The sequence below is a fragment of the Centroberyx gerrardi genome, chromosome 12 (assembly GCF_048128805.1).
Source record: "Centroberyx gerrardi isolate f3 chromosome 12, fCenGer3.hap1.cur.20231027, whole genome shotgun sequence".
NCBI classification, from domain to species: Eukaryota; Metazoa; Chordata; class Actinopteri; order Beryciformes; family Berycidae; genus Centroberyx; species Centroberyx gerrardi.
Window position 1 is genome coordinate 5,102,841 of NC_136008.1, and position 72,089 is coordinate 5,174,929.

The 72,089-nt window shown below is 42.2% G+C and overlaps 3 protein-coding genes across 3 annotated transcripts in view; 2 read left to right on the forward strand and 1 right to left on the reverse strand.

The window, feature by feature from the left end:
- The window catches only part of LOC139908731 (uncharacterized), a 5,536-nt gene extending 4,832 nt beyond the window's left edge, over positions 1-704 (forward strand). Inside the window, exon 5 of the mRNA XM_071895531.2 lies at positions 554-704. Within this exon, the coding sequence (XP_071751632.2) occupies positions 554-704 (151 nt within the window). The remainder of the gene's footprint in view (positions 1-553) is intronic.
- Positions 705-7,320: 6,616 nt separating this feature from the next.
- Positions 7,321-13,712, forward strand: LOC139916518 (uncharacterized). Its single transcript, XM_078287169.1, has 5 exons — positions 7,321-7,387; positions 9,359-9,653; positions 11,250-11,404; positions 11,843-12,122; positions 13,562-13,712. The coding sequence occupies exons 1-5, from the start codon at positions 7,321-7,323 to the stop codon at positions 13,710-13,712; spliced, it is 948 nt and encodes a 315-aa protein (XP_078143295.1).
- Positions 13,713-18,965: 5,253 nt separating this feature from the next.
- dpy19l1l (dpy-19-like 1, like (H. sapiens)) lies at positions 18,966-48,412 on the reverse strand. The gene is made up of 22 exons (XM_078287380.1): positions 48,123-48,412; positions 47,617-47,641; positions 47,408-47,495; positions 46,661-46,798; positions 44,411-44,531; positions 39,069-39,162; positions 38,663-38,720; positions 37,659-37,750; positions 36,293-36,392; positions 33,276-33,353; positions 31,447-31,533; positions 31,024-31,083; positions 29,918-29,998; positions 29,274-29,375; positions 28,669-28,740; positions 26,815-26,894; positions 25,867-25,891; positions 24,650-24,769; positions 23,831-24,005; positions 22,837-22,936; positions 22,031-22,156; positions 18,966-21,841 (listed from the first exon to the last, which is right to left on the reverse strand). Exons 1-22 carry the CDS (start codon positions 48,343-48,345, stop codon positions 21,664-21,666), a joined length of 2,223 nt encoding a protein of 740 aa, XP_078143506.1. The 5' UTR covers positions 48,346-48,412; the 3' UTR covers positions 18,966-21,663.
- Positions 48,413-72,089: the final 23,677 nt, after the last annotated feature.

Below are 72,089 nucleotides of genomic sequence, written 5' to 3' on the forward strand. Positions count from 1 at the left end.
ACCCGTGTGTCTAGTTTGGGACAACACATCTGTGCTACTTTTCAATACAACATATCTTAATAAAAACATGTATAGACATTTTAAATACTCACAGTCACAGGGTTAAGTGCCTTACTCAAGAGCACCCCAACTGTCAAGGGAGGGTAGAACATTTCTCTTTCAATTTTCCCTCCTAAAAATGGCGACGTCCTGGTAACAAGAGTGCTTTTCTGACCTCTAGACTACCGCCAACTGCACAAAATGTAAACAAATTGTAGTACTTTTTTAAAATAGTAACTTTACTTTTCATTGTTAACCTCAAGTCTACCCCACCCCAACATTAAAATCACAAAACACCTCAATTCAGAGGAACATTTTAGAGAATAAAACCTACAGGCCTACCAGACATAATGTTGTTATTAATGCATGTTGTGTTGAAAAGTAGCACAAATGTGTGTTGTGCCAAATTAGCCACATAGGTGTGTGGAAGATGAGACATCTTTCTTTTGGCGTGTCCATTTATTCAACTGACCTATTGCTGAGTTGACTAAGTGATTTCTGCTTCCTCCGGTAGGTGTGCTGTCATCTCACACATCACTGCAGGTTTTACCGACACCTTCCAGTGTTATGGGATGGAGGGTCGCTACGTCAACATAGTCATTCCAGGAAGAACAGAGTACCTGATCCTGTGTGAGGTGGAGGTGTATGGCTCAAGCCTGGATTAGATATGAGGAGGTTCAGAAATGTATTTAATTATGTATGGAAAGCAATTGCATTTTTTCAGTTAGTAGCAAGAGCGTTAGGCTTCATATTAGCTCCCTCCTCTCTTACCTCTTGCCTTTTTCAAGATTCAAGACTCAAGATTCAATACTTTATTGCCATACAACCTTAGTTGTAAGGAATTTGTCTTGGTGTGCTCATAACAGAACATTAACAACAGGGACCACAAGCATAATATAACATAAAAACATGAAAAAGCACATAAGGCACATGATAAAATACATGACAAAAACCCCGCCCCACCCCATAATTAGAAAGGTGCATACATCCATGGATGTAAGACTTAAACCAAGAAAAGTACAAGAGTAACATCCCCTTAGGTAAGTGGCAGATCACTTTAGAAGTATAATAAATATCTGGCACAGTGTTAGGGTGAAGTGACCGGGGTGAAAGTGTCGGGTGCACTAAAAAGACTATTTCCTCACTGCATTGTCAATTGATATAATGCTGCTGTAAGCATGGGGAACCATTCAGCAGCAGGGTGGTCCTACAGTAAGTGCTGTTGAGGCAGCGGGTGGTTTTAGTTTTGATCGCTCTGAGTCTTTTCCCTGAGAGGAGGGGTATTAGGAGGGGGTTGGCAAGGTGCTCAGGGTGTTTGAGAATTTTCAGTCCTTTGCGTTGGATGTGGGTCTCATAGATGTCAGAGATGAGGGCGAGCTCACAGCCAATGATTTTTGAAGCTGAGCGCGCAATCCTGTCGAGCTGCATCCTCTGCTGAGCTGTAGAGTTGCCAAACCACACAGTTATTGAGAAGGTTAGCACGTTAGCACTGGGCTTCAATGTAACATTACTTGGCCAGAAAAACTGTGCATCTTTGGCTCCGCCCATTGAGGTTTGACTCAACCAATCAGATTATTTCTGCTTCCAGAGCAGCTCTGCCTCCAAGAAATATTTGTAGAACTAAAACTGCAATCTGGCCAGAGTGATCATGTATGATATAGAAGGGATCGGTAAAAGAAATATGAGCCAGGGAGAATTTTTTACAATTACATTTACAATTTGTTCTATTTGTAAATAGAATACTATTTTATTTAACAGGGAGCCAACAATAGTATAGTGATAATGAAGCTGTGCATGTATACATACTGTATGTCTACTTGTGTTTTGTATTTGTTTGATTTATGCTTTATTTTATAATGCTGCTGTAGAGTTGGCTTTTGATTCAGTTGAAGATTTATGTTTTTAATATTGAACTTATTGTTTCTACACACTGTCTGCTGTTCAGTAATATTTCATATTTGCTTAAATAAAATACAGTCATTAAAAGAGCCTGCCATGTTGTCCTTTTCATCCTTATTGGTCTGGATCATAATATGAATTGGAGCCATGTTTTTTATGTCCTCAATAATGATTGCGCTTTATCTAAGAGAGCTGCAGATTTGCTTTAAATCTACAGTAGTTTGAATCCTTCACAATTACTGATTGAAAGGTTAACACTGCACAAGACTGAGTTAACCAGAGTTAACCGCAGCCGGGCGTTCACTCGTCGGAGAGCTAGATGGGAGCTGAAGGGATTTTAACCGACATACAGCTGGCTTTCTTTCTCCTACACATGCAAGAACCCGCGTGGTTTATATCTGTTATGTGTAATGGCATAGTTTATTTATGCAGTCAGCTACCTGTACAGCTACTAAGCTATGTATCCTAACCTAGAAAATTAGCTTCACTTGTCGGTACATAGCCGGCTGCCGACAGAGAGTGGAGCAACAGAAGGGAAAGAAACTATAGCGACTTAACATTAGTGAACAGACCATGGCGTTCCTCCTGTCTCGTGTGTGTGTGGGTTGTAATCTCATCATTTAGTCCGCATTTGGCGTCTGGTTCCAACATCCTGTGTCGGTTCATGTGTCCTGCATTCTGCCAGCTTGATCACCCGTAATCGCCACATTTAATACAATTCCATACTCCATACTATTACGTTACTTGATTTGTGTTTAGTCTAGTTTGTTAGCGGTAGCGTTTTCTATCAGCTCGTAGCATCAGAATAGTAAATGTTGGATAGGCTGTTCACAACGACAGCGATCCCCCAAACATCTGTTACCTCGAATTGTCAAAATTGCAAACTACTTCATAGTACAATGCTGTGATTAGGAATAATATAGGAACTAATGTTTGAGCTACAGTTATCTGCAGCAGTATTTTGTTTGTATTCTAGCTGTATGAAGCGGAGTAGTGCAAACGCTGCTAAGAGGTTGCAAAGATGTTTGCGACAGTGTTGTTTTTTGGCACTACCACGAGGAGTCGCCAAAATCAACAATTTTCAAATCCTACTTTACTACCTGCTTTAATTGATCAGCATGAGGATATTCTATGTATAGAATCCAGTGTTACACTCCTTATAATTGCCAGTCAATGCAATAATGTATTGCATTATTATTACAAAATCAGTCTGAAGATGTTATTAGATTATCCAGCAACATATTATATTAATAGGTTTATTTAAATTTGAACTAATTTAGAGGGAGATTGTATTACATTTTCACAGGATTATTACATTATCTGACAATTATTACATTTTTGGTTGCTACGTGCCACCATGCTGGAAAAGCAAAATATTGCAGTTATCTTTGCTTCCTCCTTGAAAAACAAAGAAAATGCCTAATTTTCGGTGCACTGCTGTGCAATGTACCATCACACAGAAATGATACATTTTCTTTGGTCAGGGACATATTGTCTAATATGATTTGCCTGGCACCTTATCATGTTCAGGTAATACACTATTCTCTATAATCAATCATAGCTTATCTTTATGATTATTGGGGGATCCGATCAGGAAGTGCATTCTGAAATTTCTTGGAAATTTTCAATATTGAGTCTTATCTGTTGTCAACAACAGCACGTGAGACATGTTTCTCCAAACAAGAAGTATAAGGCAAAAATAAATTTCACATACAGACATATTGAAAGTGTTTGCACCTTATATTGTTGTATTACATTTTGATGGATTATTATATTATAAGGCAATCATTCCATTTTTGGTTGCTACATGTTGGAAGAGACTAGGGCTGAAACGATTCCTCGAGAAACTCGAGTAACTCGATTACTAAAAATCATCGATGCAAATTCTTTGCATCGAAGCTTCGTTTAATCCATATAACTATATACACGCTCAGTGTTTCGCACGGATGATTATTACTGTTGCACAACGCGCTGGAGAAAGAGAGAGAAAATAGCGAGGGGCGAAGAGAAGAGACAGGCCAGAGAAAACGACAGAAAGTGTCCAAAGTTTCGGATCCAGTGTTGCCAACTTGGCGACTTTGTCGCTAGACTTAGCGACTTTTCAGACCCCCCTGGCGACTTTATTTCTCAAAAGCGACTAGCGACAAATCTGCCGACTTTTTCTGACCATGGGAAGCAATGTTAATGTGTTGAATCCCAAAGCATTTGGCAATAAATTGGTTCGGCTGATGCCGGTTTTCTCTACTTGCTTGTCTAATCCAGAGAGGTCTGACGGTCACAGCGCTTCCCACACACAGTGTAGCTCCCTCCCTCCGCTGAGAGCAGGGACTGTAGGATAGGGTCCACTTGTAATTGCTACCGGCGTACGCCGAAACTGGCCGGGTGGGCGGAGTCAGCACTTAATATTAAAACGGGATGAGATGAAGGCTAGTAAAGAATGCACGTTAATTATGGCTATATGTAATGGCTAGTTAAGAACGTAAATCAATATGGTGGCTAGTTATGATGTCCCTAAGTTAGCTAAGTTTTGCTCAAGAAAATAACCACAGAAAATAAAATGCTGCAGTCAATTTGTGAAAGCCTGAGCTTCATTCATGTTATTATTATGATAGTCACACACACATACACACCCACACACACACACCTACTCCCCTCACAGTGATGCATAAAATACCCCAGAAAGCAAAATATCAGGTGGTGTAAGTAGCAATTGGAGCCTAAAATGCACCAGTCCAATACAGCAGGTATATTCAGTTTAGTTTGATTGCAGTGAGTAGGGTCAGCAGGTGTAGGGCAACCCTTCAACATAGTAAATAAATGTACATTAGCCAGTCTTATGAACTTGTATGATATTTAGGCCTAGTAATAAATATCAATAATAATAATTATTTCACCTCGTTTTCAGTAAATCACAGTGTCGTATGGACAGCTTCGTGCGGACAGCTTTTCTCTTTTGTATATTTACTATTGCTCTTTAATAAAGCAAAAGTATTTCTTATCCGATTACTCGATTAATCGATGGAATAATCGGTAGAATACTCGATTACTAAAATAATCGATAGCTGCAGCCCTAGAAGAGACAAAACAAAAATAAATAAATAAAATAAAATAAAGTTATCTTTTCTTCCTCCTTGAAAAAATGAAGAAAATGCCTAATTTTCTGTGCAGTGCTGTGCTGGGTATTCATTGAAATTATCCTCTTCCCTCTTTTATAGCATTGTTTTTAGCATTGTACCATCACACAGAAATGATACATTTTCTTTGGTCAGGGATATAGCGCCTTATATGATTTACCTGGCATCTAATCATGTTTAGGTAATATTGCTACTCTCTTATCAATAGTAGCTTATCTTTATGATTATTGGGTGACCTGATCAGGAAGTGCATTCTGAAATTACTGGAATCTGAATCTGTTGTCAACAACAGCACGTGAGACACGTTTCTCCAAACAAGAAGTATAAAACAAAAATAAATTTGACATAAAGACATATTTAAAGCGTTTGTACCTTATATTGTTGCACTGTATATTGTACCAATGCCATATTGTACTGTGGGCAGAATAGCTTTCCTCTCGTTTGCTTGAGATGATATGGGACAAAGGATTGTTTTGCCTATTACAAAACTAACTGATGGTCTTTGTTTCAAAACAGTCATGTTGCAAGACACTTTCTTCTTACAGTGAGTAGTAGAAATAATTTTGTTCATGTAAAAGTAGCCCACTTTGTAAATAGAAGGCCTACGTTTTATTCTATAAAATGTTATTCCAGAGTATTTTTAATTGAGTCATTGTATTGGCAGTGGTAGCTGAAAGGTTAATGACGGAGAGGTTGAATTGGTTTGAATCCCAGAACGGCTGTCAAAGTCCCTTGAGCAAGGCATTCAACCTCCCAATCTGCACAGTGGATTTACTGGTGTGAGTCTAAAGCAGGAGTTTGCATGCTCAACTAACCATTCCTGTATAAATAAAGGTTTGCACACAATGAAATTGCATCATTTAGTATGGATCAGTTCCTACTAACATCTACAACTAAATAATATTGTTTCCTGGAGTCATGTTTTGATTTTGCAACAACCCCTCAGCCCTTAAATGCCATACCTTTAGCCTTCGTTGTTGAGAGTGATGGTGAGGTTGGAAGTTACTGGTGAGGAATAAGTGCAAGCCTGAGTTAGTTGCAGTGTCATTTAGTGTACAGTAGTGTGGTGTAATGTAGTGTAATGCAGTGTAATTTAAGTGTAAGTGGAGTGGTTTATTCAAACTCTGGAGCGGTTACTCCTTTAGTTTGGTTTGTTTGGCCACGTGAGAACAATACCACTCAAACTCAGAGTTCTGGGATTTACTGTTGAGCCTTCTGGTGGTGTTGTGGACTCAATTTATGATCTGTCTCACTCTCATCAAAGTTGCCCGTCCCTCATCTGGTTAATAATCAAAGTATGCCTTATCTAAATGCAGATAAAGCTCTCTGCTTTAATAAACAGCAGACGTCATGATGAGACTTGTGCATAAATACTCTTTGTGGTTGACATGGTTTGTCAAATTGTATTCATCAGGCTAAACAGTGGTCCTTACTCTTCTTAAAGTTCATTCAGCGTGTCAAGGTAAGTGGTTGTAGCCTTGGGAATAGTTTTGTCTGAACTTGCTTTCAAAACCACAATCTGGAGTTTTTTGTGCCTATTAGTTATAGCTAAATACCCGTAGATTGTTGTTCCTTGTTGACTAGTAGATTGTAGTTCTTTATATCAACAACTACTGCTGGGATGTCCCTGAGCAAGGCACTAAACAAAGGTTAAAACAACTCAGTAGTTACTGGATCTATATCTTACTTTAACCAGTCAATTTTCTATTTTTACGGATAGTGTTGTAATTGACATTTATGGTACCTATTCGCTAGTTTCTAGTAATTGTTTTAATTTACACTAAGAGATATAAGTAAATCAGTGCTGTCTGTTACTGCGTTATTCTGCTACCCAAAGTATAAGTGCCGTATGCAATGCTGGGAAAACAAGCACTCGGTATCACTACAAGCCATTAGCCAATATATAGAGGATCCAATGCTGAGACCCGTAAGCTTTATATATACTGTATATACTGTAAATGATTAGGTTTGTGCTGTAAAAAAAAGTACGATTTAATTTTTCTAATCTAAACTGTCATTCATTTTGCAGCAGTAGGCCTATGTGTCTTTTTTTTGTTTGTTTTTTTCATTTTCATGCCCTTTGGACATATGATTTTTGGAACAACACCTTATTGATGAGAGGAACCATTGGTCCCCAGATGTGTTGTTAGTCCAGGATAAATTTAACACACTATAATGATTACAATGTAAATTTCTTCAGTGTAAGTCTTCTAATGACCCTCTGCCTTGTCTTGTCTCAACCAGAATAATGAAACACACCACAGCTTTCATTTTGCTGCTTCTCCTGGGAACATGCATGGGTTCCACCAGTTCAAGTAAGTATGATCTTGTAATATCTATGATGTCTTTGCTATAAAACATCACCTTGTGTAGCTTTCAGTACCAGAGAGCTCTAATCATGGCATGTGATTGATTAAAAAATAAGATTATACTACTATGACATGGTATGCAGTTGCGTAAATCTCCTAGATCCCCAACTGGTGCTATTATGGAGGTCAGCTACAGGATTGCCTGTGTGCAAATAATGGCTAAATATATAATATACAGGTTAGAAAAAGAGAGGGATATGATAAAGATTGTTGTGGTGTAGATATAGGTCCATTCTGTCATGTTATAAGTAAAAGTGAAAGTCTGTTAAGTAGAGCTGTTTCCAAATTTAGATTACTGTGGCCCAGTAAACTGTCATCTTTAGCTCTAGCCTGTACTCCAAACTCTGAGTATTGGAGGAGGGTCGATTCCAAAAGACTCAACTCTTAAGTCTCCAACAAGCTGAAGAGTTGGGGTCAGCTCTCAACCAATAAGTCTGTCGAAAATAAGCAGACTCGACTCTTGGTATCTGCTGATACTTTTTTAATTTGTCAAGAGACGTACCACTTGACCAATTATTCAGCTGCTTTAACATGAAGACGGGACTAGTTACGTATCATGGTTTAGCCTTTTGGGTCGAGGAGTCGATTCCAGTAAGTCCCACAATTAGAATCAGAGTCAGAATCAAAATTTGGGAATCACGCACCACAAAATTTGACTTGTAGCTTGAGAAGAGTTGGCTCAGTTAACCTGAAAAACAGTTTTTTGGCTTTGTTAGCTAGCTAACTACCAAGCAAGCTAATTTAGCAAAGCATGTTAATGTTAATGCAACTAGCACTACTAGCTACTAGCCATGTAATGTTTGCTATTGTGTAAATAAAATGTGTTAACAATAAAACTGTGAGTTTGCATTAGGTGACAGATACTACATTGATTAGCTAGATAGCTAACAAGCTGACATTATCTATACATAAAATTGATCAGATTTAAGCAGGATGAAGCAGGAGGCCCCTAGTGATCACAGTGCCCGAAGCAGCAGCTTATATTGTTTATCAGGCATCGCCAACTATGGCAATCTATGGAAAAAATGGTACTAAGGCAAATTATTTGTTGAAACACACTTTTAATGATCTTAACTTAGAGAGTGCTGAAAGGTAAAACTGTAATATCCTGTTAGTCAAAGGAAGACAGCTTCCGCACACTTCGTTCCTGACATGTATTTTGTTGCCAAATTGCCATATGCTGTCACCATTACGCAATGCCAAATGCCAAAAACTACGTGTCCCTCTCACCATTACGTAATGCCAAATGCGCAACGTGAATGTCCCGTTAACCATCATCACACATTGCCAATTGCTAAATACGCAACCTACAACCAAGAAAAACACAGTAAATATGTAAAAAGCACAGCCCAGCAAAAAGTCATGAAAATAAACTGCAAAGGCATCTTACCTTCATCCGAAGCACAACGTAGGCCTACCCGACGCACACACACATCGCCCTTGGTTAATACATTACGCTACATTCAAAACAATTTAGTAAATCCTCCCCAGTTGTGTCTTATGTCACTTAAATCAACTCACGTAGTGCAATATTTATTATTACTTTACTGAAAGAGACTTAAAGCTACTCAAAGCTACTCGTCGGAAGCAGGTCGGGAGATAGACTGGGAGTAGAACTCAACCTGTTGCTGTAACTCAGTCTCAGTAAAACAAGGAGTACAATGTTCCAAAAGCATAGGTTTATTTCTGTTTTTTCTTTCTTTGTAGATCACTATAAATGTATTTATGCTGTGTCACCCAGTGTCACCCTAGTAACAATCAAATTAAGACAAGTGTGGCGCCCCTAGTGGCGTGGCACCCTGGGCAATTGCCCTGTCTGCCCCGCCCACGCGCCGGCACTGCTAACAAGCATCTTAACTCAGAAAACAACCTTCCATTACTTTTTTACGTGTATTTCAACTTATGTCTCATTCACAGGAAATGTGGCCTTGCGTGGAAGAGCAACCCAGTCAGACCTCATCAATGAACCATTGGCAGCCTATGGTGCTGCCTCCAATGCCATTGATGGAAACCGTGAACCTAATTTCGAGGCTGGATCATGCAGCTCTACTGACCAACAGACCGACCCCTGGTGGAGAGTGGACCTGCTGGACACCTACGTTGTCACCTCCATCACCATCACCAACAGAAGAGACTGCTGTGAGGAAAGGATCAACGGGGCAGAGGTCCACGTAGGGAACTCTTTATTCCAAAATGGTGCTGCAAACCCAATGTAAGTGGATATGAAGAGTTATGAGATATCCAGCATTTGAAAAAAGTGACAGCTACTCTTCCAAGTTTTTTTTTACCTTTATTTATCCAGGGAAAGTTGACTGAGTATCATTATCTTTTCTAGCAACGCCCTGACTCACATTCACACCTGGGAGCTGCCCAGTACAACCTTAGTCTTCTGCTGAGCAGCTCCATAGTATAATTTGGCAGTAAAATTTGAGACAGTCGTAGTATTTTGTAAGCAAAATAGTCTAAATGACCAAAATGACAACCCTTAATGTGTTTTACTTTCATGGCAGCAATAATTTGAGAATATGTGCTACTTTTTGAGCCTTGTGGTTGTGAATCTAGAACATTATTTATGTTGTCTGCTAAGATCAAGGTCCTCAATGTAATGTCTTCGGGGATCTGAGGAAGCACAGCTAGTGCTGTTATACAATAAGTGGCTAAGGAGCTATTCTCCGTTGTGCATCCATACATGTTCATTTTCAGCTCCGCCCTGCTCCATATTCATACAGATCCATACATTCACACCTGGGAGCTGCCCAGTATAACCTCAGTTTTCCACTGGAACTATTGAGGTCTTTGTGCCTTGCTCATGGGTACAATGGCAACTGTAGAGGAAGGAGAGACTGTTACTCACATTTCCTGTCCAGGTTTTCACCGTTCGCCTGAGGAATCAAACCTACAACCTTCCAGTCAAAACCCTGTTTCTTTAAAGGAATAGTTCACCCAAAAATGCAAATTTTGTCATTCTCTACTTACCCTCATGTCAGTTGGAACACTAGTGAAGTTTGTATGTCAATATAATGCACAGGGAGTTTGCTAGTGCTGCTCCGTGCTAGTGCAGCATTCTCCAAAGTGTGAATGGAGACAGTTTCTGTACAGTTCCAAAAAGGGCAAAAATGACCATAAAATTAAGCAGCATAATCCAAGTGTTCTGAAGCCAAATGATTGCACTGTAGGTCCAAATGTCCAATATTTACCTCATTAGCCTATCTCCTAGATTTTCCACACTTGTTCTGTACCATGCCAACCAGCACTACAGTAGCATACAGATCTAGCATTGTCTTCAAACGCTGTCAGAAATATTGTAATTATGGATAAATTGTGCTCGAATTACCCAATAAATACAAATGGGAAAGTCAAATTTTATTTTGCCCAAGATGCCAAGCGGTGTTTAACTTTTCGGTGCCATGCAACTTTAGCCAATAAACTATAAATTAAAATATCAATTACAAAGCTCTCCAAGTGGGGAAATCTAGGAGATAATGAGGTATATATTGGACTTTTGGACCCACAGTGCAATCATTTGGCTTCAGAACACTTGGATTATGCTGTTTGATTTTGCTTTGCATTTGTTTATGGTCATTTTTTGCTCTTTTTGGAACTCTACTCCACTCCAGGAGTTTTGGAGAAGGCTGATACAGAGCTGTGCCACTTAACTCGCTAAGCTATACTGACAACAAAATTCACCAGTGTTTCAACTGACATGAAGGTGAGTAGATAATGACAACCTTTTGACGACCGTTGACCCCCCAAGTACTGCAGGTATAACATTAATTCATGGACTGCTTCCTCTCTCTCTCTCTTTTAGGGTTGGTGTTATTTCTCAAATCCCAGCAGGCAGGTCTTTGACTCTGACTTGGAACAGAGGTGTGGAGGGACGTTATGTGACTGTGGTTCTGCCTGGTTTAAACAGGATGCTTACCCTCTGTGAAGTGGAGGTCTATGGGTACCGTGCCCCAACTGGTGAGAATTTGAGCTGTAACATGTATAGAGTATTAGTTAATGCAATTAGTATTGATTTTCTGCCAATCAGTAGATATAGATATAGAAGTCATAAGATGAAGTTATACAAATGAATCACAGTCAACTTTAAAAATGTAATTTGTATTAGAAATTGTAGTTAATCCTACCTTTACTCCTACATTATTATTGCAGGTGCAAAAGCAGCTAAATTTCTCCTTAAATGATTCATAGGAGAAATGAATTGCCATATTGTAACCAAAAAATTGTATCTCCCTTCTATGGGAAATCAAAAGTTACTGGGATTCTGGAGAGCGACAGAAAAGGATTTGCAAGTTTCTAATATATACAGTGCATTTAAAAAGAAAATGCACAAACTGTCACGACTGCAAACAAAACGATGTATTTGTGCTGATTTTTGTAACTATTTCCTTTGTGCAGGAGAGAACCTGGCACTCCAAGGAAAAGCCACACAGTCATCATTGTATTCATATGGCATTCCATATTATGCCATAGATGGGAATCGTGCCAGCAACTGGGGACGGGCCTCCTGCACTCACACAGGAGCCGACTTGAACCCCTGGTGGCGACTGGACCTGCGCAAAATCCATAAGGTGTTTTCTGTTAGCGTAACCAACACGGAGTCTTCACCACAACGACTCAATGGAGCTGAGATCCGCATTGGAAATTCCCTTGAAAACAATGGCAACAACAATCCCAGGTAGTTTATGGGTGAATATATAATTAATGGACATATGTCACTTGTTTTTTGTGTGTGGAAAAAAGTTAATTAGCCTAACTTGCTCTTTGATAACATGTCAAGGCTGATAATGAAGTTACCCTTGACATTTGTTTTGAAAACATGGTTTACAAAATGCCAATCACATTTTCAACACACCCGTGTGTCTAGTTTGGGACAACACATCTGTGCTACTTTTCAATACAACATATCTTAATAAAAACATGTATAAACATTTTAAATACTCACAGTCACAGGGTTAAGTGCCTTACTCAAGAGCACACCAACTGTCAAGTTGGGGCGCAAAGAGAAAGTGAAAGAGAAATGTTCTCATTCTGAGAACATTTCTCTTTCAAGCTACTGCCAACTGCACAAAATGCAAATTGTAGTACTTTTTTTTTTTAAATACTAACTTTACTTTTCATTGTTAACCTCAAGTCTATCCCACCCCAACTTTAAAATCACAAAACACTTCAATTCAGAGGAACATTTTAGAGAATAAAACCTATAGGCCTACAAAACATAATGTTGTTATCAGGGCCGTGCAGACTTTTAGGAGGGCAGGTGCTCAGCTGTAAAAACAAAGGGCACCCCCCCTCCGCCCCCCAGGAAAAAAATCCATAAGTGTCAACTCAATTTAACTTATTATTTTAGAACTTTTAGAACATTTTAAACGTGTATAAAAACTGAATTTAGATTAAATAAAATTAAAGATGTTTGCCAATCAAACATCTGCCTTCATCCTCCCATCCTCCCATTTCTCTGACTCTCATCCTCCTCTCTTCTACTGCTGGTGATCCAGCTAGATAATGTTCTGCTGACTCTTGCTGAAGTTCCCTTCCTTTCTGCCTTATTCTTTCTTTTCTTGGCATACTGTGACCAGAAAATAAGTTAATGTCAGATTAAATGATTTTTATTATGAAATAAGCCACATGCAACAGCTTGTATGAAGCTATCTAACAATGTTTCAGTTTTAATTACATCCATCCACCCATGTATTCATTAATTTCAGCACCTTGAGATTACATTGTATTTAAATTTTTTTTGGATCTACAAATAAAATTAGTTATTATTATTATTATCATCATTATTATTATTATTAGCTATTTAGCTACGTATTCATGTGACAGGGATAATGTAGAGTCGGCCTACTAGTTCTATTTTAATGTTTGGCATGTTTGCTAATGGCTATACAAATAAATTGTATTATTATTGTTAGGAGTTTAGAAGCAAATTTAGAAACCAGAGAAGCCAAACAAGACCCATTCAATCAATCAAAACTAAAGTATTTACATGTTATATATTTGTTACAAATATATAACATCGGTGTGTTGAAAATCAGACATCTTTCTTTTAGAGTGTCCATTTATTCAACTGACCTATTGCTGAGTTGACTAAGTGATTTCTGCTTCCTCCGGTAGGTGTGCTGTCATCTCACACATCGCTGGAGGTTTTACAGACACCTTCCAGTGTTATGGGATGGAGGGTCGCTACGTCAACATAGTCATTCCAGGAAGAACAGAGAAGCTGCTCCTGTGTGAGGTGGAGGTGTATGGCTCAAGCCTGGATTAGATATGAGGAGGTTCAGAAATGTATTTAAGTATGTAGGTAAGGCAATTGCCTTAGAGGCTCTGCCTCTGAGAAATGTTTGTAGAACTAAAACTCCAATCTGTCCAGAGCGATCATGTATGATATAGAAGGGATCGTTTTTTTTTTTTTTTTAGGTGAACTGCTAAATAATATTTACAAGTTGTTCTGTTTAAGTAAAATACTATTTTATTTAACATGGAGCCAACAATGGTATAGTGATAATGATGCTGTGCATGTATATATACTGTATGTCTACTTGTGTTTTGTATTTGTTTGGTTTATACCTTATTTTATAATGCTGCTGTAGAGTAATATTTCATTTTCGCTGAAATAAAATACAGTCATTAAAGGAGCCCACCATGTTGTCCTTTTCATATCATCCTTATTGGTCTGGATCATAACATGAATTGGAGCCATGTGTTTTATGTCCTCAGCTAGGGATGCACCGATCCGATACTGATATCGGATATCGGTCCGATACTGACTCAAATAGCTGGATCGGGTATCGGTGACAATGGGGCCGATCTATTCAATTCAATTCTATGTTTATGTCTACGTGCGCATACTACGTCATGCGTCAGCAGCGCGCCGGTAGACCCGGCCATTTGCCTTCGGTCCGTCCGGTGGCTCCTCCGGTCCAGCAGCTCCGGAGGATCCCGGAGGATCCCGCCTGCCGCGCGCAGCGTCTCCCGCACTGAATTCTCGCTCGTGGGGCGCGAGCCTCCCGCAGCTAGCATCCAGGCTAACAAGCTAACCTGGCGCCCAACCCTCATAACAGAGCCGGGGTCGGGGTGAGCTGACCGGGGGTCGGTGCTGATGCTCGGTAGTTAAAAACACACCTGCATGAATACTTTGTCTCGGTTATATGTTTAAACTCTCCCGGGTCACCGCGCGGCCGAGCAGGCTGCCATTTAACCTGCGAGGTAAAGTAGTTTTCCACCAATTATACAATCGGCGCGTCCAGCCAGACTCCATTCATAAATCCAAGGTTTACGGGGACTCGGCTGTAGGTCAACGTTGTTTCCTGCCACAACACGATTTAAAGTGTTTTCCGTGTTCGTCAGGTACTGCTGCTCCATTCGGCCGACACATAGTCAGACTAACATACCTTGATTTTTTTTCTGAGGGCTGTTTCATAAAGCAAGATTACCAGTTAAGCCAGAGTTATTTCAGTAATTTAGGCTTATTCTGCATATTTTGAATGTTTTGTTTTTACCAAGTTACTTGTTTATACTACTTGTGTGAATTGTGATTTAATTTATCAAGTTTGTTTGCACTAGTTTGTGACTTAACTGTGATTTAATGTTTACATTTTGTTCTCATTTGATGCAGTTGTATTGTTTTATACTGGAATTTTAATTCCTGACCAATTTGTTGCTGCATTTAAAAGGTTTACACTTGAATTGTAATTCCTGTTAATTTTGAAGATGTTTTACCAAGTTGCTGGAGCACGATTATTTATTATTTTAATAATAAATAACAATTGAGTACATTTATATCTATGTATTTATTTGTTACATTTTGTTTTACAAAGTTAGGAAAGCAATGTTAAAGTCAAGCCTGATGTTGCCTTACACATAAAAGAATGATCCCAGTCTCTTCCACACAGTGAGGCATAGCCTACAGTTTATTAATTAAACACTGGTATTGGATCGGTACTCGGTATCGGCCGATACCCAAAGCCCAGTTATCGGTATCGGTATCTGGACTGAAAAAGTTGGATCGGTGCATCCCTATCCTCAGCCAACCTGGGTCGTGATTGAGCTATACTTAAGAGAGCTGTAAATTTGCTTTAAATCTACAATAGTTTGAATCCCTCAAAATGACTGATTGAAAGGTTAATCTAACACGACTGAAGTAAAGTGTATGAACAGTACACAGTCAAGGATGTGTTATTTTCAACATATTTGTGTCTGTGTTAGGGCTGAACAATTAATGGAAATTTTATCGAAATCGCAGGAGGCGCAATATTTGTTAAAGGCAAAATGTGTGTCAAAATACCATTTTAAATTAAATATTGTCGTGCTGCAGAGATGTCCTGGCCTACACATCATATTCTACAGACTTAAGAAAACATCTTTGTTTGGTACAGATCCCTGCAAAAATCACACCATAATCATTTTAATACATTTTTCAATGAAAATGAGAATAATGATGTAAAAATTATCATTCCCTCTAATATGCAAATCATATCGCAAATCATATCGCAATTGCAATATCAGTCAAAATAATCGCAATTAGATATTTTTTCAAAATCGTTCAGCCCTAGTCTGCGTCATCCACCATATCTGTCTCCACAGCTGACACCATACTGAATGCCATGCTGGCTGAGTGCACATTGTGACTGAATACTGAATTTACAGTATATTAGTAGTTAATTTGTATAAGTAGACACAGGTTATGATTGTAACGTTAACGCCTCTTCCTCTCTGATCTTTTCCCCCTCTTTTATAACTTGATTTGTACAGAAAAGATGCACTTAATTTGTTTACTTGGCATTGACTTGGAGGAAGGGCAGATAACATTACAATCTTTCCTTTTAAGCTTATCCTACTGTTACATTTATCCTAAGTCACTCTGGAGCAGAGTGCCAGCGAAATGCCTTAGAAGGTAAATATAAAGTGTCAAATCTGCAGCCACACTTCCCTCCAACCCACATTGGATTAACATTGAGACAAAACCAATTTTTTCCAACCTCATGTCATCATATCTTTTCACTGGTGGATTAAGGGAGAAAAAAGAAAAAGAAAAAAAACCCATCTGGGTCACATATTGATAAAGGAAAATTATTTTGGTGATGGAGGTTTCCTGTGTAAAAGCTTCTACACTGAGGACAGATAGATTATCTATACTGTGAAGAGGTAAACAATAAACAAAGTAAATTACTAATATAAGTAATAGGAACTTTTAAATCTAAGCTTCAGAGTTATCTCTTCTCACTGACTTATGATGATGTTAATAGATGAATCTCGAAAGACTTGAAGCTCATTGCATTCTTATTTTGATGATTGGTCATTGTTACTGTTGGTTCTACTTTATTATAATTTTCCCCTTTTCCTTTAGTGTGCCCTGTTGTTTTGTGTAAAGTGTGTTGAGACATTTCTTTGTGATAATTGCACTTTAAACTATTCAGAGACCTAAAATGGGGCAGGGGTTTAGAACTGGCCATGTCATTAAAAGACCTGTAGATGGAGACAATAATTTGAGTGTAATCATTCTTACTGATAAACCCATCCAGTCCTCTAGGGCTGTGAACGACCTGCTGAACTCCAACTGGGAAAATCAGCATCATCTTTTAAGCTATATTACTTCTTAAAATGCATTTTTAAAGACAGGTTTTTATGTAGGCAAGTTGTTTTCAGTTTTCTTTGTAATCTATTTTATTCCTGTTGTATTTGTTATTTGATTTTAACAAATCCTATACTCTGTACACAGAAACGATTTAACCTCGTCATAGGCCCCTGGGTGAAGCTTCGCCCATAGGCCCCCCCACCAGCCTTCTGCTCCCTTCCCCCTGTGCACAGCGATACCACCCAGCAGACTTGCACAGCAATAGCAATGCAATGAACTAGGAAAGGTTACATTTTCTTAAGAAAATGTGTGTGCTTGCTGAGTTTAAATTGCTCAAGTTTTCTCATGGTGCAAAGGTTAGTCATTGTACCATGCACAAGTACAAGTACAACGAAACTTGGACTTACGAGCAGCCAGGTATAAAAACATAGGCATTTAGAATACCAGAAAATATACCAAATAGACAAATAGTATTCACCACCATCAAATAGCATCATCCTGTAGCAGTAGCTCGCCCATGTAGCTAACGTTATGTGTGAATGGAAACTTGAATGCAAATTTAATGGTAAAACATATTTGATCTGATAACAAGCTAGCGATGCTCAGGGGCAAATTAACTGGCAAATCAGGAAGTAGTCTGCATTGTTCAATTAACATTAGCTATATTAACACAACTGTGAAGAATGCAGCTAGGAGTACTTCTCAGTTGTTTATGTAACATTGGCTAGCTAGCAGCTAACGTTAGCAAGCTAGCTAAGTTAGTTGCCTCCAGTTAAAGCCAGATAGCTAGCTATCTAGCTAACTAAGTGAATGGAAACTTCAATGGTAATGTTACCATCAATGGTTTGACTAATTAGCTAGGTAGCTAGCTCGTTTGCCAGGTAACTCAGAAACACTATAATTTGATCAGTAACTAATGTTTAACAGATAGATATCCACACAACATAATGCTATATAACAAATCACATCAATAGTTAGCTAACAGTTAAGGTTACATTGAAGTTACCGTAAATGTTTTGACTAGTTAGCTAGATAGCTAGCTAGCATTAGTTTGCCAGGTACGGTAACTCAAAAACGCTATCATTTGATCGGTAACGTTAACTCAGATAATGTGTAATGTAATAATGCCGTGTAATAGCTAATCACATCGATAGTTAGCTAGCTAAGTTAAGGTTAGCTAACGACATGCTAGCGTTACCTAACATTAGCTACCAGGTAACTGAAAAGCAACAAACATTTCTTTTTTTTTATCTGATAATGTGATGCTCAGCTAGCGCGACAGTTATTGGTTAAATTACCTACTTCCACTAACAATACTTAGGCTAAATATCACAAGGTAATAATATTACCTACCGTTAACGTGTGTAGGGCAGCAGAAGACGTGGATGTTTGTAAATTAACGGCAGAGAGTGGGACTCAGTGTGTGGGGGTCCGTGTGGCATTTAGCTTATAGGCAAGAGGCATCGCAGCCAAAGACGCCCTCTAGAGGCCATCTCACTTACAAGCTCTATTAACGAAGTTGGATAGGCTAATTTCTGGAATACACTTGCAGGATACAGTATGTGATAGGTGAGATGCCCTCTTGACGAAGTGTTGATGACTGACTGACTGCCTCCCTGTCTGACCTAAATGAGCCCTGGGAAAAAGTGTAAACACAGAACAAATGCTCAAACAAAGCACAAAAACAACCTTCAGTATGCATATGTATCTGCATCCCTAAAGTTCATATCTAATGCTGATTAAAAAGGTTCCATTTCATGCTATTAAACATAGTTTTATTTTTAAGTTTTAATGACATAATTTAAGAATTAAAATATAATGGGTGTGAAGGCAGCATAAAAGGTAGCAAAACATTCTCTGGATAAATAAGTTAAAAAGACAGATCACTACAATTTCTCTTTCTCAAACATAAATTCAAGACAAAATATGCTACACTGCTGATAAGAAACTTTTATTTTTATTTTTTTTTAAAATACAGACAAAATAGACAAATATTATAAAAGACATCTGAAACAAAGCTAGGTCTGCCACAGGAATAAACTATTTACGTCAAAATGTATCAGGAAGTGTGGCTATAGCCCCACTCCTTAAAAACGGGCACTTGACTTTCAAGAACACTTCGACACCACGGATCCCCCAGTAATCATACCAGTGGTACATAACATAATCAGCTCCGAAATGGAATGCACAAAATATAAATGATTTATACATGAACACAAACTGTATGATTTGTTCAACAGCTCGCTCTGGCACATTTGATATTCTCTCAGGTTACTAACATGTCGACCATGCTAATAGTGAATGAGTATAAACCTTAAAGAAAGACAGTAATCATCTCATTCTACAGCCCATCAATGAGATCACCACTAAGCTGTGCTCTACCTCCATGTCACAACCTGTCAGAAGTTCACACACACAAGAAAATTAACCTCAAGAGTAAACTTGCAGCATTTATAGAATCGAAGCGCATCACAGAGTATTGGATCAGTGGTCACCAATGATCAAGAGGCCCTGCCGCCATGTTGGAGGAGTAAGCATGGAAGAGAAGATTCGTTAACACCTCTTTGACAAATAAACTGACAAATGTGTGTAGTGGTGTTGAGTTCAATTTACACTGTAATGGGAGGGAAAGGGATCCATGAGGAGGAGGTGATAATGTTACAATCTGTCCTGTTGGTGTCACTCCTGCAACATGGTGGCATCTCCCTCTTACAGTCAGGTAACTATTCAAAACAATCTATGACAAACCTCTATTGGCTCATTCTGGTCATTGCAGAGCCGTGGTGTGAACCATATGAGTGATGAATCCCTTAAATACAAAAAACATCCTGTGTGCTGTAATGCCGACAGCCCAGCTGACCGCTGCCCTCGTTCTGCAGAGTGGCTCAGGGCTTTTGGAGCAGCAGGACTGAAGCAAAGAAAAGTGGTTTGAAGCGAGAAGAGCACTGTGTTTTCTGAGCCAGATATTTCACATTTAAAACACTGTACATACGAATAAAGCAGGAAGGGAACACTGCAATTCAAACAGCCCTGTGGGTCGGATTATTTTAGCTCTAACCGTGACTACAACATGCAGCTATGGTGCCAAAATCCATTGCTAATTTTACCTAGGTGTAAAGGCCACTTTTGGACAGTACAAGCTACAAATTTAAGCAAAAGGGTTCCTCCTTTTGGAAAGAGTGTTGTAACTTTCAAAGTTTATTTAAATTCCAGATCTACCAAAAAATGCCTCCAAACTGAATTTAAATAGTCATCGACGTGGTTTAAAGGAGGAAACAAGACTGCTACCAAGAAAATTCACTGCTACCAACAGTTTGGATTGACTGTTTAAAGAACTCCGGTCACAAAACTACCACTGTTTCTCTGACGGTTCTCAATCACTACAAATACATCTTGCACGTGCTACAGTACCCTGAAATGCGCAGCTTTAATAACAGACTTGCTTTGGCAATAAATAATAATTTAAAGAACAAAAACAACCTTTAAAAGGCCGTACATTGGTGTATTAGAAAATAACTGTTTGGGTACCCACAAAACTGCTGATAATAGGAAATGTAACAGGGCGGAGTTGGGGGCAATCCACTTTCAGCAGGAAGTTGGATTTATTTGAAACTCAAAAACTGTACATCTTCTGCCATAAAAAAACCTCTTATATCCAGTTTATAGATAAATTAAGAACAGAGGCTCTGCTATTATGTGAATTGCCATTAAAATTCGTATTCTGAATTGAGTGAATTCCATCCCAACAGAGAATGATATGTATTGAAAGATTATAAAAAAGCTTCAAAACACAAGAACATAATTTGCCTGTGAGATTCCCAAGACTCTGAAACACTGTTTGCATAAAAATGCTAACACAAATAAATTAGAAAAAATATATTGTACTACTGAAAATCTTTTCAAAGATCAACACTGTGCATAACAATAGAATGAATACAGCTGTTGTCAAGTTTGCAAAGGGTATTGCTTCACAGTACGTGGACATCTTCGATTGGTCCTGGCAGACAAAATTGACTTCTACAGCGAAAGCCAAAGACAATTAGTTATATATAGTAATTAAAAAAAAAAATACTGATATCTGAATTCAGCGTCTTGTACAACTGCATTGCAAACCAAACAAACATTGTCTTAAAATAAGAATTCCATGTAACAGAACCAAGGCAACGAACTAAACGCAGAACTGCGACGCCTCACGGCCTCTGACATCGCTTAGGAATCAACTGGAACAGGAGCGGGAACGTGGAGCGGGAACGTGGAGCGGGAACGTGGCCGGGCGACGGGATGCAGCAACAGGGACGATTAGCAAACTGCGGGGACCTTTCTAAAGTTTCCTGAAGTCACAAACACAACCGAGAACCTTGAGGCCGTCATGATTCGTATTTTAGAAACTCGTGGGAAATTATCTTTGCGTCCGACTTATTATTAGTCCACTGCTCAGTGAATCAGAGCACCGCAAGAAAGGGCAGCTGTGAGGGTTTGGGTTTTGGGGAGTAAAAAGCAGCAATGGCAGTGGCTTCTCCAACAGAGAGACTGACCAAAAAACAAGGTAATCCTTTTTTTAAAAAAAAAAGAAAAAAACAAAACAAAACACAAATGATAGAAATAGCAAGAGGGTTCTGCTAAACCAGTCCGACCCCGGCTGTTATCTGAGATCTTTGGCAACTTTGGCTTTGGGGACTTTGAGAACTTTGTAAATGTTGTTGGAGAACACTGTGGTGAAGTGAGGCCCCGGGTTCCTGGACATGTGGGAGCACAGGGGGATTTTGCCGGCGTTTTGCGGATCCTCCACATCCCAGATCTCTGGCATACTGCATCCTGGCCTGGAAGAGAGAGAGGAGGAAAAAGATGTGTGAGTGAGAGAGAGGGGGGGGGGGGACAAATTCATTCAGAATAATAAACTATAAGTGTACCTAAACAGCTCACTCTTTTTGGATAAGAGCATCAGCTAAAATGCATATGTAACCTGTAAATAAGTTTGTAAAAGGTGACAGAGTGCGGTGCTGAGTTACCTGGTTCGCCTGGTGCACCAGGAGTCCTCCAGGACGAAGTAGTCCACCCTCAGCTTCATCAGGTTCCTCTTCACCGTCTCTCCAGACATGCGACTGTACATGGAGTACACCAGCTTGGTTCTCTCCCTGGGAGGAAACAACGCAACAACGATTTCACAACACTGTCAGAACGTACAAGGTGGATGACAAGTTTAGTAACATAAACAGAAGCAAAACAATTTAAAAAACAGAGTGAAATATGATTATAAAAACAAAAACAATGCATGCAAATTGCTATTTTGTGCAGATGAGAAAGAAACCCCAAGGGGTTAAAGGAAGAAAAAAACACAAGAAAAACAGCAACAACATCATCAAGATTACAAGCAAAGAGACAACTGGATTGGATGAACAAAAACAAACTATGTGGAACTTTGAAACTGTAAATATTTGGATAGCATCAGCTGGTCCAGAACATGAGTTACCAGAGAAGAGTGTTTGCCGTTTCCTTAGTGAGTCTTTATGTTAAAGGCTCCCTGCATATTTCCCATTTCAAAATTCCACACCTTTTCCAACCTTAATTTGGTGATTGCATCTGAATATTTAGTTTAGTCAGTATTTAATATAACGTATACTGATAATGTATATGCATTGTAATATTTTGTGTCCACTAGGCTACTACACTCTGTTCAGGACTGGAAATTGCCGCCAGCCAAATACTGTTACGTTCTTGATCAAATTCATTCTCCAGACTTTTCCCACACCTGCATGGGAAACCTGATGTTAGTGTAATAGCAGTTCTGCTGCAGTGTGCCGGGAGCTCTACTGACCTCAGACCTGCGTCTTCGTAGTGGGGATGGTTGACGATGGGCCGACCGGTGGACAGCTTCACACTGGCCATGGTGGGCATGGCTCCGGCAAACACAGAATCTGCATCACACACACACACACACGACAGTAAATATGAGGCAAATGGAGAAAAGAAGGAATGGTGCTGGGAAAAGAACAGTTTGCTCTACTGTCAATCATAAGCCTTTCCTTGCCCCAGGTGATTCTGTAAGTATCAGTTCTCCCTACCTACAAGAAGTGATTACCCCACAAACCTCCATCCGCACTCTCAGATCTACCAACAGCTTGCTCCTCCGGGCCCCCAGTACCAAGCTCCGCACCGTGGGGGATCGGGCCTTCTGCTCGGCTGCACCGCGCTTGTGGAACAGCCTTCCTAACCATCTAAGGGCAGCGCAGACCCTGGACTCTTTTAAGACCTTTTTATTCAGGAAGGCTTTTTCGTGTTAACTTTTGTTAGCGATCTCTTTCTTCTTCTTTTTTATTTTTATGTTTTTAACTCTGTAGCACTTTGAGATTCACTATGAATGAAAAGTGCAGTACAAATAAAATGCATCATTATAACAGAATGCATTAGGTATGGATTAGCAACTATATCATGGAAAAAAGTTGAATTACGTATTGCTTATAATTATTCAGTCAATTGCTTAACCAACTAACATACTGAAACATGAAAACAATCATTTTTGGCTTACTGTGGCATATTTATAGACATTGTTGTTAAAGTGCATTGTCCTTGTAAAAGAAATTAAAAAATAGAAGTAAAATAAACTAAGGAGTCAACAGTGGTGCTTCAAGAACAAGTGTACAATCAAGTACACTTGTTCGAGCTGCACAATCGTGTACAATCGGACTTGTGATTATAGTTTCCACAATTCATAATTGTAATGTAGTATTTTGGCAATACTGCATTGTGTCATTTGATTTTGAATGTCTGTTGTGTGTCAGTCGCAGGTTGATGACATCACCACCACTCACTGGGACTGGTGTTCTCGTGGATCCAGTCCAGCAGCTCCTCCTGGGGCAGGTTGCTGAACTCTCCCATGATGCCCCACTGGGCCTGCAGGTTGGCCAGGCCCTGTATGGCCATGACAGCCATGACGACAAACACCGCCATCTGGAGCTTCAACTTCTCCCCTATCCAGCCAAACAACTGACGCACCAACGAGGGTGAGAGAGAGCGAGATAAAGAGAGAGAGAGAGGAAGAGAGACAGAGTGTGAATGACTGAGAGAGAGAGATAAGAGAAACGGTAGAACATGACGAAGATATCAGCTTAGGGAGGGATTACTGTGTGAGTACTACCAAACATTTGAGAACCTAAAATATTGATTTTGTGTAATGCATGGTGATGCGGTGTATCTAGTTATACTTCCTATTGATATTGTATGTATCAGTATTGTCTGTGTGACTGTGAAGCAGGGCATTGCAGGCTCAGCAAACCTTCCCATAGCAAAAAACTAAACTAAAATTAAACAGGATAAATCAATAGAGAAGTTTAGTAGAGAGAAGTTTCTTTCCAAAATTAGATGCTCACTGTTAAAGGAAAAAAGCTGATACCTTCTCTTAGAAAATGATTGGTGGCATAAAAGTGCAACACCTTATGGACTACTGTCGAAGCTATGAGCTAACCTTTGCTTACTAAAATACTAAATAAAGGTTTAATAATAATAATAAAACTAACACAAAATTACACAATCTTTCCTTGAGAAACACTGACTAATGAGATTCAGTACATACAGTATATAATGTTATGGAATTACATCCTTCACTTGTGCAATAAGACAGCCTGCCGGACCTGTTTGGAGCAGATGAGGGAGGCCATGATGCACATGTGGGGCGTGAGGAAGAGCTTCAGACGCATGATGAGGATCGCCAGGACGGCAAACGCCACCAGCTGGAGACTGTGGTACACCAGCTACAGAGAGGGGGAGTTCACAGAGGGAGTCACAACAGAAGCAACGGGGTGCAGGGGAAACTAAACAGGAGTGAGGAGGTGGAGAGATCAGGCTGGAGAAGTAACACCAACTACCAGGAGAATCTACCAGCCACTATGACTATAACCAACCATCAGCTGGAGCAGCGTTTGTTTTTTTTAAATCACACTGTTGCTTCAGTGATCAGGTGAAGTTTGACAGTCAGTTAGACTCACTATACATGTTGCTCAACACAGTGTACACCCCCACCAGCTGAGGAACACGCACATCAGACTAGACCATCTGATCCGAAAACTGCATCTGGATTCACTTTACAGGAAGATTGGGCAGCTGTGGAGTTCCACATTATTTTATCTTGTTGCAACATTAATCACTGAATACAAAGTACATCTGAAATAAGTGAGAGAATGATAGTTGATTATATTTCTTAGCAGCCCTCCCCTGAATTTAAACTGTTATTACTTCCAGGGAAGCTAAGCTTCCCCTGGCTCCCCTGTAATTCAAACCCTGGCTGGACATATAATGACATTTGTTCGATGCTCTGATCCAAAGTGGAGACATTTTTTTGCATGAGCAGCCCTACGGGGAATGGAGCCCCTCACCCTGGCAGCGTTAGTGCCATGCTCTACCCACTGAGCCATACAGGAACACGAAAGCAATTAAGTGTAAATTTTGGAAGCTCCCAGCCACTGTGGCCGGTGGATGAAACTCTCAAATTTTCCTGCCATGGGAGAGACAGAAGAGAGAATAACATGAGACGGCTAGGAGGAAGCTGAGAATGGGCAATAGAGTGAGAGAGATTTCATAGCAGAAAGGAAATTGCCTTTCATTTCCCAGTAATGAGGCAGGGGATGAAAATCACTTAGGGACATAATTACTGAGCTTGTTGCAGCACGGGCAGGTGGACATTACGGCACTGGAGGAGGAAAATGAACTCTCCAATCAAATAAAACAGGTTTAGAAAAATGGCATGACGATGTGAAAATGCCCGAGAGTGCACACAGAGGTGTTACTGCGATAATGCTTGTGTATATACTCGGAAATAACAGTAGGGATGTGAAAATGAATGTTTTCTCACCTCTCCTTTAGCTACCATTTCAGGCCTGCAAAATAAAACGGAAATGGCAGAGTTACAGCAATGTCAAGCTCAGCTGGGGACAAAACAATTTGAGAAAAATATTTAAGATGATTAATAAATAACTTAATAAATTAGTATTGATCATTTATTAAGATATTGCTCATTTGAGTTCTGAAAACGTACTATTAGAAAATAAGTCTCATTTGCATGTTAACATTTGAAAAAGGTTGTAAAGGGTTAATCTCAAAGCAGGTGAAATTTAAACCTGAAGTTTGACCTATTTATTTAACCAGGCCAGTGACAAAGTACACATTGCTTACAGCCACAAACTGAGGACAAAATACAGAGGACTGAATTCAGCCCCTTAATCGCTCATTTTCTTTCCGTTCATATTCTCTTGTCCACCACTGCAACAGTTACGAATTTTGTGCTTATTTAATGCATCATTTCGTTGTCACTATGACTACTTAGTGGTATGCTGGGCCAGTGCACTCACTTACATCCTCTACATCTATAACCATACTGTATGCCATGCTCAATGTACATTTCCATTGTGATATGTACATTGTGTGTGTACTGTGCTCTATGTAGCCAAGCTATTGTAGATTTATTGTACTTTGTGAATCACGTGTTTCCTCTGAGGAAAGGAGTACTGTATTGGATTCACAGCCTGTGGCACGGTTCCTGAACATTTTCCATTTCTAAAATTCCAGATGTTTTCAGCCTAACTTCTTGACTGCATTTGAAGATTTTGGTCAGTGTTCAAAATAATGTACAGTATGCTGCTAGTGGCTGGGCAACAGGAATACAGTCTCGAATGTAGTCTAATCAGAATAATGAATTATCAAATTCAAAACCGTAGGTGAGGTAAACGAGTGAATATGAATAAAACAAAAATGAGCGATGAGACAACCGAGGCCCGGCTACCAGAAGGCCCGGGTCACTCACCCTTCAGCCTCTTCATCATCCTCGGTCTTAACAGACGCCTTCCCTCCTTCCCTCAGGAACCGGACTATATCCTGGACAGTCTGGACAGGAACAAACAGTTACGATGAAATGCAAAGGAATATTCCGTTGGGTATGCATATTGTGTTTCCAACAGATGGCACACAGTGTACAAAGATTTTTTTAATTTGATTATTTTATACCACACGTACAGCAAGCCATGCTTTGTCAAAATGACTCATGTATTCTTAGCTCAGCATGGGGCAGGCATAATGAGATCAAACTGTCAGGTTTGGACAAACCGGGGGAATTTCTTCACCTTAAATGTTTGGAACAATTCTCCCCAGTCACTTCTGAAAGCTAGCTGTAACAATCTGAACCTGAAGTGTGTGCCTCATGCAGAGCGAATACGACAACTGCAACTTCCAGGCTGACAGACTCTTCCCAGACTTACAAAAGCCTCTTTATACAAATATACATATGTGGGTGTGTGTGTGAGTGTGTGTATGTGTGTGTCCATGTTAGTATGTGTTCAAAAAGGAACATTTGGTACTAAACTTCTCTCTACTAAACTTCTCTATTGATTTATCCTGTTTAATTTTAGTTTAGTTTTTTGCTATGGGAAGGTTTGCTGAGTCTGCATGCTGTTCCTAGTTAAAACTGGCAGTTAGTGACTACCACAATGCCAGGTATCAACAGAGCATGACAGACAGGAGGAAGATAGATGACACAACTATTATGATTTCAGGTCAGATTACACACAATCCTCAATAAAAAATAAGGATAAAAGGCGATTTTGGTGTCAATTTACGCAACGCTGCAGCACTACCATGGTACAGCAGTAATGAACTACAGCAGGCCTCATGAGGCACAACAGCGGCAGGAGATCAAGTCAGAGATGAAAATCACTCCAGTGAGTTTTAGAGTCTTATGTAGAGGCACTGCGCAATGCGAACTGCACACCTGTAACCATCCATCTCATGTTTGTGCCAGCAATCAGAGCAGACAGCCCGCCCGCTCTGTCTTCCTGCTGCACTGAAGCAGCCTGCCACAAGACTATAAAGTGATTTGGGCCTCATGTTTGACTGCCCACTACATTATTCTGAAGGCTGAGATGAAAAGCTTCGTGCTGCATGACAACCAATTTATCAACCAACCAACTAATCACACATGCGCCCGTCTGGTGAGGTCCAAAACCACAACTACAGACCGGGCCAAAACCTTTGAATTTCCTATTCAACTAAAGCATGCAGAGTTTGAGTGAAAGATACCGATGTTGTACTGATGGAGACATCAGTAAAACATTGTAGCCAGACAACATGTCCTGGCTTTACAGCCAGGACATGTTGTGCATTCATGTGCTATCGGATATATTGGAAAAACAAATTTCCGACGAGTTTCAAAATTATGACTCAATGGTAACCTTAAACCTTCACTACAAGATAAAAAATAATCAAGTTCTGTGTCAGTCAACAGTAAGAAAACATACAAATGCACCTTCTTGTCAGCCAGACTAACCTAACATTTGTTTGAATGAAGTTCATCAAATTAGCTTGTTAAGCTGCAGGAGTCCATGTTTATTTATCATTTGTCTTCCGGGTTTGATTTCCCCCCCAAAAAAAACTAATTAATGCAACGCTGTTTAGCAGCCGACTTGGAAGCCCTGGATGTCGGACTTTCCCATCAGCACATGAATGCACAAATACACCTTGGTTAGTTATCATGCTTCTTTTGTTGAATAAAAGAGCTTTTTTTCTCTCGCAGCTGTTCTGAAATCATACCAAACTGTTACCCTATTGCTGAGGTATGTTAAAAAAAAGGTGTGTATGTGTGTATGGGATTATGTGTAAAAGTTACCCGTCCAGCGATGAGAGCAACCACCAGCATGTTGATGGGGAGCAGCAACGTTTTGAGGTAACGTACTGGGGTCTGAGAGAGAGACAGAGAGACTGAGCAGTCATCTAATGCTGTTCAAAACACACACACACACAGACATACACACACATGCAAAAAACACACAGAATAGGCACAAGACTAGACTGCTGTCTAGACCATAACCCGTCCAAAATGAGCTGCCAGCAGGTTGTGCTCATTAGGCCTCTGACCATTTCCCCTCAAACACAGAGCACAGATCTGTGGCTCTCTAAACTCTGTCCTGCTGTGCGCTGATAATAACCACTTTGATACAAAACAGCAGGCATTTTGTCTGAAATCCCTGACATTTTCACAGGAAACCGGGTGACATTTTGAAAGCGAAAGTTTGGTGAGATTTTCACACCGTTCCTCACCACCTAAGACTTTCCTTTTATCACAAAACAAGGTTGCAGCACACAGGTTCACACTCTTCAATTATCACCATTTTGTGTCTGCTTTGATATGAGGAAAATAAATGTCAACGTTGATGCAAGACCTAATTTTTCAGTTCGTTAAACTGGAAGCCAAAGCGTTCGACTGAGCCATACCTCGATCTCCATGAAGTCGAATTCGGCAGCGCATGTGTACATCAGGGTGTGGAAGTCCTTGTAGCTGGTGAACTTAGACTTGATCAGGCCGCTGATGTGAGCCTGGAAGAGAAAAAAAGCAGAGTAGAGAAACTTTCTATACATTCTGTACTTCAATATTCCATCGTTCTTCTTTATTCTAGACATTAATTGCTTGACTGCATTTGAGAATGTTGGTCATAGTTCCAATATGACCTATACTGACAGTGGCAGTGGACAACATGACTGTCAGCTAGGTCATAAGACTCTGCAGAATAAGACTGTTTGTCTTGTACTACAAATAGTACAATGTGTGAACTAACACAGGTTCTACATTAAATGTGTAGTCATAGATTTCTGGGGACTGAACAACAATATTTTTCCAGACTTTTCAAAACTTGTCTGTCTAATTACCAAACTTTTCTAGATCTGTAGATGATCAAATCCCTTTTCCATATGCTTCTAGACTTTTCAGACCTTTTCAGACAGGAGCCCTGTGTAGTCATGTACTTTGATTGATGCCTTAGGCTATTTTACATGCATATCATTTAAACAGATTTCAAACAGAATATTTCAAGTTTTTCCAGATATGAGATTCTCAGAAAGGTGACTTTAGAGTAGCTTACGTCATCGGAGGCACCGAGGATGGTGGACAGCATGAATTTGAGCAGAACTGTGGAGGCGACCCAAGCCAGACCCTGCATGGCCTGAGAGGGAGGAGAGGGAGGTCAGATAAACACAAACCTCAAACAGGAAGCTGCAGTCAAAGCCCTCAGGTGCTGTGGGGCTGGGAGCAAGGCGGATAACTATTCTGTTGACTGGGCACAATGGCTGATTAATGCCAAAATTCATTAGCCACTTTCACTATTTTATAATAGTACATCTAAATAATGGTTGGTTACCTGCAAAAGTAGCAGAAGCCAAACTTACAACCTAGGGCTGCATAATTAATCATGTATGATCATATTTACCATTTTGTGATTTCAGTTTCCACAAATAATTGTACAATATTGACATACAGACAATATAACATTGGATTTCACATAGAATGGCTACATTTTAGCCATAATCACACAGTCAGCATTTACCAGCGTTAAAGGGTAACTTCGGTATTTTTCAACCTGGACCCTATTTTCCCATCTTTTTGTGTCTAAGTGACTAAAGGGGACAACAATTTTTGAAATTGGTCCAGTATTGAGCAAGATCGCTTCAGCCGGCAGCCGCGAAACGAGCTGCAATGTAATCCGACGGGACAAATCGCACCGTCAATGTACGTGCACTAAAAGTGCTTGTTTTTGCCACTGACAGGCTCAGATTGTTATTATAAGTGTCTGACAACATTATGGAAAGGACCCTACAGAGAAATGAAACGCTTTTCTTTACCTTTCGCTTGATCCGCGTGAGAGTTGAGTTGTTGCAGGAAGTTACACACAGCGAAAGGTAAAGAAAAATGTTTCATTTCTCTGTAGGGTCCTTTCCATAATGTTGTCAGACACTTATAATAACAATCTGAGCCTGTCAGTGGCAAAAACAAGCACTTTTAGTGGACTGCGGCTGCCTGCTGAAGCGATCTCGCTCAATACTGGACCAATTTCAAAGATTGTTGTCCCCTTTAGTCACTTAGACACAAAAAGATGGGAAAATAGGGTCCAGGTTGAAAAATACCGAAGTTACCCTTTAACATCTCCCCACCCCACACACACATGTGCAAGCAAAAGCAATTTCTTCATACCCATGTGACGATGCCAGGTTTGAAAGCTTCAGCAAATCGATCCCTCAGCGCGATGATTGCCTGAGAAATGACCAAGCCAGAATTTACAACCACAAAAACATGAGATAATCCATACCTACCCTACATGATAAAGCACATTCATACATCATCTTAACCATGGTTTTCCATTTCCAGTCCATTCCCCACTGCCATTCCAACCAGACCTGGTCCAGTGATATCATTTGCTATTATTTTATACATTATTTGAGCCCTTTGCCCTCAGCCTTTCTGGACTGGCAGCCAGGGTTTGCACTTCTGACGATTTGTTACGTTTTCCAGTCTGTTCCAGTCTTACACTGACCAATTTATCTTGTCTGGCACATTCAACCCCAGAACATTCAATGAATTCATATCAGATGCTAACTCATCTAAGGTGCAACTCACCCAGATGGAGACGAGGGAGGAGGCGTAGAAGGAAGTGAGCAGCATGGAGTTGCCGAACATCAGGACGAAGCAGACGCCGAGTGTGATCTGCAGGAGGCGGACAGCAAGAGAGGAGGCGTCATTCATCACAATCCTGCTTTATTCATACTGTGGCTGTGGACTGTGCAGCGCAAGCCGCCGGCTGTTTCCCCTTTACAGAGGCGCTGAATCCAGCCGACTGGCGTGTACAGTAGCTTGATGTGCGTGACCTGTCTGTGTAATTACAGCGATGCTTAGCATGCAGGCTTAGCACTGGAGGTCAGAAAGCCAGTCTTCACAAGTTTCCAGCGGTCACATAAAAGCACTGTTGCCTGCAAAAAAATACAAAATCTCTCTGGTGAGTCAGTCAGTAGTAGGAGGTTGGTCCAGTACAAATTGTATTAAGTGTCAATAATACGTCTTCTGAGTGGCAGTATTGTCAAGTACACTCTAGAGATTAAATGGGGTGTAATAAACTTTGAATACACTGCCACTATCCAACATAATCCTCATTCAGTGGAACTCTTGATGCTTAATCCCGTACTGAAAAGTGAAAATGTGTGTATGAATGCTCCACTCTGCATATGGTGACAGCGCAGTGACCGAAAATGCACATTACTCAGCCCAGAAGCAACAGACCTCACTGAAGCTAATTAACAATGCTGTAGGTCATGGAGGACACACACGCTTGTTTGTGTGTATGTATTCTCTTCTCACACACACACACAAAATCATCTTTGCCAAGCGGTTTGAATTATGCAGAGCCATATGCCCTCCTCTGACACAAATCTCCACCATCTCACCACAAAGGGCCTTCTCCTTATCTGTGGAGCACACAGGCCTTGGCTAACAGCCTGGCATGCTGAGGGGATTAGGGGGAAAGAATGTGGAGGAGAGGGATGGAACGGCCAGAATAACACACACACACACACACACACACACACACACACACACACACACACACACACACACTGACAAACACCCCTGCACACCCACACAAACACACAGACATACTTTTGTCCTTGGCAGAATAAACCAAGTTCCTCCGCATGCCCACGTCTCCTCCCTCTTTCATGCTAAAACAGACTTTGCGAGAGCTTGCGAACACACACACACACACACGGCACACACACACGGCGCACACACACACACACGGCACAATTGTTAATGCTAAAAAAGCCACCCCTATCTCCTCTGGTGTTGTCCTTGCAGCTCGGTGTAAAGACGCATGTGAAATTTCCCCCGACTGGAGTGAAGAGGAGGAGAGTGAGATAAGGAGACTGAGGAGTGATGCAGAACACATTACAACTGAGAGGACAGCAGCTGGAAAGCAGGGAATGACTACAGCCTTTCACTTACGCAGGGTACAACCTGTGGTACACACGTACACACACACACACACACACACACACACGCATGGACACACATACACACTGAGAGGCAAATTCCAACTGTGCTGCAGTAAACTACAGAGCTAAATGTCTTTTTGTGAAACACCCAAATCTTCACCATGTTTTCATCTTATTGTTTCTTTTGAGGTGAGGTGTTTTTATAAGCTGCTCGATTTTTTTTCTTTATCTCATCTGCACAACTTTCTAATTTGCATCTCCTCTTTCTGTGTTTTTAATCACTTTATGACTGTTTCATTTGATCTCTTTGTTTCTGTTTTATCACCGTGCAACCAAACTAAACTGAAGCAGTGCCGCTGCATGATGCACCGCTGACAAGCAGATCAATAGGCCGAGCTGAGAAAAAGAGACTTTCTAACATTCTGATGGATTTTTCACGGAGGGTTTAGGAAGGTCGTCTACCATGTGAGTGACCAGGATGGACTGCATCTTGGTGGCGCCGAGGTAGCCCAGGATGTACGAGGCAAACAGAGAGGCCACCTGAAAAGAAAAAAGAACAAACAACCTCAGCTGTACGCTCCAGACAAATATTGATTCCAAATAATAATGTACAAACAGCTATTCTCCCTCCTGGTTCCCCCAATGGTAAGATGACCCTCCCCATCCTCTGTTGTAGACTGAAAACTACAACAAGCACCTCTCCCCTCTGATTCTCCTCTCCAATATCTAGATTCAGGTCTATACTGCCATTACAGCTGTGGGCCAGTTTCTCACACACACTGCCTACATCCACAGGTCAGCAGAGGCTTCCTGCATATTTACCATTTCAAAATTCCATATTTTTCCAGATCTTAATTTCTTGGTGGGATTTGAAGGTTATGGTTGTGTTCCTAATGGGGATGGGAAGATATATATAGAAATCCAATATATCACAATACAAAAATGTAAACAATACATATCGTGAGGCAGAAAAATGAATCGTGATATTAGCTACGTTTTATTCTGCTGTAGTAATCACAAATGGGACGGCTTGACCGTCACAATTTCACAAGCTCTCCATCCAAATGATATTATTTACACTTTGTAATGACATTTTTAAATTGTTGTTTAGTCAGACTTTGTTGTCACTAGGGCTGGGTATCGTTTCAAAAATTACGATACCAGTACCAATACCAGTACCCTTAAAGTGATACCGATACCAATAGAGTACTTCATTCGATACCTTTTTTTTACGTTTTGGTGGCATCTCGGCACGCTGAACTGCCAACTCCGTCACATACACCGCGCTCGACTTCACCACCACAGACTGTATGGGTTGTAGCTGCTGCGGTAGTGGGCCAATCACACATCGCATTAAATCGAAGAACGCTTCTGGTGATTGGCTGCGAGCAAAACCATACAAATAGTAATTTTTTTCTAGATCTGTGTACAAAAAGTATCGAATGCAGGTATCATTTGACTGGAGAAGTTTCGATACTACTTGGTACTGGGTTATTTCGGTCGATACCTTAAAGGTATCGAGTACCGATACCCAGCCGTAGTTGTCACTGCACTTTTATTCATTACATCGTATCGTGGTTGTATCGAACCGTGAACCCCATATCGCGTATTGAATCGTATCGTCAGATAAGCAGATCGTCCCATCTCTAGTTCTTAATATATGATGTATTGCTGATAGTGGCTGGGCAGTATGTCCATCAACTAGGTCATGTCACTGTACAGCTGAGGATTATTCTTCACAACAACATATAGCACAATAAGTGAAAAGACAGTGGATCTACAGCTACTTCCAACAGCTAAAATGTGGAGTCATGTGTGACTGTTTGTGTGATTACAAAACATTTCAAGACCTGGAATGTGTCCAACTTATTTTCCAGACTTTTCCCCACTCACTGCATATGGGCCCAGTTAGCACTTTGCAAATATTTAAAAATGATCATAGCAGTTTTATTAGCCCCCTTTCCACTGAGGGCCAAACCTGGTGCTTGAACTTAGTTCCAGAGTTCCTGACCCCTTTCCACTGGATTGGCCTAGGCCAAAACAGGGCTAGTCCAGGAACTCAAGCCCCACTACTTGGGCCTTCCAGATCCTCAGTGCCAAAGCTGTTAGCCCTGATGCTTACACATCATCACATTCTATATTTTTTCAAATAGGGGGTGTTGCTTAGTAACGTCTGTAACTGAGTGCAGCCATTCCTACATTAATGAGTATCTACCTGTTAGAAACTAGGTATGTTAATTCTTAAATCTGCATTACTTTCAGCTGCTATCTTAGAAAAAAACCAACCAAAAAATAAATTTTGCTACACATAGAAAAATAAGACTGTTACGAGTTGGAAACAACTTTTTAGCCTGATACCGTATATTAAAACCAACATTGGCCTTATTTAGCTGTCTAGAAAATACCCCAATTACTATCACTCACTTTCCAAGTTTGACACACACAGTAGTAAAGGACTAATGTTAAAGGGGAAAAAAAATCCTTTGCTTACGCAGGCAAGGCAGTTTCTTTTTTACTTTAACGCCTTCAGTAGGCGTTTAAATCACTGCCCACCGATGACACTTTATTTTTTTATGTAAATGAGGTTAGCCTCATCCTGCAACCTTCTTCTTTTTTAAAACTTCCCACAAAGTAATTAAAACTAATGTTAACGATTATACGGTACATTTGACAGCAGCGTTGTTTGCCATGTTTGATGACAAGCAGTTGTGTAAGTTAGTTGTCATGGTTACGCAGGGACCAGGTTGCTCAGTGGAAACACTTTAACAAGTTTAGCCCAGTGCTTAAGTTCCAGGCTTGAGTTCCTGGGCCAAAGTTCTTGGGCTTTTGGCCGACAGTGAAAAGGGGGCTATTGACACCTTGTGTTGTGTTATATTCCCATACATAAAACTGCAACGCCCTGAGGCGGCTCTCAACAGTGTGAGACAAACTGTTGCTAAGCAGAGACGCTCGCAGGGCAGACCTGTGTGTATTGAAGTCTCGCTACAACCTTCGGCTCTTTTGTCTGCCAGCCCACGCTGTTTAACTCGCTGTTTCTTTCTTTAGCTTGCTGCTCTCCATCGCTCGAGTGTTTTCTCCTTCTCACAATCTCCAGTTTAAACCCCCCTCGGAACATTCTCAGGATTTTTACGATGAATTAAAATGAGTTTTCTAATAGTTAACATTATGACTTAGAAAAACAACTCCACATCAAAAAAGAAAGGACACAGGTTAGAGAGCGCTTTCATTAAATGAGGATGTAAATTGTGTACTTTTTCAACTTGTTCCTTCAATTAGGCTCCATCCCACACTCTCCCACTCACTCTTTCCCTGCCCCTTCCTTTCTTCGCGATACTGAACAACTTCTGCACTCTCTTCTTCCTCGCCGCAGTCCACAGTTCACTCCAAGTCTCTATTTTCTCCCTAGTCTCTCCGCCCCCTCTCCTTCCTTCCCATCTTCCCTCTCTCTTTAATCTCTGTTTCTCTTGCTCTCTGTTTACCTGAGTGAGCAGCACAAACTGGGCGAACTGCCAAGGCAGCATAAAGCACAAATTGGAGACGCCCAGGGCGACCATAGCCGTCCTGCTGGGGTTCCGCGTCCTGGGGAGAAAAGACAGGCAGAGGGGAAGTAAGAGGGTGGTGAGAGTGTGGGTGTAGGGGAGATAAGGGAAGATGCATTAAGACTGCTGAGAACACACGCATGCACACACACACACACACACACACACACACACACACACACTCAATTTCAGTCCGACTATCCTGGTGTACAAAAACCCAGTCATGTACCAAGGCAGCCTCAGAAATAAGACATGGAGTTCATTCGGAGCAATTTAAAGCTGGCGGTGGAAGAAATAGCAGTTTATTGACTGCAGCCGTACGACACAAGGCGGCGTCACACTCAATTAAAGGAGTACATCCATCTTTGCCGAAGAAGCTCTCAACTTACAACTTCTCAACTAGCCGGTGTGCAATGACAAAATTAGTGGCAGTTTTCCCTCTGTGTGCCAACTGTCAAGTGTTTATTTAGCTTGCCACAGTGGCTGCTTCAGCACACTGTACATGTTTAGTGGACGGCACAAGCTAGCTTTGCATCACCTCAGAAAGCACCGCAGCGAACTAAACATAGAAAGAAAAATGCACACACACACACACACACACACACACACACACACACGCTACCAACTGGCACATAACACTGACTTGATCAAAGAGCTTATTTTTGCAAAAATTCTGCACTGCTTTAAAGTAACAGAAACAGCATTTCGGTGGTGTCTTGCTTTCATAATTCAACGTATTTCCAGTTAAAGCAGGATGTTGGGGCGGAACATAACGCGGGGAGAGACTTCAAAAGTGGGCGGGTGGGTTGGACCATAACAAAGGCAGTGAAGCCCATGGAATTGGTGTAGTTGGTGAAACAATCAACTGTGAAATGCTTTGCACATAATCTTGTGCTGTAACAAATTCAGGATTTTTCAAAATGAATAAATTTGAGCAAACCATGGGAAATAGGGTTTCCGGGGGCAAACACCCAAAAATGCACCGCCGTACCATGTTGCCACTTGTCTCACTTTGAAAGTTACAGGTTTTCTGTAACGGGTGGGGCGGAGGGGGGACTGCTCAAAAATCTGTGATGTTATTTTTGGTTGGAATTTTTATGTACGGCCACTAAAAATATGGCATTTTCCAGGACATACGGGGATTCTGATATAAAAATACAAGAAAATTAAGCATTTATTGTTAAATAGGTGTTAAATACACTATAATACGGAGAACTAGCTAACAAGGTGTAAAAGTCCGTTTTCATGTCAGTAGAGAGTGAGAGAGAAAAAGAGGAAGAAGAGAAAGGAGAGATGGCGAGTTTACCGTAGGATGTAGGTGAGCAGCAGCATCTGCAGGACTAGGAAGGGGTAGGCAAAGCTCTCCCTCAGGGGTGGGGTCCACATCACACGAGTGCTCTGGGAACACACATACACACACACACACACACACACACACACACACACAGGTTTGATCTCCATTAAAGCCGAAGTGTCCATCAACAGCCAAGTGTCCTGTCAAAGCATCTTTGAGCAAGACGCTGAACCCCTACTTGTCCCTTATAAGTCACTCAGGATGGGAGTGTCACCTGAATGCCAAAAAATGTAAATGCAGAAAATACATCAAAAAGCACGCACACGCCATGCTGAGTCACTGAGTCACTGCACCGCTGACAGAAACAAACAAGGGAGGGGTTTCTTTTGTACCGCCACGCAACAGATGACAAAACCCCACGCTATTTATACACAATCCCACAGTTCACACTCCAATCTCGCGCATGTATTCGTCACCTCAGGACACACAGCCGTGATACAATCCCGTCACTCCCGCTCCCAAAATACCAAAATCACAGACGCTCCCGAAAAAAACACCACCGTACAAAGGGGAGGGGAAGGAAAGACGAGAAACAGCAGGGGATGCATGGGAGGAGAGAGGAGACTGCGTGAGAGTGTGTGTGATTGTAATGCCAGCGTATCGATCTGGATGAGGAATAGAGAGACTTGCCGTTTGTTTTGAAGGCAACTGGGGAGGAGGAGGTTGCAGGCGTTCAGCCTCGACTGCCAGCCGGCTCAAAACCAACTCTGAGCTGCTTTGAGGGCTGCAATGAGTCTCTATCAACCACCCTCCGCTTCTCTAAGACCATTTGCATTTTACATTTCAGAAGCCCCATACCCAGAGTGACTTGCTAGAAGTGCAGCAGTACCAAAAGCGTAAATCTCCTGGCTCACTGTCAGTAAAAGAAACTCATAGTAAGGAGTGAAAGAGCAAAAACAAGGTGCGTGGACAGTATTTCCACAGAGGAGGATCTCGTGGGACTGTACGGCACTCACCTCGCCGTGATTGAAGAAAAAACACAGGGTGGTAACCAGGCCGCCCAGCCGACTGCCGCTAGAAAACAAAAATTGGAAAGAGATGAGAGGACGCAGACATAGAGAGGCAGAGAGCAAGAGAGAAAGATTCAGAGAGAGACAGAGAAAAACAGAGGGAGATACAGAGAGAGAAAGAGAGAAAAAGGTCAACCTCCATCTCCTCTTTCAAATGCATACATTTTTAGTAGAGACGGGAGATCACAGACCAACCACAAAACCTCTTCACCCTCTGCTGAATCTCCTATTATTTTATTTTCTCTCTCCATTTCGTCTAGCTGCTGACTGAGAGATGAGTTGCCCTTTGCAGATCATAAAACTTCCTCTACTCTCCTCTAATGTCCGTCTGACCGTGACAGAGCAGAGTTACCTGAGGTAGGCGCCGTAAATGAAGAACAGGCTCATCATCAGGCCATTCAGCAGGAACACAAAGGTCACGTAGAAGTATGCCGGGTCTCCCAGGCCTATCACGCACAACACACACACACACACACACACACACACAGACAGACAGACACAGACAAGACCAGTGTAAGTATGAAGTTTCTATTACGTATTGTTCTTGAGTAATTGGATTCACAAGAATTTGTTACACACAGACGCCACCATGAACATAAAAAACGAAATAGGGCCGACAACAATCTCAGTGAAGTCAGTTTGGATGGGACTAGTTTTACCTGAGGTTATTTTTATTGGAAATTTTACAGGAGGTTAAAGAGGCCAGAATTTTTACTGGTGCGCGCGCAGTCTATAAACGTTACTGACATGGCAGATTCGGATGGGACTAAAATTACAGACATGCTCAGGTAATGATCACGTTACCCCACCTCCCCCCTGTAAAACTAATCCCGTCCAAATATTCAACAACCACATCACTCCACCTCTATGCATCTCAGCCATCAAAAACCTTGGGCTGTTACGCAGACCCAGCTACATCCATAGAGGCTCCCGGCGAAAGTTTGTTTACTCGGGGTCGGAGCATGCCATCCCGTCCATGTGGTCCAGCGGGCGCACTGCCGCAGCTCTGCTACGTCACCACAACAAACAACACGTGCACTCCACCTGCCTACGAACATCGGTCAAAGCAAACCAGCCCACTCAGAAACAATCACATCTCAAATTTGCACTTTTCAACACCCGATCCCTAAATAACAAGGGCCTCATCCTCAGTGAATTTATTATGGACAACAAACTTGACTTTCTCTGCCTGACTGAAACCTGGCAAAAACCCTTGGAATACTTCTCTCTCAACCAGACTGCACCCGTTGGATACACCTACATGGAAAAACCACGCCAGGACGGGCGTGGTGGCGGAATAGCGACACTGTATCGACAAACCATCAAAACTACTGCAATATCCATTCCCACCCCCTCCTCATTTGAACACCTTGCTTTTAAACTGTCTGGTCCTGAACCTCTGGTCACTGCTGTCATTTATCGCCCCCCCAAGCCAAACCCTGCATTTCCTTCAGCTCTGTGCCATTTCACCATCTGTTCTGCTACTAGGCGACTTCAACATCCATGTCGACTCTACCGACTGCAAAACCACAACGGAACTCCTGGACATTCTACACTATTTCAATATTACCCAACACATAGATTTCCCCACCCACAGGAAAGGACACACACTGGACCTGGTCTGCACCTCCGGCATCACCATCAGTAACCTAACCAGCACTGACCTCATCATCTCCGACACCCTGGACATAGACATCCCCACCCCCCCTTGTCAAACAGAAACGCTCCATAACATTCCGGAACCTCAAGTCCATCAACCCCTCCTCTCTCTCCTCCATCCTGGCCGACACCATCTCCGACTCTGCCCTCACTCCGAACGTCTCCCCCATTGACCTGGTCAATACATACAATGACGCACTCTCCTACTGTCTTGATGAAATTGCCCCCATAAAAACCAAACCCGTCTCCTTCACACACTCCGCCCCCTGGTACACCGATCAACTTCACCATCTCAAAGCCAAGGGCCGTCAACTGGAACGACTTGCCAAAAGAACCGGTCTCACTGTCCACTTGGATGCCTACAAACTTCACCAACAACAATATAAAGATGCCCTCAACAGTGCACGCTCCTCTCACTACTCCTCCATCATCCAATCTGGCTGCAACAACCCCAAAATGCTTTTCTCCACCATCAACAAACTCCTCAAACCCATGGACACCATCTCTAACTCCTTCACCACCAGCAAATGCAACTCATTTCTATCATTCTTCCAAACTAAAATTGACACAATACACAACCAGCTGGCTGCCTCCTCCTTCACCACCCTCTCTGGCCTTCAACTCAACCACCCACTACTTCCAAGCCACTCATTTACATCCTTCAGTGAAATCACTGAAACCGACCTATCCTCCATAGTCACTAGCATGAAGTCCTCAACCTGTGCCCTCGACCCTATCCCCTCCTTTCTAGTCAAGGCCTGCCTCCGCTCACTCTCCCCACTCATCACCAATATAATTAACTCCTCCTTGTCCACTGGCCTCGTCCCCCCCCCCCCTCAAGCTCACTGCTGTCACCCCCATACTGAAAAAACCTGGTCTTGACCCTGACATCCCCAACAACTACCGGCCCATCTCCAACCTCCCCTTTCTGTCCAAAATCCTTGAGCGAGTTGTTGCTGCTCAAATCAAATCCCACCTTGACTCCAATAACCTCTACGAACCTTTCCAATCCGGCTTCCACTCCAAACACATCACTGAAACTGCCCTACTGAAAATCACCAACGACATACTTCTCTCTGCTGACTCTGGCTTCCTCACCATCCTCATCCTCCTTGACCTCAGCGCCGCCTTTGATACCATCAATCATTCCATCCTCCTCACACGCCTTCAACACTCCCTCGGCATAACCGGCACCGCCCTCTCCTGGCTTACCTCATATCTCTCTGACAGACATCAATACATCTCCATAAACAACTGCAAATCCTCCACCGCCCCAGTCACCCATGGTGTCCCCCAGGGTTCAGTGCTTGGCCCCCTCCTCTTCATCCTGTACATCCTTCCTCTTGGACAGATCCTCCGCCTACATGGCCTCCGTTTCCACTGCTACGCCGATGACACTCAACTTTACCTCTCCTCCAAAACCATCACCTCAACCACCCACTCCACCCTCACCACCTGCCTTGCAGACATAAAATCATGGATGCAACGGAACTTTCTCAAACTCAACTGCAATAAATCCAAAATCCTCATCATCGGCCCAAACTCCCTCACCCGCTCCGCCCAGACCTTCTCACTCAACATCGACGGCTCCATCATCACCCCCTCCACCCAGGTCCGCAACCTCGGAATCATCCTTGACCCCACCCTCTCATTTCTACCTCATGTCAACCAGGTCACAAAAACTGCCTTCTTCCACCTCAGGAACATTGCCCACCTCCGGCCCTCCCTGTCCTTTGCCGCTGCCGAAACCCTCATCCATGCCCTCATAACTTCCAGACTTGATTACTGCAATAGCATCCTCTACGGCTTACCTAACAAAACCCTTAATAAACTTCAATACGTCCAGAACTCTGCTGCCCGCCTACTCACCTCCACCCGCCGCCAAGATCACATCACCCCTGTCCTTCACAACCTCCACTGGCTCCCGGTTAAATATAGGATTAACTTTAAAATACTACTCACCACCTACAAAGCCATACACAACCTGGCCCGTCCATACCTCTCCGACCTCATCCCCCGCCACACCCCTACCCGATGCCTCACGTCCGCGGATGCAACCACTCTAAAGACCACCAGGACCAAGCTCTGGACCTGGGGTGACAGGGCCTTTTCAGTTGCTGCACCCTCCCTCTGGAACGCCCTCCCCATCCACATCCGACAGGCTAAGACCCTACCATCTTTCAAACAGGCCCTCAAAACTCACCTCTTCAAGCTTGCTTTCACCTTTACTTTTATTCTTGTCTTTTATTTTTTATTATTATAAATGTACCTATTAAATGCTTTTACCATGTATGTGAAGCGTCTTTGAGTACCTATACAAGTCTAATGTATTATTATTTATTATTATTAAATAGGGCTTAAGACATTGAAAGCATGGGTGACAACTGGGTTTGGGAAGGTGCGGCACATTTCACATCTGGGGAGCATTCAGGACCAATGTTCCCTCTGAGCTAAGTGTTTGGTGACCTGCGTCTAATAATATCAAATAAACAAATCCCTACGTGTAATAATCTATCACATAGACCAAGCAGTAATATGCCTATTTATTATACAGAAACATGAGTTCCTCCACTTGTTCCCTGAGATTTAATGTACATGATAAGCAGGTTTGGAAGTTTTGCTGGCAAATGACATTAGATGCGGGGACTTTGGCATACCTGCTTTAGTGAATTGACACTCCTGATTGAAACTCTGTATTTCTATCACCATAAAGTAATTTCCTATCAGCAAGGCTGCCAGCAAAATTAGCCAGTATGAGGAACAGATTGACTGGACTGTGATGAATAACAAGTGACTTGTAAATGTATGCATGTTACTAAGAGCCGCTACATCACCATAACGTGACGGTAAATCATGGGCCAAACAGAAACGGGAGATCGTTCCAACAGCAGGCTCAATTTGAAAATGTGATGCAGCTGAAACGGCTCCCTGGTCCCTACTGTGTCATTCTGCATCTCACTTACATTGTGTATGGGGTGACAGCTACAGGAGGAGTTCCCACTTCCTCACTGTTAGCTCTTGCAACGTGACTTGCGTCAAGTTTATGTAAACACTGTGAAAACAGCCTGTGTACATCAACGCCAGGCTGCCAGGCTTTGCTAATGAGACTGATAGAGACGGCGAGAATACACGCCCAACAAATGAAAGCTAACAATTTCTTCCCCTTTAGCGTCAGGGCCTTTCTGAGAAATGTTCATGTATGAATATACAAAGGGAAAAAAACATTTTATGTGTAATAGATTAAAAGCTTCATTTTCTCCATCAGGGCTATTTCAATTTATTTTATTTCCCTTGCCATTTTCTACCTCTCGTTGTTCTAGCATTGTGTCCACCATGTTGTTTAGCTGTCATTTAAATTGTTACCATGTCTTTGCTTGAGATGCCTGAGATGATTTTACAAACCTTGTTTTGTATCTCACCTTTCTATCTCAGTGCAATTTCTCTCGTTTTGGTTTTTTACCTTTCAGAGAAATGTTTATGTACAGGCTGCTGCTGTGAAGAGTTCGCTTACACCCTCCCCACCACCTCCCCACCCTCAGACACCACGTGTCTAAAATATACTTTAGGCTTGGAAGCAAACAATATCTCAAAACATTAAATGAATGAATAGATGCAGTAATAAGAAATTCTATTCAATTAACTCTACAATATTTTTTTGAGGAAAAAAAGTAGTTCTCATCTGTATAGATAGAGTGTTGAAATTAAAAATGAAGACAAGAGAACTTTGTAATGGGCCAGTAGTGTGCAGCTCTTCCCGTAAAATTAATATTTCCTGTGGACTGCCGTCTCCCTGCAGGGCAGGTTTGATTGCGTCCAGCCAGGAGTGAGGAAAACCATCAAGGCCCATAAAGCAATTAGTCATGCAATTATTCAGTGTGAGACTGCATGAGTATATATTAATTGTATGCATAGCTCCAGGATATTACTGTGAGACTGTCTGTGTAGCTATCATTCAACCTATTGTGTGTGTGCGTGTGTGTGTGTGCACACAAATGAGTGCATTTGCAGCACCAGCACCATGGCGACCGCCTGTACCTTCACAGCTATCCACGGGGGCGAGCCCCTCTCCTCTGTTGATGGACCAGCACATCTTAGTGGGAACCCCAAAGTAGTCCATTGTACCTGTGTACATCCGGTACCAGCTGGCCAGGACCACCTAGGGAGCAGGGGGGGGGGGGGGGGGTGTTAGCCTGTTTCAACATGTCTGGACTGGCCTTTCTGTACTGCTGTCTCCGTGGAGCAGATACACACATCACAACAGCTGAAAACCACCAGCTAATACGATGTATGAGTGAAACAAGTTGTAAAACACATTTTGGTATACTCCTGTAAACTGACCCATTGGTAAAATTCCCTGATATTCCCCAACTTCCCCAGAAGATTTTGCAAAGTCCCTGGGCCTCATTCACAAAACTTTTCTTAAATTGTTCTTACTTTTGTTCTTAAGAAACATGCCTACGCAAAACCAACGTGGGATTCATGAAGCATGCGCAGAGTCTCGATTTTTGCGTATTCCAGGTGTATCTGATGATGAATGCCACTTGTTCCTTAATTGGATGCGCGTGCCTGTTGATGCTGATTAGCATAGGTAGACGCCCTGGCAACTCCATAAAAGGCCTGCTGTCTGAAGGGTCGTGCGCAAATGGAAAGCATTACATGAGTGGTGGAGAATGGCAAACAGACCCAAGAAGAAAAATTCAAACTCTGAAATAGAAGTGTTGTTGTCGGGAGTGAACTTTTTAAAAGTGTAAGCGGTGGAGTGACAGCAACTGAGAAAAAAAAAACATGGCAAGTAATCACTGATGCTGTCAATGCTGCGTAATCAGAAACACACACCTTGAATTAAATGAAAAAGAAACGGTTTGACTTAAGTTAGGTTAGGGTTAGTCTAATTCCAAACAGATGCAGTTTATTAGCTCCAGGCGGACGGCAGGGCACTGTCAAAAGGATTGGAGGAATAATATGGAGACTGTGCTGTCAGGTGTCCAGTCATCAGCGGAGTTCGACACTGGTTTAATTCAAGCAGCATCTCCATCTGATGGTAAGCTCAGACTTTAGACTATATAATAATATTGTTGGTTTTGACTGTAGCTCTTGACAGGAGCTTTCTTCCTGCGGTGTCCAAGCACATCCAAAAGTCTTCCAGCTCAGCATGCTGCGCTCGCTCTGTGGCGGAGCGAGTGCGCATATGATAATTATATGATCGCTGCTGAGGGGTCTGAAGGTTTATCAGTTGTGGCTTTAGTAATGTGGTCAAGGCAGAACCTCTATCACCTTGAGAAAAACTAGTTAGTCTTGAGACTCTGGTTAATTTAACTTCCATTCAGTCCAATATGTGCCGTGTGTCTCCAGCAGCACCTGCTCAAGACGCACGACACCCTGCTGTTCTGCAGCACCAACGAGTCGCGGCTCCCTCCTGGACAGCTGGAAACCACATGTAGGAGGTTTAGGTTGGCGTCACAAATTAATTGAATGTTTATGGTGTGTTATTGTTTGCGATTTAAATAGGGAAATGCGTTTGGAGACGGAGCTTTGATGCGCAATCTGTTTCTCCTGTGGTAAGATAAGATAGAACTTTATTGATCAATAAATAATATAATAATATGTATGATTATATATATATACACAATAATAATTAATCACTTTAATCACTTATGTTTACAATTGAATAGAATTGCCTATGAATTTGTTCATATCGGCCTATAGCTTTGTTAATATGGTTATTATCACCAGGCTAACAAATGGAAACACATTTTGTTGTTAATATGAGGTCTGGAACTGCTTTAATAGATTTCGCTTAAAGAATAAGGCATTCTAGGTAGAAACCACTTCATGCGTAATGCCCCCACGCATGTTTCCAAACACACGTAGATTTTGATCATACCAAAGAACAAATTCAGGTAAGAAAAAAAATGATGAATGCCGAAATGTTCGTGGAAACGTTCGTAAGTACACTTTAAAATCAAATCTGATCGTACGCACGTTTTGTGAATGAGGCCCCCTGACTTTCCCTGCATGGAATACACCTCCCAAGGAATAAACCCATGATATTCCAGAAATGTGTTGACCGGTAGGAATCCCAACACACAACTTGCCCAGATGCTTGCAGTGCCACCAATCTCACTTCATGCCTTACATTGGTATTATGATGTTATTAATTTTCGTATGATTTTACAGTCTGTTGACAGCAAAAAGAATCAAATATGTAAACGTTGACATACCTAACACCTCCGTACTACAAGCATGGCTGTCAACATTAGAATAGCATGCCAGTATCAATATTACCTCTGGATAGAGATTGAATCTCTTCAGCGTGTTAATAACCAGGGGGTATTCTGTCAGCCGATCATTCATGACCATGTAGAGGCCGTTCAGGAAGGAGGGAGCCTCGATGATGGTCTTGTAATATGAGTAGTACAGGCCCTGGAACAAAAGGGAGGTGCATACTGGTTATATCTCACACAGAAAAACTCAGAAAAACAAAAAGTTGGAAACAAAAGTTGGAAAGGGACATGATGATGCAGAGTGACAGAGACAGAGAGAGAGACAGAAATAGAAAAAAAAGCTAAAAATAGACAGAGAAAGTGAAACTTGGAGAGAGACAGAGCAGAGTGACACAGAAAAAAAAGGGACAGAAGGTGAGAGACAGAATGAGACAGAGACACTAAATATAACTCCACAACATACAACTCAGACAGATGAACGAGGAATGAGTTACACAGGCTGAGCAGATGGCAATGGCTCACAGCCCATTTGGTACCAGACAGCACGGTGATGCAAGAAAAATATCTGGTTAGCGTACGATTAATCGTCACCTCCAATGTCATCCTTCAAAATGGCACAAAGCTCGTTCTGCATCTCAAACATCACCAGCTCTTTACACAGCACCAGCGACGGTCAGATAAATGTTGCATGACACACTTTCGGCTGATTTTGCCATTGCAAGATTGCCTGACAGCAGTGCCCAAGGACCACAGAACAGTGGACAACAAGACAAGCAGACAGACACCATAGAAATTATGTCCCATTTACCATTTCAGTCCGAAAAGCCATTTCCTTCTCCAGGTTAGACAAGTGTGAGAAGTGTCTGTCATTCTCAAAGAGGTGTGTGAGATGATACCTAAACACAGGAGAAGAAATATGTAAGCCACGACTAAGTTGATCCCCAAAAATGTTTACATTGCTAGTTCACTACAATAATACATATGTAATCACAGCATAATGCTAGTAGAACAACTTACCAGTGGAGATACCCAGCCAGAGCAGCTGTGGATAGAGAGAATTAACTTTCAGTCCAGCTGAAAAATACATACAACGAGTCTGACAAACTGCAGTGACCTCCAAAGAGAAGGTTAGCAACGACAATGCCACAAACACTGAACCAGCTGAACCAAAGGGTTAAAGATTTGGACTATGATATTGGGGTGGCTGTGTTGCAATTTGAGGAGATAACGTAAGAACGTTAGCTTGAACTTTGCCAGAAAACCTGTTAACAAGCTTGGAGCTGACGTGTAACAAAAGCAGAGAAGCACAGGTTACTTAGATAGGGTTTGGCTTTTAACTGATAGCGACAATAGATAGCTAACGCTAGTGAGCTAACATTTAGGGTAGCTAACGTTAGCCAACTCGTGAGCGACGAAGATACTGTAACTTAATTTAGCGGGTCAGCTAACGCCACTGGTGAACAGAACGTTAGCAGTCGTTAGCTAGGATTCAGGAAGCTAACTGGCTAACGTTTCTAACTTACCAAGCAGAAGAGTAATTCCCAGCTTTACGAATGCAGAGGGAGTGAGCCCAAGCTTGTTCCTGATGCCCGAAAGCCCATTGGGAAGAAAGCTGTTGAAACCTTTCCCATCTCTGCCTGTTCGTCTAGCGTTACTTTTACCAGGGGGCGAAACAAGCGGGCTCCTGTCTCGGTCAACATGGGTCGCTTGAGACTTCCCGGTCTGTTTTCTGCTTTTAGCCACCATGTTTCTCAGGCAGTCCGACGTTAGGCAGTGGGGACCCGCTGAAAAGCCGAGGAGGGTGAGCTAACCAGCCCCTCCGTTCCTCGTATCAAGTGCTCAGATCTGCTTCTGTACCTGAGTGATGCTTTCACTGGTCCCTCGTTGAGGCACTCGTACAAATCTTATGAAACTCCGCCCCCAACTGGAACTTGAGCGCTACTACAAACCGCTTCTGTCGGTAACCATGGCAACGCGAGTAGTGGGTACCATAGGCTGCTGTACCTGGTTAGGTTATCAAACAGCAAGCTAGTTAGCAAAACCTTGCCATGTTTTCATACGCCTCCCAACATACTGACTTTGAATCCTGTGAAAGGCTGTTGGAAACCCCAAAAATCTACACCTTAGTGATTTTGATGTTGTTAACTGTATAATTATTTACAGTTGGAAATATGCAGTATGTAAAATATGTATGTAATAGTAAGTAGCCTATGTAATAGGCCTATGAAAAATACATCAGGCAGATAATCACAAATCTTCCATATTGAACATCTCTCTCTCTCTCTCTCTCTCTCTCTCTCTCTCTCTCTCTCTCTCTCTCTCTCTCTCTCTCTCTCAGTGAGATCCAAATTGCTTTATCGCCTTTCTTACATTGCTAAAAACATAGCAGAGACAACGTGAGCTCCATATCAATTCACATAATTAAAATATAAAAGTCAACATTACTGAAGCATGGTTTGATGAGTGGGCTATTTTGGGTTTGATGTTATTATGTTGTTTATTATGTTGATCTGTCTTTCCTTCTGTTGTCCCTTGGTTTAGGGGTTTCTGTACTTTTTTATATCAGCCTACATTCGGTTCTACAATAAGTTGGTGTGGAGAGAGAGAAACCTAAGATCAGAACAGACATTATTAGGCTACACATTCTGTCATTGTGCTGTTAACCTACAACCTATCGAATGAAACAACAGTGAAATGAAACCATTCCACACTGAAGTACCCCTGGGGGTCCGTGGACCTCACTTTGGGAACCACTACCTCCTGTTACAGGCACTCACACATTTTTCCACACACTTTTCCAGGCATCATACTAGGAGAAAACAGGGAGGGACCAGCAGTTTTAAGCCAGTAGATGTCACTAAAGAGCCACATATGAGCTCTAAAATGACTGTAACAATGCATCCCATCCTATAACTATGGCTATTGTAATGATTTGCTTATGAAGGGTCTAGTTTACAACATTTTTTAAGACAGCGAAAAAATCACAATGGGCTTCATAATTGCAAATAATATTTTCATAATAATTTGCCAATTGATTACTCTGTAGTAGAAATTGAGGTGCTGCCCATTGTGTATCCACTTGCAAATGGTAAGACATTGTGATGCTGAGCTATTTTTTTTTCAGCCTATAGGCACTGGAAGTCCTTCAGGACCAAAACACGGCTGCCACAGTTGCAGATGATCCTCTATCTGGCGACAGAGACGGGAACATCAGGAAAGATGAGTTGATCTCATCTGTTTAGCTTGGAGAGGGACGGGGAGAGAACGAGGGGAAAACTGCCTTTCTGGTGGTGACATCATGACAGCTTCCCTCCATCTCCACAAACAAACTCCCCGGGGGAATCTGCACGCCGCTTCCCGCTCGGGGCGACGCGGCGGTGGGCAGGGAGCGGGAGGGCAGTGTGGGTGAGAAGACGAGGAGGCGGGGTGAGAGGTTTTAGGAGACGATGTGTTTGTTTTCTCCGTCGGCTCGGCGCTGGGAGCCGAGGGCCGCGTGTTTTCTGTGGGAACCCGTGGGTGAGGAGGAAGCAGGACCCCGGGGTCAAAGCTGCCCACGCTCGGGTCTGGACAGCCAGCCAGGTGCTGCTGGGTGAAGAATCTGGACAACGCCCTTCCAGGATATTACTGTTACTGTTATAAATCACAGTCGTTCAATAAACTCCAGGCTTATTCCGCTGTTATATGGTAAAACAAGGTTTGTGAAAGAGGATTAACCTCGGTGGTTGTTTAAAAAAGCCTTTTCTGCCTTGTGCCTGTCTCTGGAGGGACAGAGGAATATTTGTTACATCTGTTGTCCGGATGCTGCACTCCTTACAATGATGTTGATCTAGGCATTTCAGCTTATTCTACTGTTGCACTCTTTCTAAGTCTTGTTGATTTATTTATTTTATTTATTTGGATCCCCATTAGTTGTTACCAAGGCAACAGCTAAGTCTTCCCGGAGTTCCCATATAAAAATATATAAAACAATGACAACAACCAGCCCACTCTCCCTCCGCTCTCATTAAAACAAGTGCAAACATTACAGAGAGACAATCAAGCCTTGTGCAAGTGCATGACTCAGTCTATCATCAAAGGCCTTCATTCACCAGTGGCTTCATTTTGAAATATCAAGTATCTGACAATGTTTACCCACAACACATCCATGATAACTAACACTATAATTCACAAATAAATATGGAGAAAAACATTACAGAATAATACATTTACGGGCCTTTTCTGAAGAATGACATCTGTAATTGCTTTACTTATTTTCTAAAAAGTCCCAAGTCACTCTGGATAAGAGAGCTAAATGCCTAAAATGAGATGGAAATTAAATATAAATATTCTTGCTCTAAAGTAGGTCAAACTGTCTCATTTGCCTCATTCACTATCATAATTACACTGATAGTTAAATGTAATATTCACTGAATGGGGATACAGATTCCACACTGTGCCGCTTCACATACTGCTGTAATATTTCAGTCATGTATTCCTCCCACTCCCTTATTCTAACACGCTTTCTCACCGACCTTCACATACACACACATGACAGGATGCTTATTGTTGCACCACCCTGGAGCAGTTGATGTTGGAGCGCCACGCATTCGTGCATCACCACCCTCCGCCCCTCCGCCCCTCCGGTCCCGGTCCCTTCCCCATTTAGCCTGTCCAAAGCCACGCCTGAAACCGCCGGCACATGTGGACATCACATGGGGAAAAAAAGACCCTCCTCTGCGTGCCAAAGGGCTCATCATCAACCCCAATATCCAATCCACCGGAGCCCCCTCCTCCTCCTCCCTGCCTCCCCTCTGCCAAGCTCAGGGCGGCGTTTTCTCAACCTCCCGCCTGATTCATGGCTGCCAGGCCGAGCCGGAATACAATAACTGAGGCTGAGTGGCGGTCAGGGCTGTCAGAGAACGCCGAGGCGTCGGCGGAGGGGACGACGGCGAAGGACGAGCTATTGAAAACTGCTGCACTGTTAGCTCAGCTTGCGGCTGCACTGAGGGAATTTGTTTTTACACCAAACACAGCATGGCAGAGGCTGTGGCTTGGTCTGAGGAGGAGGACATGGTGAGAGACAGAGAGAGAGACTGAGAGAGAGAGAGAGAGAGAGAGAGAGAGAGAGAGAGTGTGGGTACAGCCGGGGGTGTTTTTGGCCCAGTGGGCATTGCGGCTGGGGGTCCAGGAGGCTCGGTGGGGAGCGTTGCTGTAGAGACCCCCTGGTAATTAAAGACAGCCGGCCAGGCTGCGACCCAAAGCTGAGAGAAAATTGCCTGATGGGAAGAAGACGGCAGCCTGGAGGGCAGAGTGAGGCTGCGTTCACACCAAGCATGTTTGGAGTCTTATATTCAAACTCTCAAGTTTACTCCTTTAGTTCGGTTGGTTTGGCCAGGTGAGAACAATGTCAGTCGAACACCAAATAACCAAAATAACACACCAAATAACCAAACTTATGCTTGGAAAGCCTAGTATAGCAAAATGATCCAAGGGCAAACTGCAGTCTGGAGTGATGCTCATATTCAGCTATTTCTTCATGTGTTCCTAACTGGTACGAACAGCAGAGAAGGTCAGTTATGGTGAAGAGTGCTGATGTGACAAGTCAGTCTTCCTGGTGTCAGCGTGTTGCTGAACAGTTCAGTAGTTGGCAACCTCGGATCTGAAGCATATTCTACTGTGTCGCTCATTGTAAGTTGCTCTGGATAAGAGTGGCAGCAAATAAATGAAAAATAACCTTTTCACCTTGTTATCTAATACTCCATATCATGATCACTGGGTGTTCACCCCAAAACCTTGTTTCTTCTTCCTAAGACACCCTGGTTGTGTCCAGGTGGCTGGAAGAATCCAATATTTTTGACAGCTCAAGATGATGCACAATGCATTTTTTAACTTTTGAAGACTTTTGAACAGCAACATGCCCCCAACATCCTGTTTCAACCAGAAATATGTTGAATTATGGAAGAAAGACACCATTGTAATGCTATTTGCTTGTGACTTTAATGCCTAAAATGTATTCTCTTTTATAACAACATGCAGCCTTGTCCCCATGTGTGCTACTGTACATGATGGAATATACTGTAGGTCTTCACTGAAATAATTTATCACCTAATTCTAAATTCAAAACTTTGTCTTCTCACAAAATAGCGCATCCAAGTGTTGAATAGTGGTGTGTGTGTGTGTGTGTGTGTGTGTGTGTGTGTGTGTGTGTGTGTGTGCGGGGTTGGTGAGCAGGCCGAGGTGTGAAGCAGTGAGCGGTGTTTATACACTGAGCTTTCAGAGCGCTGAAGCCGTCCCAACTCTCCGCTGCACAAACATCTCCCAGATGGAAGCAGAGGAGGCATCTGGCCCGGACAGCAACGGGACCCGACGCTGCCAAAGTAACCAGGGGACAGTGGGAAGAGGGCTGTGTGTGTGTGTGTGTGTGTGTGTGTATGTGTGTGTTTGAGCCTGTGTGTAAGTTTTCTTCAATCTTGAAATGTTCACAATATTTAGTTATTACAAAATTGCTATATCTTTGTTTAAATAACCCCCTTGTTGTGTGTGTGTGTGTGTGTGTGTGTGTGTGTGTGTGTGTGTACGTGTGTGGTGTATGCATGCAGATTGTTCATGTCTGTATTTTTTTCTTTTGTCAAATATTAATGGTATTTTCATAGTCATAAGTCATATTTGATTATATATATCCACCTTATTGTAATCATAAGGCTGTGTGTGTGTGTGTGTGTGTGTGTGTGTGTGTGTCTGTGCATGTATGTGTGTGTGCTCACTAGTATGCACTTGTGTGTGGTGTGCCCCCCTACTGATTTGTGTGTGCATGTGTTTGGGTAATGTGTCTGTCTCAGGGTGTGTGTGTGTGCGTGTGTGTGTGTGTGTGTGTGTGTGTGTGTGTGAGGCACGGGACGGGACGGGGGGGAGGAGGAATTAATTACGGGCCAACTGGCTCCCTCTGTTGCTGTGACATGTTTATTACTGGCCAGAAACACATGCTGTCAATGATCACTCATTGTTTGAGTATCAGTTATCTCAACATTAAGGCCCATTAGTATTCTCTGGAAACCAATTCAATTAGCGCTCTCCAGGGGCCCGGGGCCAGCAGGAGAGAGTGGCAGTTGCAACCAGGCCCTGTGTGTGTGTGTGTGTGTGTGTGTGTGTGTGTGTGTGCGAGTGTGTTCTTGTACTTCTGTCCTTATGAGATCCAGTTTAAGTTTTAGAGCTTCGGCGTGAGGAAATTTTAGCTGGTCGTCACTTCTTCAAGGGTTAGGAAAAAATTAGAATTAGGATTAGGTTTAGCGTTAAGGTAATTGGGATTTCCTACATTTCCCAGAATGCCTTTCGACAACCTCCAGAGAAGGAGCATGAACTTGTTCCATTCAGCTGTGGGTTATGCATGTAAATGGAGAGAGTGATAGCAGAGCGAGAGTTTTTCCATTTAAGAAGAAGTGAGAGTCACGCTCCTGACTTCAAGCCCGACATTGTCTCTCTGCTGCAGTGCATTCTGGTCTCTCTCCTGCTCCTGTGGTGGAGAAACTGGTCTCTCTCCTCTTCTACGATGGATTTCTCCCTGTATGATTGTTGAACGTCTCTCGGTGCAAAATGGCGGCTCTAGAAAGAAGCCCTCGCTCTTTGATTCTGAGGGACTGACACCAAAACCTGACGTTTACCGCTGATGTTTTACATCCTGAAACATTTTCTGCTGTCAGACTCCGTTGTAGCTGCTGGAAACATCTGGACTGGACATGACGTTGTCTACGTTTGGCCAGTTATCCACAAAGAGGAAAAATACACCAAACAAAATGGACCCAGAAATGGGTGTTTTAGGGTGGATTTTTACTTTAAGGTGAAGGTTTGTTTACAGTTAGGACTTGGGTTTAGAGTTAAGATTAGAATTAAAATTAGGCTAAAATAAGGGTTAAGGTTAAGATTAGTTTAGGGTTAAGGAATGAATGTAGTCAATGGAGCGTCCTCACAAGTATAGTAAGATAAATGTATGTGTGTATGTTTGTGAGACAGGTAGAGAGAGTCTGTGTGTGTGTGTGTGTGTGTGTGTGTGTGTGTGCTTCATTGTATGTACGTGTGTCTGTGTATTTATGTGTGTGTGTGTGTGTGTGTGTGTGTGTGTGTGTGTGTATGCACATGTATGTTTAAGTGTGATATCACCCATAAATTATTATTTCAATTTTATTTTATTCTCATTTCCCAGTGTTTCCATCCAGCACCGTCTCTCTTGAAACCTCAGCAGGTGCTGCAGCTGCAGTGTTTTTTTTCCCAGGTCGTCGTCGTGGCAACACCTGTTTTAGGTGGACGGAGCGATGCCCTCGGCCTCGTCTTAATCCTGGTAACACAGCTGGCCGGATTACCGGCGCGCCTTGACCTCGAGCGGTTGAATCCCTCTCTTCCTGGGACAAAGCTGCGGGTCGGCTCACCTGCCGGTCGGCTGATGGACAGATAAACAGACGGAGCGTCGGCCGCTGATACACATCAGTGCCGTCCGCTGGTTTCATTACAGGAGAGATACTGAGATCAGCACGATGTCAGCGTTCGGGTTCAAGCTGCTTTTTGAAGGTTGAAACCGGGGTTAGACCGGCTTTGCTGAGGCCGATACTGTCTTTTTATCAGAGGATATCAGCCAGTCGGTGTCGTCCGCCTCAGATAAGATGGGTATGATGTAGTTTGACTACAGATTTATTGGAGAATTGCTCAATACCACACTGGTTGTCTATGGGAAGCTCTTAACCTGAATTGATTCTCATGTCACATTTTGACTGGATTCCACACAAGTATGCATAATATATAAAAAAATATATATTGGTATTGGCTTTCAAGAACTCCTGTCAGTTGAACTTTAGTTGAATCACAGCAGAGATAAACTGTCATGTCAAGGTTCTCTGTGCCAGGCTGGCAAAGCTGTGAGGATTACACTGAACTACTCTTACTCTACGCCACTTTCCTGTTATCCACTTTTCACAATGACATGAGGAAATGAAAGATTTTCTCTTGCAGTTAGTTTTATGATGTAACATGAGAAAGAAAGTTTAGTGACTTTACAACTTGAGGCGAGGCCCCACAGGGGAAAAAGGCAGTTTTGGCTGGATTGGTCAATTTTGAGATACAATATTTTCCTCTACAACTGCTGCACTTTAATAAAAATACAAAACAATCATCAAAAACAACTATAGTTAACCACTTAGCTATTCATCAGAATGAAACAGTAAAATACACTCTGACTATCTCTTCCTCTGTCCTGTACACTTTTTTTTTTTTACAAAAAATTAGCTAATTTGAATATGTTAAAAACAAAATTAATAAAAGTCATAATACAAAAAGTGTTTTCATTTGTGTTCATATTCAACATATAAAATATTCTGATAGTAAATTTAAGTGCTATTGGATTGGTGTTAGCTAAATGAACTGAACTACTGAATAATTTGTCAAGTTTCAAGTTCAGCCAAACTTGACATGGAGGACTGAACCGCACCACACAAAGCAGAGCTACAAGAAGAAGAAAGGAGCAAGAAAGAGAGAGACAGAGAGAGAGGAGAGAAAGAAAGAAAGAGAGAGAGAGAGAGACGGAGGGCAAGCGAGGGGCCAAGCGGCGAGTTGAGAGAGAGGACATGATTGGCTTAAGCCAGTGCAGAAAGATTGTTTCCTTTGGCCCTGTGCTGCGATTTCCTGCCCTGTGATCATCTCTTCCATATGATTAGGCCGATGTGCAGAGCATGCAGTCATATGATGGGCTCCGCTCCACCGGCCCACGCTGCTGTGGAGACACACGAAGCCCAGCGGCGGCGGCAGCGGGTCGGGCCGGCCGGCGGCTAACTGGGGATTAGCTTTGGAAAAAACACAAGACACACAACTAATGTGCTTTAGCTGCTGTGGCTACGTGTTAGCGCCGGCCCCTAGCCGCCCGACCGCTAACCTGTTAACTCTGTCAGTAACACATGATGGCTCTGTCTGTTTGATGGAGGGTTAGGGGAGTGTGTGTGTGTGTGTGTGTGTGTGTGTGTGTGTGTGTGTGTGTGTGTGTGTGAAACTCACATTTGCAACTGCCTATCTTTCTCGACGCTCTCTGTCTCTCTTTGTTTCTCTCTTTCTCCCCCTCTCTCCATCACACACACTTTCTCCCCTTCTCACACACACTTTCTCTTCCTCTCTCTCTCTCTCTCTCACACACACACACACACACACATTAATGCAGACCTAACTAGCCCTGAGTAGGGTCTATGTAATATAATTAGCCCAAATCAGTGACCTCTCTTTCAGACCCTACACAATGCCAGGGGGGGCCCTACCTCCCTCCGCCCCCCTCACCCACCCCACAGTCCCCAGAGTCACCCAGCTGGGACCTTCTGGCTAATGGAGACTGGACCAGTACAGCACTATGGGACTGTCTGTCAAACAGAGAGAGAGAGAGAGAGAGAGAGAGAGAGAGGAATACACACACACTCAGAGTATGTGTTTGAGAGAGAGTGTTGTGTATGAATGAGAGAGAGAGAGAGAGAGAGAGAGAGAGAGAGAGAGAGAGAGAGATGTAAATGTGAATATTGCACAATAATCTCACTGTGCATGGTCCATATTTCATGTACAGTATTTCATGTTGCCTTGCAGGAGACTTGCTGCGAATGAATTGCCTATTCATTCTCAGATTTCCTCATCTCTCTTCACACACCCTCTCATTCTAATCTCTTTGTCTGCCTCTGTGTCTGTATTTCTCTCTCCCTCTCTTTCTCTCTCCCTCTCTTTCTCTCTCTCTCTCTCTCTCTCTCTCTCTCTCCCCCCCCCCCACCTCCAGAACGTGCCCTCTCCCTCTCATTACCCGAACGATTTCGACTAAGCCTCTTACTGCTACAGACGTACCTGATCAAGTATTGGGGAAGCAATCTGGAAAGCCAATTACTTTAATTAAGGTGAAGAGTCCCTGACCACTAAGGGGGGGGAAAGACCCTGTGGTGTGTGTGTGTGTGTGTGTGTGTGTGTGTGTGTGTGCGACTGTGTGTGTGCGCGACTCCTCCGCTGCGTCTTACACACTCGACGAGGTTCTCCTGTCACTTGTCAACACCCTGACGGTTTAATCTTTCCTGCCTGTGCACGTATTAAAAGATTATGAGCGTTCTGCATGGCTTCATGCATGCCGCATAAGGGGCTGTTCTCTGTTCTCCTGGGGCCCTCGGTTCACTGAGGGGGGAGAGACATGGGGAAGAGCTGGTGGTGTTGGTGGTGTTGGTGGAGTTGGTGGAGTTGGTGGAGTTGGTGGTGTTTGCGGGCATTTTTACAGTTTCCTCAAATTGCTGATGCATGCAAAATATTAGAAGTTTTGTTCTAGTGCCTTGGTCATTTTACCACCATACTGTTGTGCCTGTTTTCAGCCTGTAACAGCAGTGGTTTTCAAATGTTTTCAGATGTGCCATTGAGACCAAAGAGCGTGCAAGATTTCATGCTGCGTTTCATTCAAAGTTGGACGTCAGAAATTCCGACTTCCTACTCGGAAAAATGCAGTGGAGCGGCCCTTCAAGTCAGAATTCCAAGTCGGAAACTCGGGCAAGATTTCTTTTCCGAGATGCAGTTATCTGACGTCACGTCAGCATGGCGGCATACACTGTAAACGTTAATAGAACATATTAAATGTTACTTTTATAATCCTCAAAATATGCTTAAGTACAATTTCCAGCATTGGATGACCTTAAATCTATCGAAACACCTGTGTGGTAAAGGGTTAAACATATGAATTTGAAATGTAAAGTTGCACTTACAGTTGCTAACATCCTATGCTAACTAGCTAGCTAACGATGCCAAATCTGGCACTGACATAACATTAGCTGAACAGGATTTTGCGTTGGGCAAATTCACTGCAAGCAACACAATCAACAAGTCACTGGAAGTTCATTAATTTCCTATAGAGCAGAGCAGCGAGGGAAACTCAGTGTGGACGCTCAACAAGTTTGTCGGCTGAGAAAAGTTGGCCATGACTGAGCTTTTTGTCATCGCCCGTTAACAGCCAATTGGATTTACGTGCTTCCTTCCTTCCTACCAATGTGATTCAGATTCATGAACAATACTTCTGCCTTGCAAGTGCAAAATGGCCGAGAAGTTGATTCCAGCCACTGAAAGCTTCCCAGTTCTCTACTTTTATTTGATAGATGACAGGAATAAACGTCTCAAAAACGAAGCTTGGAGAACAGTTGCATCCATTGCGTGGGTTGATGGTAAGGTCAATTATATGCTACCTAATTAGCACTTGCCAGCTAGCTATGTTAACTTGCTAAAACCATGTAACGTTATGAAAGGCAGTACCAAAGCAGCAAAAAATACATGATTTGACCGTCCAAAACGTCAGTGTGAATGCCTTGTTAGAGCTGGATAGTCATTCAAACCGCACACTACTGAAAGGAATCTAACTTTTGCCAGAAATAGCCCCAGGAAACTTAGCTGCAATGTTGTAAACACTCAGAAAAACCAATACTTTTCAAAACATCCACTACCATCCCAGCCACCATCTTGGAGAGACACAACTGCAGAGTTTTGGTTTTGTCTGAAGGAGCTGCTGTTATCGTCGGACCTCTTCATGGCTCCCAGCTCAGGCCGATCCACTCGTAACCCGTTGACGTTTTTTGGACTGGACCTTGTTGTTCTCCTCAGCGTTTCGACCACAGCCGGGTCTGTGTGTCGCGCTCTGCGGTCTGCCTGGCAAACCTCCAAGATTTCTGATCCTGGATGGAAATTTGTTCATGCTTTGGACAAACATGTTCTTTGTATCAGTGATAGAAAACAATGAAACCTGTGTGACCATGAAACAAACGCTCATACAGTAGCTTTGAACTTCTGTATGAAAATCAGTAGCCCTATGTGTGTGTGTGTATGTGTGTGTGTGTGTGCATGTGAGTAAGTGAGTTAATTCCATTACAGCAATCTGTTCTTACCAGTATAATAAGCACAATTTCTAGTATATTGACAACCCTCATCTTTCCATGATCCATCATTTCTCAACACACACAACACTTGCTGTCTGCCTGACAGACTTTTTCAGGGCATTTGAAAATTGCTCTTGCTTTCACAAAATGATTGGTGACATGAAAATAAAACTCATTTTGGAAAAGCACTTAAGTTATGATCTAATACTTTAGCCTACCAAATGCTAGCATTGTTGAGGGGAAGCATCTACATTTTTGAACTATTGGGTGATGAAATTCAAGTTGTAACTTCAAAAAAAGAATATACAGAGTGTTTCAGAAGTAGGTATATAATGTTTAATAATAATGGTAATGTTAATGAAAAGGGAAGCTGTAAAATTGTCATGTTATCTTGATAAGTGATAGTTAATTGATGTGTACCTGGAAACAGGAAAATATTTAATAATACAGTGAGTATTAAGAATATATAAAAATGTATAGGCTGCCTACTTTTGAAACAGTATAGCTGTATAGCATTTATGCAATGAAAGCCTTGTTTTTTCCCTTAGACATGGAACCGTTCAGGGTCTTTTTGAGCCGTAATGCAAACTTCACAAAGGTATTTTTACCACTATTTAACACATTAGTCCCACTGAGATTAAAACACTTTCCGCAGGGACCTAGCCAAGATGTTAGATTGTTTTAGATTGATTAGATTTAAAGGATAATACTGGTGCTTTTTAAGTTTCTGCCAATCGTCCTGGTTCCTCTCTCCTTTCCACTGTTGCTGCTGCTTTCTGCACACAGTCAGCATAGTTGGAGATATCAGGGCTCATTTTCCTCCTTCCACTTCCACTTCAATAATCCATCACAGTAAACACGAAGCCAAACTTTCTGTTTTCTCCTCATTTCATCGAGCTGAGTCGAGTGTTTTCATCTCAGCGCTGCGTTACGCTCCGCTCTGCCTCCCGTCAGTCAGCTGACACCCACAGGAAGAACTGGAAGTCTCCTCCAGGAAATAATCCCTCAAAAACATGTCGCCTCTAAAACTTTACTGTCACATCCATCACTTTTTATTTTATTCATCAGTTCATTTCAAGATAGGGTTTGAGACCATAAAGATTGTATTTTAAAAACATTGAAAAACAAGCTAAAGAAAATCTAACTACCTACAGCACGCATAATGATTGGGGGAAATGTAAACTAGACACAGACAGAAATAAATAGGCAATAACTCTAAATGACACTGGTATTTTGTCTGTGGTACACGTAAACTATTTCAATGCCTTATTGCCTGTTCATATCAAGTTTTATCAAGGTGCATGGAGTTTTCATGTGACCATCTTTAGTGCATAAACATAAGTAAAAGTGTATTTACTGTGTGTAGTGCAGATAAACAGCCTCCCTGCCTGCCTGTCCGTCTGTGTGCTTGTCCAACAGGCCAAGTCAAGTGTGCCTCTATAGCTTGTGTATGTTCCTCTCAGGCAAAGTGTGTGTGTGTGTGTGTATGTGTGTGTGTGTGAGTTTACAGGTACAGAGGCGAGGTGTAATAGGCTCTTTCAGCACCTCGGCTGGCCGGCGTGCTGCAGTGATCTTTCAGCGGCCGGGCGTCCCGCTAACACCTCTCCGCTCACTGCTGCCCTTCAATTAGCAGTTTATTATTGCAGGGGCCTCGGCATCGGCCCCCGGGCGCTGAGAGCTGCATGCCAATACCGCTACTGACAGTTTGGGAGTTTTGCGTGTGTGTGTGTGTGTGTGTGTGTGTGTGTGAAGGGGTGCCAAAGTGCAGAGTGACACCTTTCACCAACAGTCATTGAGGGAGGTTTTTGATGAAACGTTGACCGAAAACGTTGCGTGTGTGTGTCTGTGTATGAGCTCTGTAGTATATACCAGTGCATTTGTGTGTGTGTGTGTGTGTGTGTGTTGGTGCCTCCTCATGAAGCCTGCTCCTATATGAGATGTGTGTTCTGTGCCGTTTGGTAAAAGAGGCTAACTTCTGTAGAATAAACAGCTTTTTCTCATAAATTACACATTTCAAGGTTTCGAGGTTTGCATTATGGTTCCTTCTGGGAAATTTTGTTGGTCAAGTAAAAATAGGACGCATATAGATCATAAAATGGAATAAGACAGGAGGTAATACAATAAAACAGATAATGCTGTAGTACGGTAACCTGCACTCACCCTCATGTACTAAAGTCACACACACACACATTAACGCAGGCCATCAGTTCCCCAACACACACTCATACACTAATCCACTTGCATTAAATCCAAATGAATCAGAAAACAAAAAGACTCAAACATCACATTACGTTACATGACATTATTACAAACTAGTCCAAAAACGGCATTTTAAACATTTATTAAATGTCTTTTTATTATAAAAAGTAATTTAGAATGCTCACATTTAGCACGAAATCATCTGTCACCGTCTCCATCGAATTATCTATCAACATCTAAAATGCAAAGATCCATTATCATCTATATGAAACCATCTATCATCATCTGCACCGAGTCCTCTGCTGTATAATCAGCTATAGAAAGTCCTACAGAGAGTGTGTCACAGGGGGTTTGGACAGGAATAAACACACAGCGCTGCAGTCCTGTTCAGGACAGACGAGACTGTGACAGGCTACAGGTGCTTCAGCCTGTTCTCCGGGTCGAGAGATACAGACGTTAAAAATAGGTTGAGCTATCACCGCCTCACACCTCGCTACAGCAGAGGAGGACGAGCTAACGTGTGTGTGTGTGTGTGTGTGTGTGTGTGTGTGTGTGTGTGTGTGTGTGTGTGTGTGTGTGTTTGTTACTGGGTGGGAGTGGGTTAAGACATGCTACTGGCAAATTGTAGACTTCTCTCTCTTGTTTTTGCCTGATCAGAAACAATACACACACACACACACACACACAGACACACACACACACACACATAGCTCAGCCCTCTCCTCTCTGCCAATGCGCTGCTGGAGAATATTGTTAGCATTCCATTTGCCATTTACATTTTCTCTGCTTGACATAATTGAGGAATGGATGCTCTTATGAAAATTAAACTCGCGGTCCTCCTGGGTTACTGTAACCCTGTTAAAATGTAATGAGATTCTTTATGCGTCTTCTCGTGATTTTTTTATTAAATAGAATATCAGTATGACTAATTCCCCGGGCCCAAATGCGGACTGGGACACCGCATTATTGATAGGCTAGTGCATAAGTGGTCTCTCTTGGCCTGCCTCTAATGGCCTAATAATGCATTATACCAGTATCAGTGGGCCTGCGGCTCGCGGTGCTTATTGTCGTTATTGAAAACACCTGGGCGGACCATTCATCAAGGTTAAATCAGCAGGGCCCATCCGTTCATTAGGCTGTCAGTAAACATCTTTATTTAGTTTCGCCTGCCGATGCCGAGCGAGCGGAGGCAGGGGGAGGCCGACGAGCAGCTGGGGCCCCGAGCGGCCGGCCCGGGACGAGGAGGGCCCCCGTCCCGCCGCTGGCCCCCGGCCCGCCGCTGGCCGCCGGACCCGGCCTCCCTGTCATGTTGGACGGATGATGAAGCGGAACGGATTAGGTCGGCCGTTCCCGGAACAGAGGCAATTTTACGATAGCTCTGCATTCTCGGTGCATATTTATCTTCTCTGATGATTGTTTTGAGTGTAAGCAGAGGGAGAGGCTGAAAAACTGTTGGGCAATCTCAGAGAATTTGGAGGCTTTTTCTCCTCGTGACTGATGGCTCAAGGCCTTAACGAAGAAAGATTGGCCGGGCCGAGGAGCCAGTGGAGAGATGATTAACCTCATTGGCCCCCATCTTTACTTAAAGAGCAACTTGACAAATCATCACTGCAAAGGCTGCAGGCAGCGATATTAACATATTCATATGGATGCTAAATGGCTCTAGACTACTGCACTTTAAACCCTGATTAGTGCAATTAAATTCAAAAGTTAATTGACACTTGTAAAAGATCAATTCCATCAGCAAATGCATGAGTTGTGTTTTGAAAATTAACTTATTTAAGTTTTGATTAGTTTAACTTTGTATGATTCATTGTACACTCTGGTAATTACAGTTTTGGGGATTTATGTTGACTCAGACAAGATATTATTCATATTTTGACCAGACCCATGTCTGTTAAATATGACGTCAGAAAGCCGACAAATCATCCTTCATAACGCTGTCAGAGTTTATCTGTCTGCACATGAAGTCCATCAGTAACAATACAACACCTTCAGTGGGAAGATGGTTAGCTACACAAAAAAAATATAAGGAAGGTAATTTGAACTAAATATTCTTTGTAGCTGTGAACTGATGGGATTAAAGATTGTTTGCATAAACTTAAAAAATATATATATAGATAAAAGAATATAAACAAACATTTTACACATCCTGTTTGATTTAAGCACTTTTTTTTTAACCACAGTCAATTTACTTTAGGTTGATATCAATTTGTATTCTCTTGTAAAATTCACAAAGTAATATAATACTTTGATTTAAAAAAATAAAACTTTTGGGTTTACAGTGTATAACATTTACACTTGTGGTTTGCAAGTTGCTCATTGTTGGACTAGTTTGTATGGGCTTTGCGCCCCAATAAGGGTTAAATAATTTATTTCTTCATAGCCATTGGCTCCATGTACCAGCAACGGACAATTTAATGAATAAATTAGGCATATCTTAGAGAATTAGTAACATCTACTGCTGTGTGCTGTAACACAAATGGAACCTAATATGGTTGACCATGACATTAACGATTAATTCAGAGAAAATTGCGACAAATTAAGCAGATGGGATACAGTTTCAGGCCTTTTATAAAAACAGAACCCAGTCTCTGCTTTATTGGTTTGGATTCTAATCTGGAAAATGGGCTAAAAATCAAATGGTGCAGTCGCTGGCTTTTAGTTGCTTTGAAATAAATGATGTGGGAGACTTCTGAGTCAGTTGGAATGAAGATTACAATAGCATGGTGGTGAATAATTTGCTGACTGGTGGCCCAGCGAAAAAATGACCAGTTGGTTCATCACTTTATCACTGACTCCGTGCAAATGCACGTATTTAATCATCAGGGGATTTGTTTAAAATGTGATTTTCTTTTGTCTCGTGTCTTTTTGTAATCATTCTTTTCCTTAAGTCAAATATAAAACCAACCGACCTTTATTTACCCATGACAGACTTGCTGATCACATAATGCTTTTTTTCAGTAACACCCCGCTTCTCTGGTTTTTCCCAGCATGGATTTAAAACACTCTTCTGTCACAAGCTTCTAAACATGAAGTTACTGCCACTCCAACACTAAGAGATTTTAGGAAGTTGGAGTGTGAATGGTGAAACAGCCGGCACCAAACCAACTGCAACAAATTTGGGTGTCTATGGCATTAGGCAAGACATTAAATCTGTCACTGTCTGTGTGATTACTTAACATACTGTCTGCTGCAGCGTTAGCATGCACACCAGACAGAGCTACACTCACAGGGATGATTTTGCTGCCAATCCTCTGGTCACATATTGGGGAAGGTGACCAGTGGGTTCAACTCCCAGAAAGGTGGTGCAGTCCTTTAAGTTTTCCTGACGGTCAGCTGCAAATCCACCTGATATCCAGGTCTGGCAACACGCGTAATGTAAACTCTCTCTTTGAAAGACTTGTGACATTATGAGCTGCTCACACAACTTGACCACAGTTCAAGACCTGCGACTAGTAGCCTATACTCTAGAGTACTCTGCATATGTTAGTGCAATTATGCTTATTTTGATTAAGAACATAATCAAATATAATCAGAGTATGGTGTTTACATGGGTGCTGACTTGCTCACATTATTGTCTTACTGTAATCGCATTATTAATTGCATTTTTGATGTGCATGTAAACGTGGCTGATGAAACAGACAGAAAGGGAGAGTTGGGAGGAGATATGCAAGCAGGTCACAGACAAAAGAGCTGTGTGTTCAGGGGCAATATGTATGTACACACACACACACACACACACACACACACCTCTGGCACACTTGGAAGAGATGGCCACATGTGAGCTGGGCGGCCGGTGGCGTTGATGAATTGATGTGCCAGGCAGCGTTTCCCCTGCCAGCCTGGGACACACAGCGCGGATTCATGGGAACCAAAAGTTCCAGGGAACCATATATCTCTCAGAGGCGGGGGGGGGCGGGGGGGCGGGGGGGGGCGTTACAGACCCGCGCACGTCTGTCACTGCGCTGGCCGGGCCGCGGGCCTCAGACCAAACACAAACAAACTGCAACAGCCGGCCCAGGGAGCTGAGCCGCTCACTCACTATCACACATACACACTCATAATACACCCACACACACACTCATATACACACACCCACACACACACACACAGAATACTAAATTATACTCATGATGTACCATTAATGTACCATGACACGTGCACACACACACACACACAGTCATTGAGAAAAACACAAACAGCTCAGATGATCTACAACAGACTCTGAACTTACGCTCATGATATACAATTAAACATGACACACACACATACATAAATGTGCTTAAACACACATGCACACACACACACACACACACACACACACACACACACCTTGAGGAAAACAAACACCTTAGAAGGCCTATATATTTTTCTCCATTACACATTTTTCTTTTTGCAATTGCCAGATATTATTTGTTCACAGTTTTGAAATCCTGATTTTAGGAATAAAACCCTTCAGTTATTCCCTTGTTGACACACCAGCAGACCCACACCTCAGTCAATCATCCAGTATAGTTAAGTTCAGTTTGTTTTTAAATTTGCACGTTTTATACCATTACTTGGTATAAAACATACCAACTAAAACACAGTAAAACACTGATAAACATACATGCTAAAATACAATAATAAGAGCACAGGAAGAAGAGATGCATTTACTACCTTTTGGATGTGAAGTAGAAAAGCCAAAGGGCCTCATGAAAACATTTCCCTTAACCTCAAAACTAACAAAAGAGACAACAAACAAACTAATTAAAAAAACAACAAAATCAAATTATAAAAATAAAACCAGCAGAGTCTGGATGAGTCCTTGTTATTCTCCTCGTCTCCTCTCCTTTTCCTCCTCTCCTTGTCTCCTTACCTTCCCATCACCGAGCCAAGTGACCTGCCAGCCTCATGGTCTTTTATTTCATCCTTTTCTCACTGATTGCAATTAAATATTATTTTATTACCATCTCCTACTGGTAGTAAAGGAATTCTATTCTATCTCACACGCCTTGATATTCAGACCTAGTGTGGATTTGTTGCAGTGTTATTCCTCCATGTAACTCCGGGGGGCGATAGCAGCATGAAAAGCATCCTGACCTTACATACAGTCAGGAGGAGGTAATGCAGAGAGGTGGAGAAATCAATTTTTAGGGTCGAGAAAACATGAAGAGGCCTGATGAAGAGTCAAGAGGCTTCAGGAGACAGACGACGTGACAGACGATGTGTCAGATCACTTGGCAAATTTCCTAATTTTAAAAAGACAGCTGTTGTCTTTTGTCACACTTGGTGCCTTTTTTTTTTTTTGCCTTTTGGATGAAATGAAACGATGCGTAAATTGACCCGCTCTCTTAGGTCAAACCTGTTTTAGTAATGGCTGCTCAGGTGCGAAAATATGGAGGAATTTTTGGCTCAGAATTCAGATGTAATCGCTAAACCATAAATGCTTTATTTTTTTTTACTGCGGCACTAGGAAGGATCATAACAAAATAGAATGTAAAAATGAAACTGAAAACGGGAAAAGGGAAAGTGAAAAAAGAAAGAAATGTAAAGGACTAAATGGATTAAATTTAAAAATGAAAAAATGAAACTAGAAGGAATAGTAATACAAAAGAGAGAAAAAAATAAAAGTGAAACGGCGAAATCAAAAAAATGTAAATGGCCATTTCTTTTTCCACATCGCTGCCTCTCATCTCCATTTGGCTTTTTCCACTTTGCCATTTCCATTTTCCATTTTTCAAGCTGTACGTAAACGCCAACCTTTCTTCATTTATCTCTGCCTCTGTCACTTCCAACAATCTGCTGTACGGTAGCCGCAGCATCACCTGCAGTCGGCCTCCAAACTCACTGAAACCATTCCTCTCTTTTAAAGCAGCGCCGACACATTTCTGCAGACAGACAGAAACAATTAAAAGCTGTTAAGTGAGCTTGTTTGGCAGCAGCCGGCCGGCGGCGGTGGCGGCGGCGGCGGCAGCGGGCAGCTTCAGCGCTCCTGGCAGGCGGAGGGGAGGAAAGTGAAGCGCTCTCGACAGCGTTCGTCATCCCGGCCCCGGCCCCCGAGAACTTCTGAATGAGTAAAATGATTTGATTATGTTGAAGCTAATGACGAGGGGCATACTTAAATCCATCTCCACGGTTTTCTCTGCTTCTGCCCCTGATTCAGCGCCCTGTCAGCAGCTTGTTAGAGGGTTTTTACTGCGGTATTTCAGCCTTGATCGGCCTCGTCGGACCGATACTGAGAGAGAGAGGGAGAGAGAGAGAGAAAGAGAAGGAGAAAGAGAAAACCCAGACACAAAAGAGGAGAGACAGAAAAAGACAGAGAAATAGAGAGTATGTGTGTTTGAGAGAGAGACTATTCACCTTTGTGAGATAAAGAGAGAGACAGAGAGAGAGAGAGAAACAGAAAGAGAGGAAAGGAGAAAGAAAATGAGACAAAAAAGGAGAGAGAGAATGACAGACAGAGAGAAATAGAGAGTATGTTGAGAGAGACTATTTACCTTTGTGAGATAGAGGTATAGAGAGATTGATAGAGAGAGAGAGAGAGAGAGAGAGAGAGAGAGAGAGAGAGAGAGAGAGCCCCTGATTTGGAAGTATGACCCAATGGAAGAACAGCTGGTTTGACTCGATGTGATGCTGCTGTCATACAGCCAAGTGTCATGGTGGTGACACATAGTGAACACCAGGGTGAGACTGATATATTACGGAAGCCCAGATTACTCAAAATTAAATTATTGTAGCAATAAATAACTAAATTAGACTAAATTAGATCATGATCAACAAAAAAAAAAACTGGCAGATCAGAATAAAGAAGCCAGCGTGTTTCCTGAAAAGTTCTTCTAATACTTCTGATTTTGAATATTTCAAGCGTTCTTAAATGGTTCTTTGCAGCACCATGAAGCTCCTGCATAGACCCTGGTGAACTCGGTGCTGTAGAGAACCTTATTCAAAGGGTTCTTTACACCGGTGGTTCTTAAATTGTGGTGCTGTGTAGAACTCTTCTTGTCAAGAGTGCAGGTGTCATAACTTCTCCCGACAAATCACAACAGATCTCTCATGATAAAAGCAGGTATGTGAGAAATAAAAAAAACATCACACTGTTGAAAGCAGACGTTGAGCTGGAGACGGTGCAAGCTGTTTTTTATGTGATAGGTGTGTGTGTGTGCAGTGACTCAGTCAGAGAATGGCTTTACCGCCACTATAAAGCTACAGTATAGTCTGTATCTGTCACAGCAAGGTGTTGAATTACTGAAGGATTACAGCTGAAGAGTCTGCTTCCAACATGAGGTTTCCTCCGCTTGAAAGAGCCACAAATTCTCACAAAATGATTGATAACACAAAATTATAGCAAATTATGGTAGTTTTAAAGGATTGTAGGTAACTTAAGTCCTTGGTTGATCAAACACACTTTTCACACTTACAGACTGGATCCTCTATATTCTAGAGATATTGACTTATGAACTGATTTGTTGATTTATAAAATGGATATATACTGTATATATACATATATATACATATATATATATATATAGCAATTGGGAAATGAATTCTTCAATTCAGTCAGATTTGAACACGATGCTTTGACCTCACAGTCTGCACCCCTGTCTGCAGGTCACAGGCCTTACAAGGTTTGAAGAATTGAAGAGTTCATTTCCAAAATGCTATATATCCATTTTCAAAAAAACAAAAACAAAAAAAAAAGTTACCTAAAGTTAATTCAATTAAATTCAATATATCTAAAATATAGAAGATCCATTTTGAAAACCTGGTTTCATTTTGCCAACAAAACACTTAAATTATCTACTATTCTTAAACAGAATTTGTTTGATTTTGTGCTATTAATCATTTTGTAAGACTAGGTGTCACATTTTTCAAAATGATGGATATGTCAGTTCTGAGCAAAACTCAATTCAATTGGTCTGCAAGTCAAACTACAGTACAAAGTAATCTTTCTTTACATTTTGGACAGTGCAGGTGAGTCAGTTTGTTCCAGTGTGTGTGTGTGTGTGTGTTTGTGTGTGTGTGTATATTTCTATACTTATGAGGACCATTGAGGACTATTTTAAGGTAAGGGTTTGGGTTTAGGGTAAAGATTGGGTTTAGGTTTAGGTAAAGTAAGGGTTAAGGTTTATGGGTTTGGGAATAACTGGAGTCAATGAAGGTCCTCACAAGTACAGTACTGCAACTATTTGTGTGTGTGTGTGTGCATGTGTGTGAGTACAAGTGTGCCTCAGTGCCTGTGTGCGTGTGTGTGTGGGTGTGAGTGTGTGTGTGTCTGTTTGTGAGTGTGCTTCCTGCTTGTCAGGATACATCACATTCATTTAGACAAAAACAAGGCAACAGTAAACATGTTGTCCCCCTTTGTGTCAATCAGTGCAATTTAAAAAGTGTCAGAATGGAGCAGTGAGACTCATCATTCCCTCAAGTTTAGTGAAAATACACGATACTGTGTGTGGCATGCAGACAATTAAACGAACATTATAGCGCCCCCCTTAGGCCGAGCGGTGACATTTTGAGAATGGCGGAACAGGACAACGGCACGCATCATTCGCCGAAGTTTCGTCAAAATCTGATGAGTGGCATCCGAGATATTGTGCGTGACGGGACAGATGGACGTGTGGACCGGGGGGCGATCCGTAGTCCCTTCCCCCAATTTTTTGTCCCTTCATCACGAGGGACAAAAATCACGTTAACATACCGACATTCATTTGTGTCCCCAGAAGTCAATACAGCACCATATGGAGACGTGGAATAACCTCCTCTTTAATTGACAGAATTTTAATACCAGGACCAAAACACAATAAGCAGCGTGCCGAGCGTCTCCCGCTCTAATTGACGTATCAAAAGGGCCCGAAACAAAAAGAGCGACCGACAAAGAGTGACCTCTCTCCTCTCCTCTCCTCTCCTCTCTGCCAGTCAGGACACAACAAAGAGACTCGCTGCCCATTTAGCCAGCTGCTGCTGCTGCTGCGGACACAACGCCGGACCAGAGAGACAAATTACTGTAAAGCAGAGGAAATCACGTTAGGCGATCGCTAACGCACGCGAGTGAAGAGGAATCTGTTGTTCTAATATTAGGGATGCTATTGTAGGTAAAGCCAGGTCTGTGGGGAGCGCTGTGAATAGTAATAATACGCAAGCAGTTGTGTGGCTGTGATTCAATTTTGTGCTCAGAACAATGTTCAGAATAATTTGTGTGTGTGTGTGTGTTCCTCCAGATGCATTAGGTCCAATCAGTGGTCGTCAGTTGTCCTGTTACTGTCTCATCTACTACTGATGTGTGTGTATGTAATAGGATTAGACCGATATAGTGGGACGATATTGGGCTTTTATTAAATATCAAGATATCGGTCAGTCAGTGTTGTAAACGAGCGACAGGATGGAGGTTCCTCTCTGTCCGGAAAACCTGACGTGACATTTCAATTTTTGCATTTAATTGTTCAATTATGATTTTTAGAAATTAATTCTTCATTTAAAGGCAGTAAAGTATCCCAGAGTTTCCCTACAGTTGAATAGGTGTGGTGGGTCATCCTGCTGTAAAGAACCCTAAAAAAAAAAAAATCTTCAGTCTGGGTTTCAGTGGAGAGTTTTAGTGTCCCATGATGGTCTAAATGCTGTTTCAGAGGCTTTTCCACCCTGACAAGAAGAAAAACGTGGCGGAAACACTGAATACTTGCATTTGTTTTGCCATAAAAATAGTTAAACTGAAATATATTGTATATATTGAGTATTGGCACAAAATATCAGGGATCTTCAGTACAAAAATATCTGTATCGGTCTTCAAAACCCATATCGATCGAACCCTAAGATGTAATGTATATCTGTTGGTGTGTGTGTGTGTGTGTGTGTGTGTGTGTGTGTGTGCATGCGTGCATCACAACCTGTTAGTCTCTCAGTGTTATCGTCACTTCCTTGTCCGCCGCGGGTCACGCCAGCCGGGGGGTCGAGACGGCAAACGGCGCAAAAGACAAAAGAGCGAGCGGGGAGAGAGAGAGAGAGCGCGACGGAAGAAAGGAAGGAGGGAAAAAAAGAAACGTTTCACCGCTTTCAGAGAAACTCCATCGACCCCCCCCCCCCCCCCTCCTCTAATCACATTACCCAAGAAAACTTTTACTTATGGCTAATGGAATTCGCTTAAAATTGAACCGCTGGGGCGTAAGTAGATTTGCATTGATCCAGATATGTATAGAGCCAAAGTCAGTCTATCTATTCTGTGAGGGAATTAAAGGCCGCTAAGCCTATAGAGCCAGACTGTATAATCCTATGTTAAAAGATCAATACTGGCTGGAACCCGCATGAGCTCTCCCACTGTGTGTGTTTCTCTCTCTCTGTGTGTGTGTGTGTGTGTGTGTGTGTATGAGAATATACCCACATTATATACAACTGTGTGTTTGCATGTGCGTGTGTGTATTTATCCAGAATGTATAT

Excerpts from the sequence above, each read along its gene's own strand:
- LOC139916518 (XM_078287169.1), top strand. The coding sequence starts at position 7,321 with ATGAAACACACCACAGCTTTCATTTTGCTGCTTCTCCTGGGAACATGC. Across the intron at positions 11,405-11,842 it reads TGGGTACCGTGCCCCAACTG|GAGAGAACCTGGCACTCCAA; the intron begins GTGAGAATTTGA and ends TCCTTTGTGCAG. Across the intron at positions 12,123-13,561 it reads AATGGCAACAACAATCCCAG|GTGTGCTGTCATCTCACACA; the intron begins GTAGTTTATGGG and ends TTCCTCCGGTAG.
- dpy19l1l (XM_078287380.1), bottom strand. The coding sequence starts at position 48,345 with ATGGTGGCTAAAAGCAGAAAACAGACCGGGAAGTCTCAAGCGACCCAT. Across the intron at positions 26,895-28,668 it reads TTGCTCTCATCGCTGGACGG|ACTGTCCAGGATATAGTCCG; the intron begins GTAACTTTTACA and ends GTTCCTGTCCAG. Across the intron at positions 22,157-22,836 it reads TACGAAGACGCAGGTCTGAG|GGAGAGAACCAAGCTGGTGT; the intron begins GTCAGTAGAGCT and ends GTTTCCTCCCAG.